Genomic DNA, 72,089 nt, shown 5'->3' with positions numbered 1-72,089 from the left:
AGGGCTTTCCACTGTAGATATTCTAATTTTCCATTTCCCATTTAGAAACAGAGTTACTGCAGACTACACATCTAGAAAATCATGGCCTGAGACACTGCTCTCAATATAACCTGGACCACTCTGTATGTTCTACAGGATTTCTCTATATTGTTTCATTCCATCTGACCTGGTGTTTGAATGTTATGACCTTTGCTCACCATTGTGTCCAGGGAGCTTGGTGCATAGTAGAGATGTAAGATACCCTGTTTTTAAACAAATGACAGAAAAGAAATAAGAGATATAGTCTCAGCCTTTGGTGTATTCTTCCTTTTCCTAGCAGGAGTCCTCTCCCCTGAAATGTGATATAAGGGCCTCAAGTGGATACTGTTGCCTTTGAACACATAAGCCTAGAACTCCCTGAGTATCCATGCCTCCTTTCCTTACCTCCTACTACATATCAATGCAGGCTACTTTCAGTGTGGCTCAGACTTTCTAAACAGCCCTGCCCCCAAAGGAAGCAAGTAACAGCTCCATCCTAGCCCATCCTGCAACAAGAATAAATAATTTTTAATCATGTTCAAGTGATAACCTATATGGATCTTCATCATGATAGCCAATTTGCATCATGAAAACTGGAGCTTTAGAAACAGTGCCTGCTTGAGGTTGTAGTGGTGTCTTCGTAGACCCACACAAATGAACTACTATAAGGTCCTTTGTTAGCACTGATTCCCACATTTAGGAGCTAAAGTTAAAGCTGGAGACACGCAGTATCTATAGGACAGGTGCTAAGGCTCTTCATATAGAGGTAGAGATGTGCAAGCAAGTCCTCAACATGGAGAAGACCAATGTTCCACCTGTGTGACACCTGAGATCTGTGTGTTAGCTACAAACACTGATGTTGAGAGAGACTAATGACCAATGACTGTTAGGTTCTTTGACTTTTATGTTGATTGTGGTAATGTGTTTGTGTGTTTGTCTGGTTTTTGTTTTTTGTTTTTTAATTTTTTATTAATTTATTCTTGTTACATCTCAATGGTTATCCCATCCCTTGTATACTCCAATTCTTCCCTCCCTCCCATTTTCCCCTTATTCCTCTCCCCTATGACTGTGACTGAGGGGGATTTTCTCCCCCTGTATATGCTCATAGGGTATCAAGTCTCTTCTTGGTAACCTGCTATCCTTCCTCTGAGTGCCACCAGGTCTCCCCCTCCAGGGGACATGGTCAAATATGAGGTACCAGAGTACATGTGAAAGTCATATCCCACTCTCCACTCAACTGTGGAGAATGTTCTGTCCATTGGCTAGATCCGGGTAGCGGTTTAAATTTCCTGCCTGTTCCTGGGTGTAGTTAGCCTCCTTTGCTTGGAGTTTTCCTTCTTGTATCTTCTGTAGGGATGGATTTGTGGGTAAGTACTGTTTAAATTTGTTTTTGTTGTAGAATATCTTGTTTTCTCCATGTATGGTTATTGAAAGTTTTCTGCTTATATTATTCTGGACTGGCATATGTGGTTTCTTAGGGTTTATAAGACATCTTCCCAGGCCTTTCTGGCTTTTATAGTTTCTGCTGAAAAGTTGTGTGTGATTATGATAGATTTACTATTGTATGTTATTTGGCCTTTTCCCCTTGCTGCTTTTAATATTTTTTCTTTTTTCTGTACTTTCAGTGTTTTGATTATTATGTGGTAGGAAGATTTTCTTTTCTGGTCTACTCTATGGACTATTGTATGTTTATAGGCATCTCCTTCCTTAAATTGGGGAAAATTTCTTCTATTATTTTGTTGAAGATACTTTCTGGGCTTTGGAGTCAAGCATCTTGTCTTTCCTCAATTCCTATTAGCCTTAGGTTTCATCTTTTAATGGTGTTCTTGATTTGTTGGATGTTTTGTGTCAGGAAATTTTAGATTTAACATTTTCTTTGATGGTTGCATCAAATCCTTCCATTGTATCTGTACACATAAGATTCTTTCCTCCATCTCTTGTCTGTTGTTGGATATGCTTTCCTCGGCACTTCATGTTTTCTTCTCTAAATTCTCTTTTTCCAGGCTTTCCTCAGTTTGTGTTTTTATTTTTCTATTTTCATCTTCATATTTTGAACTTTTATTGATTTCCTTCATCTGATTGTTTGCACTTTCCCAAATTTCTTGCAGAGATTTCTTCATTTTTTTCTCTATATGCATCTTTTATGGCCTCTTTAATTTCCTTAATCTGTTTGGCTGTATCTTCCTGTATTTGTTTGTAGATTTTATTGTTTTTTTTCTATTATATTCCAAAGGAAAGATTTGAAGTTATTTTCTTGTGTTTCAGTTATGTTTGAGTTTCCAGGGCTAATTGCTTTGGGGTAACTGGGTTCTGGAGATGCCTTTATTATTTTTGCTTTTGTTGTTTGTATTTTTAAGCTGGCCTTTATCCATGTTGCTGTCTCTGAAATTGGGTGGTAGTTTCTGGTGTCCTTCACTGGCTGCTAAGAGCAGTTCATTGGTGAGTGGCTATAGGTTGAGCTTACTCACCTGTGGGAATCTACCCCTTCAGGTGAATCAAATGGGTGGCCTGAAATCAGACCTGGGAACTTTCTCTGGAGCCATTGGTAATCTGAGGTCAGATCTACTTGTGTTCCATGCTGTGGTGTTTCCTCTTGGCAGGAAGACTCAGATACTGGTATTTTCTAGCCCACAGTTCCTTATGAGACACAAAGCACAGGTCCTGAGTGCCTCACAAGGCATGTGGCTAGACTTAGGAGCCTATGCCAGTGCTTTCATGGACTGGGGGACTTTCTGTGGATTGGCCAAGTGACTTGAGGTCAGATCCCTTGTGTTCCAGACTGTCAGGTCTCCTCTGGGCTAGATGACCCAGACATTGGTGTTTTGTACCTCACAATTCCATCTGAGCTACAGGGAACAGATACTGTACACCCTGTCAGGCATGAGGCTAGACCCTGGAGCCCCTGCCAGTGCCTTCATGGACTCAGGAACTTTCCATGGACTGGCTGGGTGACATGAGGCAGATCCACTTGTGTTCGAGACTGTGGGATGTCCTCTGGGCTAGAATTCCCAGACACTGGTGTTTTGTAGTCTCCAGTTCAGTTGGATACCAAAAGAGTAGGAACCAAACATGCAGAGGAGTAGCTATACTTTGGAGACTATAGACATGTTTGAAGGGACCCAGGGACATTTTTGTGGATTAGCTGGGTGTCCCAAGGATAGACCCACCCTTGCTCCACATAATGTGGACCCCTCTCACCTGGGTATCACCAGCACTCGTGTTTTATAGTTCTCAGTTTTGCCTTTAGGCCATTGTGCCATCACTGCTGTCTTGCTTATCAGGCAAGGTATGTATATGGTGTTGCCATCTTGGATCCTAATCCTTCCTTCCTGTATTTTTAATTTTCTTTGAAACCAGATTTTGGGATTGGATCCAAAGCCTTGTACATACTTGGGAAATGTTGTATCATTGAACAACACCCAGGACTAATAAAATGTAAGCAAGTAAGAGGCCTAGATTACACACCTACACTGTTCTGGAACCTTGTAAAGATCTAGGAAGAAGTGACTATGGAAAGTTAGGCTCCTGCCTTTATAGAGCCTAAAGTGTACCAGACTATGAGAAAATACTGAACCACACAGTATTGTGATGAATACAGGACTAGAGCTGTGCCTTCCAGAGGCAGGCATTTCTTGACAGAATATCTTTATGCATAGTGAGATGATGTAACTTGCAGGTTTGTTTGGGACTTGAGTGAGATATGCTATCTACACTAACCAGCACACAGCAATCCTTAACACCTGCTATCCACCATGATGATGAAAACTTAAGTTTGTTTCTTGTTCCTGCACTAAAAGGATCTGCTTTATAGCCAAGCACCTTTAGAATCAAGAAGCATTCTTTTTTACTCTTCCTTAGTTTTCCTAGTTTTCTTCTTCCATTGCAGACACTTGTCTGTCAAGGTGACTAAATTGAAACAAAATATTTAAAATAGGTGTTGGGTAGAAAGTAGAACTGGGGAAATTGAGGCACATGGAAATGAAAACACCATTACTGTGCATGTGCCTGTACATGACCACAAGAGCTGGAAGTAACACAGGCAACTTGCCTAGAAGAGGCAAATGATTCTGTCTTGAATGCAAATGCTGTATCTGAGAATGATAAGATATGTCAGTAGGAGAGAAGGTCAAGGGAATAGAAACCATCCTTCTAAGCATGCTGCCTTTGAACAGAAAGGCAAAAAATGGATTTACAGAAATTTGTGGAAAGGTACTTAATATCATCTTCCAATGTAATATATAAAGTAGTATACTTTTATGGGGGTAAATCATCTAGAGGTAATGATACACTTGGTGGATATATATACCATCTTTGAAAAGTAGCCAGGGCATTCAAAAACTTTCCACTGTACCATATTAAACTGGTATGGCATCCAATATTCAATTTTCCTTAAAAGTTGAAGATGTGTAAGAAGCAATATGCTGCAGACATGAAGGGCATTGGTAATCCTGTCACTAGCTGTATTAGCTATTATTTGTTGGTATGAGGAAATATCACAACGAGACAACTTATAGGAAGACAAGTCTCTTGGCTTTTGTATTCTAGAGGGAGCTTCCATAATGTTAGGGAAGACATACAGCAGGCAGCTGGAGCATGAAGCTGAGAGAGGACACATCTTCATCCATACAAGGGAAGCAGAGACACTGGGTTAGAAATGGAATGAAGCTCTCAAAGCCCAAGGCCAGTGACATGCTTACTTGAGCAAAGTTTTACCTACTAAATGTCCCATAGCCTTGCCTAATAGGGTCACCAACTGGAGATCATGTGCTTAAACACTTTAGCCAATGGGGGACATTGTTTATTCAAACTACCGTGCTAGCAATGTGACTCTGAGGTGACAGCTTCAAGAGCAGGAGAAGTTAGGATGCAGGACTTTGTAGTTATCCACCCTCCTTCAGCACCAGTTCTAGCAGCTACCAAAATATCCAGTAGCTTTGGAACACAGTGTGGGACAGCTAAAGGCAGGTATGTCAGCATCTTAAAATCATGCCCTGGTTCATTTTTCAGAGCATTTGAAGATGAGGATGATAACTATGAGAACATGCTCAAAGGCTATTTGAGTATAAGAAATTGTTTGGGGCCCGGGAGAAGGCTCACTTGGTAAAGGGCCCACTGTATAAGTGCAAAGACCTGAATTCGGATTTCCAGTACCCATCATGGCGAGCACAGTTAGAGAAGGATTTCTGGAATTTGTTTGCCAGCCAATCTAGCTAACCAGCATTAAGTCAGCGAGAAACCAGGTCTAAAAAAAAGGGGCAGTTAGAGAAGGATTTCTGGAATTTGTTTGCCAGCCAATCTAGCTAACCAGCATTAAGTCAGCGAGAAACCAGTTCTAAAAAAAAGGAGGGCAATTGAGGAATATACCTGATACCCATCTACTTGTCCTCATGTGAAGCTCTGTTTTGTGGTTGCTTGACTCTTTGCCACAATTTGGGGCTGGAGAGTATAGAGTATGCTTTCCCCATTATTTCAGATACACACAGGAGCAATTTAAAATGCACTGGATGGGTCCCAGCCCTGTTGCCCATCTGAGTGGCGATGAAACTGATACCCTTTGTAACTTAGGAAATCTTCTTCAGAGGAATTAAGCAGAGCAGAAATGTACAGTAGCCATCAATACAGGGCTTGACCTTGTGTCTGAACAGAAGGGAAATTCACACATATGCCAAGTTTTAGCTGCAGCATGTTGGGACCTGTCATGTACACCTGCTGTTGCTGACCAACAGGAGCTGCAAGTCTGTGCTCTTTTACTTAGACACACCTGTCAAATTCCTTGGGTAGTGGGAGATACTAATCAAGAGGTAGATTTCTGGTTAAGTTTTGTTGTTTTTCTGTGCATTTGTGTCTAATAAGAGAAGAATGTCTAGGAGTTAGCACCAGACAACTGTGAAGTAAAGGATAAATCCTAGCTGATATACTAAGAACTATTGATTTCTCAGGACTTGGTTATTTTAGACTGGTCTGGCCAATTTTGCAAAATGTGATAAAACTTCCAACTCCTTTTTCATCTGTCAATTAGCTGTTGTCTGCCTGCATTTGTTATTGGCAGTACATCATCCTTTTTTTACAAGGACATGGGACAAGTCATAAACAGTGGCATGAGCTATTGTGGTGGGTGAGGTGAAGATGGTGAGATGGTGGTGCAGGCGTAGGTGTCATTTGCTCAGTGCACACCCTGTGACATTTCTAATCCATCCACCTGCAGGTTTTGAGTTGCTTACTTTGACCAGACTGAGTGTTTAGAATCAGTTAGTGATCATTTTTCTATTTGATTTCTTGGCTCACTGAATTGGCCAAATCGACTGACTGAACAACTACAGGAAAGCACAATAGCAATTCCTAATGGCTCAAATGAAAAGAGAAGAGAGGCCAAGCCTCATTTTATTCACTAGTGAACTACAGGATTTTATTCTAAGTTTATAGGTTTTAATGAGATAATTTCAATGAAGAAAGACTGGAGGAAATAGGTGAGCATGGTTTGTAAACTACAGCCCAGTCCAAAACCAGGGCATGAGAATCACCAAGTTATCATTTGGCTCTTTGTCTTAACATTTTAGCTTCCTGTGCTTTACTGCTATGAAACATTGTAATGTTATTCTAGAACCTTCAGCCTACAGGATGTATCACTACTGAGATGCCACTTCCTTCCCATTGTATACGTGTGGTATCTGTCATATAGGCTCAGCAATGGCACTGAGCAATAGTTTCTGAGAACAATCTGAGGCAATTCCTAGGTTGTTAGTCAGTGACACATGTATCTAGTTGGTACATTGCAGTGAAAGAGTGCTTACCTAGCATGTGCAGGAGTTCAATCTCCAGAAGCTTCTTTTCTATCTCAAAAGGAAGTCTATGATTCTTCTAAGGCAAATATTTAAGGATAAATATTGTGATCTAAAATGTATTTAAAATAATTTTTACATGTCCTTAAGACTTTATTTGTGAATTATACTAGAACTCAAAAGTAGCAAAGAGAATGAAAACATATTTATTAACCAAATACATGACAAAATACTTCTATGTTTTAAGTAACAAAAATATCTAAAAATTCATGTAAGATAATTATTTACCTTATGAAACTTCAAATAATTTTGTGAACTCCAGTGCCAAAAAGAACACTGAGCTCATGCTACTAGCTTTTTGTTGTTGTTGTTATTTTGTGTGTGTGTGTGTGTGTGTGTGTGTGTGTGTGTTGCCTCTTGTTTAGAATAACAAGTGTGTATAGGAAGGTAATGATCTGAGCCATTTGACTTTTATTGGTTTATTTCAATGGTAGCAAATGTTAAACTCCTATAAAATTTATTTTTATACATTTAATTTCACCACCTTCCATGTCCTTCCTTGTCTACCTCCCAGCCAAAACAAATCATCTTGTCTCTTCTTCTCAGTGAGAGATGCTGTTTCAAAAAACAAGGTGGGTAGCTCTTGAAGAATGGCACTGGAGGTTGTAAGGTTGTACTCTGGCCTCCACATATGTGTGAATACATGTGTACTTGCACACATACATATGCACACAAACACACACATACACACAAACACAAGTTCAAGTTTATTGTTTCGCTAAAATTGTGCAAACCTAAGCAACTTCCCAGGGAAAATAAACTGTTATTTTTCTCTTCTTTAATAACTAAACTGTCACACTGAAAAGATAAAGTCCTGCTGTGAGTTAATGTGAAAGTCCATAAAGACAACATCTCTTTTGCAATTAGTGTCTGTGTAAGCAGAACTATGACAGCTGACTTCTTCATGTTGTAAAACAAAGGAAGCACACACTGGCCAGCATTTTTATGTAAGTGTAGTGTCTAACAGGAAGTCTTAGTTTACTCTTCCTTATGGTCTCTTGCATCATGTGCTGTTAATGTGAAACAGCATCTCAAGCTTCATCCTGCATGTGAATGACTAAGCTGAGAAGCAGATGGGGATACCAACATGGTACCCCATGTGATCGGCTGAATAATGCACCACCCCAAATCAGCCAAGTATTTATCTTTGGAACCCATTAAATGATTTCCTATATGACAAAGTGGACCTCGTGGACATGCTAAGTTCTGGATCTTGAGATGGAGACTTGGGCTTGGTCACTAAAGTAGGCCCTAGGTGTTTCTGTGGTATACTCACATGTGGGCAAAGGCTAGCAGAGGATTTATGATGGCTAATCCTGGTTGTCAATTTGTCACACCTGGGAAGATTGGTCTCGGTTGAAAAGTTAGCTCCATAAGATTGGCTTGTGGGCATGTCTGTGGGGGACTGCAGCCTATTGTAGGAAGTGCCATCCCAAGGAAAGTAGGACTGGGCCATAAGACAGTAGGTGAAAGTCAGCTTGGAAGCAAGCAAGCCAGGAAGCAGCACTCTTCTATCTCTTCCATGAGTTCTGCTTTGGTCCAGATACCTGGTTGAGTTCCTGCTTTGACTTTTTTCAAGGAAGGACTGGAAATTGTAAGCCAGATAAAGTCCGTCCTCCTCCAAGTTGCTTTTGGTCATGGTGTTTATCACAGTAACTGAGAACAAACATAGAGAGTGTTGGGTGTCACAGTCTATCACTATCTGATATTCTCCTGAGACATGAGCTAGAGTGGCAGCAAGCAAGCCAGTAGCTCCCTTGTGTCTGTTCCTGTGGTTCTTGAGTTACAGATACATACAGCTTCTGGACCGATGCTGGGGATTTGAACTTAGGTCTTCACACTTGTGCACCAAGCACTCTCACCCACTGACTTACTTTTCTAGGCTTATCATAATGTTTTTATGGGTTTATATGTTAGGGATGGAGTCTGTATTTTTATTTGTCTTAGAAAGTGTTATTTTTGTTTTGAAAGGATACTTTTTGGTGATAAAAGAATCCTAGGTTGGGATTTTTCTTTCTACAGCTGAACATTTTAGGTAGCTTAGCTTACTCTCTCCTCACTTGAGTTATTTCAAATGAGACATATGTTATAATTTTTTCCTTTTCTGCTATAATGAAGATATTTTGCTCTTCTTGTTTTCCTTAAAATTTCCCTTTGTCATTGCTTTTCATGTTTTAAATCAACATAGTAAGTTTGTTTGGGGACTATGCCTTACTTTAAGAATGTTTTTCTTTTCTTTACATTTGATGTCTCTGTAATGTTGGCCTCTGTTGTTAATTTAGGAAGGTTCATGTAGGCTTTGAACATTTCAAACCTATTTTATTTGGGGTTCTTTAATGCTTATACCTCCCTTCCAACCCACCTACCCTTGATAGGAGAGAAAAGAGGTTAAAAGGGAGCAGGAGAAGTAGACCATTTTAGATTTAGTTCCTTAGAGCAATTCTACTCTCCGTAGTCAGGATCCTGATCTGCCTGATGCCACATCCCACATGCTGAGGTTGCAAGAGTATGCCACCACACTTGCATCAATATTTTAAGTGCATTCACCAACAACAATAATTCTTACATAGTGAGGTAAGGAATGTTTTAAATAGCTCAGTGTAGCTGGTCCACAAAACATACTGTATACCATAAAGATCTTTAACTTTTATATTTTAACTTAGAAATATATACATAGAGAGAACATGCAACAAACAGGAAGGACTATGTGTATACTGTTGAAATCTTTAGCATCAAGACAGTAAAAGGGACATAATATGTTTGTCTGGAGTTCAGCAAAACCTTGTTTGGAGGTCACCAGGGAGGCAATTCCTGTACCTGCCCCCACTGCACCAAGGCCCAAAATAGTGGCTATGGTGAGGGTTGTAATGGGCTCTCTCTTAGATCGGGGGTGGATGGAGACGCCTTATCTATAAAGTTCAGGAAAATCTTCAGGGTTGTGGACAGAGAAGCGAGGGAATAAGAGGACCGTCACACACCAATCACGTTTGTGGATAAATAAAGGGGTAAAGAGAAAAGAGGCCAGGCCTGAAGAGCAGGCAAAATAAGTACCATTAGGGGCCAAGGCGAATTGGAAGGTGGTATTTAATACAAGAGTCTGATTGCAAACTTCCAATAGGTCTCTGGGGGGAAGCATATTTGGGACCAGAAGGCAAGTACCGAAACCAGAAATAAATTGAACTGTAATGGAGTTGTCAGGTTCGGACGTGGAAAGGGCGGGAGGTGTCTCATTGATAAAGGAGGGGGTGGAAAAGAGCGCGATGCCCTCATAGTAAGGAGGGGTGGGGGAGAAACATATCCAACATTCTGGGTAAGTGGAGGAGTTAGCACTTTTAAAGGGTCTGGATAGAGGCATTAGCGAGATCATTAATGAGTTCTGCAGTACTAGGGGGACCAACAGGGATGGTGGTTGGAACAAGGGTAGGAAAGAAGAGTGGAGGGTGGCAGAAGCATGAGAGGGTTGCTGTAGCTTAGGTGCAGGGGCTTTGGGGTGACTGCTACAGGCTTATGAAGCATATTATTGGGGCCTGCGAGGCAGCATTTTTATTGGGGACTTTCTTTTTAAGAGCCTGATTTTAAAGGTTAATCCCATGTCATAACCTATTTATAAGGCATAGGCCCCACTCAAAGCCTCTGTCAGTCCCAAATTGACATTTACCTGGGGTGGGTGAAGGAGATGGATAGGGATTGCACCACCCGAGGGTGGCAGAACAAGCACTATTGCAAAGGTTTTTTAAGTCATCAGGCATATAGTAATTATTAACTTCAGGGTGTATCCAAGAACTAGTGACAGAGATACAATCCCGGGGGGAAGATGGCTTCCAATAAGTGGTTCCCGATGTCTCACATCCCCAGGAGGCACAAAAGAAATCATTAGAGCCTCCGCACTTGTAATTATTGGTCCGGGGACGATGAGAAGTGCCAGGGCAAACATATAGGCCTCCATTCAATCCCCAGTACCCTTGTCTTCTTAAAGCCTTATGAAGCAGTATTCGTTCTAAATCATTGCGGCATCCGACATAGTCTTTTCCTCTTATGGGCTGTTCGGGAGCCGTAGACTCATGCGTGGGCCAAAAAATGTTCTCAGTACCCCAGTTGGGGTTAGCCCCGAGTGCCAGTGCACAGAGGTCTACTTGGAGGACCGGCCAATGGGGCTGAGCTCCCAAGTGGCTACTGGAATTAACGATGTTGCCAGCCTGGTTTACAATGACCCATGTGTAATTGAATATCACGTAGGGATTATAGCGGGGGTGGGAGAGGGGAGTACTAACCACTGGGCTCAAGAGAATGAGGAAGAAGATGTGCAGGGACATTCTAGGAGAGAGCACATTTATTGATCTTCCTCAGGGACTTTCCCTGGGGAGGTCGTTGGGTTAGCCAGTTTGATTAGCCTTTCAGGAAGCCATCGAGCATTTTGTTGAGTCTGGTCATAGACACAGGCATGTCCTTTGCCCCAAATGAGCACAGGGTCTGGTCCATGCCATTGATGAGTCAATGGATCTTTCCATAGCACTTGAGCATAAGTATTGGCAGTTGAAGGATGCCAGAATCTATCGGCAGCCGACTTTCCCTGTCTATCAAGGGCTAAAAAATTAAGGACAAATAAGGCATGATTTAATAAATGTTTATGATTATTATTGATGGGGTATAATATCCCCCCAGAATTTTTGAGTTTTAAAATCATATTTTTTAAGGTTTGATGAGCTCTTTCTACTATGCCTTGTCCTTGGGGATTGTAGGGAATTCCAGTAACATGTTTAATTTGTAATTGGGCGCAAAAGTTTTTAAAGGAGGAGCTAGTATAGCCAGGCCCATTGTCTGTCTTAATGGTAGAGGGCCGGGGCATAACTGTGAGGCAGGAGAGAACATGGCTGATTACATTCTTTGTAGCCTCCCCGGACTGAAGGGTGGCATAAAGGAATCCACTAAGGGTGTCTATAGACACATGGATGTATTTTAGTTTTCCAAAAGGGGCAAAATGGGTAACGTCCATTTGCCACAACTCTCCTGGGGTGAGTCCCCGAGGGTTAACTCCCAGATGTGGCTCAGGGAGGAAGGTAATGCAGTGTTGACACTGACGTACAATCTGTCGGGCCTGTTCCCTGGTAATGGAGAACATTTGTCTCAGGGTTTGAGCATTTAGGTGGTGTAGTTGATGAGCCTGTTGGGCCATTTGAAGGGGGTGCTGTTCTTGGGATAACAGAATTAAGAAGGTGTCTCTGGTGGCTAGGTTGGCCAAATGATTGCCCCTGGCCAAAGGTCCAGGCAGACCGGTATGGGCACGAATATGTCCGACAAAGAAGGAGCATGTCCTTTGCTGGATACTTTTTTGGATTTTAGCAAAGAGGGGGGAAGCATTAGAATCTGGCCGAAGAAAGGGCACAGTTTCTAACAAAGGAATGGAGCAAGCGACATAAGCGCTATCTGTATATAAATTAAAGGGGCGGTCTTGTAGGGTTTGGAACACTTGGAAGACCGCAGTCAGTTCCACTAGTTGAGCAGAAGATAGATTAGTCTGAAACCTGGTAGTTTGCCCATCAATAACATAGGCAGCTACACCGGAGGAGGAGCCATCAGTAAAAACTAAGGGGGCTTGTGGGATAGGGGTACTCTTGGTATGTTTAGGAAAAATTAGAGCTTGTTTACTGAGAAATTGGATAAGTTTGTCAGAGGGGAGATGGTTATCAATCTTCCCTGGAAGGAAAGCAATTGATGGCCCAGTCATCGATGTTTGTAGTAGCCATTGAATTTGGGCGGGGCTATAGGGTTGGCTGACTATGTCTGGGTCTTTTCCGAATATTTTAAGGAACTCTCTCTTCCCAACATGAGTATTTTGGCCACTAGGAGGGGATATGGGGAAAGGACTTTTTGAAGGGGTAGCGGGTAAATGTAACCAGTATAACGGTTTGTTTGCCATAGCAAACCTGTGGGTGCAAAGGTGGTGGGGAGGATCAACAGCCAGAGAGGGGAAGAGGGGGAGTATATGAAATGGTCTGATTTGAATAGCAGCCTCAACAACCTGTAAGGATTTTATAGCCTCAGGAGGCCAGTTTTTGAGGGTAGAGGGGTCAGGATCGCCCTGAGGAATATAAAAAAGGGGCTAAGATCTCCAGTGGTGAGTTTAAATAGGGGCGCAACCAGTTAATGTCCCCCAGGAGCTTTTGGAAATCGTTTAGGGTGTGTAAAGAATCTCTTCTAAGTTCCATCTTTTGAGTGAGAATCTTATGAGAATGTAATTCATATCCTAAAAACAAATAAGGGGGCTGAAGCTGAACCTTTTCTGGCACAATATGGAGCCCAAACTCTTGGAGTCTGGCTACTAGGGAGGACGCAACTTGCAGGAGCTCTTCACCATTCGCTCCCGCCAAAAGGATGTCATCCATGTAGTGGATAAGGTAGAGATCAGGATGTTTAAGGCGAAAGGGATCTATGGCCTGGGCCACATACTTTTGGCAAAGAGTAGGGCTATTAGCCATACCTTGGGGGAGTACCTTCCACTGGAAGCGAGGGGAGGGTCCTACACAATTAACAATGGGTAGGCTAAAGGCAAAGCGCTTGCAATCCTCCGGATGTAAAGGGATGCAAAAGAAGCAGTCTTTAAGATCAATAACAATTTTTGAAAATCCCTTGGGAATGGCGACAGGGGAGGGGAGTCCTGGCTGAAGGGCTCCCATGGGAACCATAGTTTTATTTATTTCTCTAAGGTCTTGTAGTAGACACCATTTACCCCCCTTTTTCTGGATGACAAAAATGGGGGTGTTCCAAGGAGAAATAGAGGGCTCAATATGGCCTGCGGACAGCTGTTCCTGCACTAACTGCATTGCCGCGGTAAGTTTTTTGGTGGGGAGGGGCCATTGGTCGATCCAGACAGGGGAGTCATTTCTCCAAGTAATCTTATCAGCCTGGAGTACAGGGGGAGCAACGGCCCTTATAAAAAAGAAGTACGGTAACCCAATCCTGTTCGATCTAGTTTGGGAGTGGTCTGGACAGGGGTTGGGCATCCCTGACTATTTTTGCCCAAGCCCTGACCAGGGAGGAATCCCTGATCTAGCATTTGTTGTGTCACAGTAGGAGAGGGGCTGAAAAGGTAAACTCCCATCTGGGTTAATATATCTCGCCCCCAAAGGTTAGCGGGCAGGCCAGGGACGATGAATGGCTGAACACAGCCCGTATTGCCATCAGGATCCTCCCATGTCAGAATCTGGGAGCTTTGGAGGGTGTTGGTGGATATGCCTATACCCTGAAGGTGGGTTAGAGAGGGCTGGCACGGCCAAGAGGAAGGCCAGGAGGCCTGAGATAAAACAGTGGAATCTGCTCCTGAATCGAGAATGCCTTCAAAGTATTTGCCATTAAGTTTAAGTTTAAGGTGTGGGCGTTCTCTGGTAATCTTTTGGACCCAATAAATGTCAGAGGATCTGGGAGCAGAGGGCCCCCTGGGCGGCCCCAATGCAGGCGTAGAGGTATCGAGAGGAAGGAGTAGGGCCTGAGCAATACGTTGGCCCTGACGGATGGTGAGGGGCCCTCTTGTGGAAGAGGCCAAGATTTTAATCTCCCCAGTGTAATCATTGTCTACAAGGGAGGGGAAAATGGTAATGCCCCGAAGAGCTGCAGAGGCATGCCCTAGGATTAAATAATAGGTCTTAGGCGGCAGGGGTCCAAAGACTCCCTGTGGAGATGACTTGAACGCCTGAGTCAGGATTTAATATTGTGTAGGCGGAGGCACAGAGGTCCAATCTTGCACTTCCGGGGGAGGTGTGGCAAAGGCTTGTGGCATTTGGGGCAGGGGCTGAGGGGGAGGCAACAGTGGGCTGGATTGTGGCTGGCTGACTCCCGAGGCTGGCAGGAATTGAATGGGTTCTGGGGCCCGGGGCTGGACCCACACCCCGTTTCCCAGGCGAGGCAGGAGAGGATTACCCAAGACATTGGTTTTGGAGTGGCAGGTGTTAGCCCAATGTTGGCCACGGCAGCAGCGGGGGCAGACCGCCATGGGGGATGGGCGACCCATACCAGTAGCAGCGGGAGGAGTAGGTAAAGGCTTAGATTGGGGGCAATTTTTGGCAAAATGACCTAGCTGTCCGCAGCGGAAGCAGGGCTGATTGTTAGGCGGGGCCCCCGCTACAGCTCCCACAGCAAGGCTGACAGCCTGGGTGACTTTATGGGTAAAGGAATCTACTTCTCGGCAGAGCTGAACCATCTCATCAAGATCTTTACCCTTGTATTTTCCTCTGAGGGCAGCCTTGCAGGCAGAATTAGAATTTTCATAGGCAAGTTGGTTTAGTAATTTATTTTCATTTTGGCCAGGGCCAAGAGACCTTTCAGCGGCTTCAAGAAGGCGAGCCACAAAGTCGCTGTAACTCTCCTGAGCTCCCTGAACAATCTTAGTCAGAGGAGAGAGAATGGATCCCTGGGTGGGAATCGCCCTCCAAGTGGCCATGGCAGTGGAGGAGGACTGAGCCAAAAGTCCCAGGGAAAAACCTTTCTGTTTATCATCAAGAGCATATCTGCCTTGTCCAAGAAGCTTATCCAATGTCCACCGTCTGGTGGAAGCACGGCTACTCTGGCTGTTAGACTGTGCTGTGGAGCGGCAGTGGTCTGATCAGTCTGCGCGCCAAGAGAGAAATTGGCCCCGCGTCAATACGGACTGGGCGACAGTAGTCCACTCATTGGGTGTGAGATACCTGCTGCCGCTGAGGCTCTCAAGCAGGGAGAGGGTAAATGGGGCATTGGGACCCTAATTTCTGACGGCAGCATTTAACTTTTCCAATTTTTTGAAAGGGAGTTTGAGATAAACAGTAGGAGCGGGTGCCCGATCATCAGCGTCGCTTTCACTTTCACTGTTTACATTGTCGGAGTCAGATTGCTCTGCCTCGGAGTCAGAATGGAGATTAATGAGGGGAGGAGGGTCCCTGTGAGCGGACCGCCGCGAGGCAGAGGCGGGAGGGGGGAGTCGGGAAGGTGTGGGAGAGGGAGGAGGCGAAAGGCCCACAGATCCGGAAGCAGAAGGTTGTGGCGGAAGAGTGGGAGGCGGGGCAGTCTCTCGGCCAGACTCAGGGGCCGTCTGGGAGCGTGTGACAGGGAAGGCGAGAAGGACGGAAGGCGGGTCTGAAAGGGGAGGCGAGCAGAGAACGGAGAGGCTAGAGAGGCGGTTTTGAAGTTGGAGGACTTCCGTAAGGTCTTGGATCCGCTGTGTCAGGTGGGATTTCATAGCGGTGAGTGGAGTGAAAGAAAAAGGGGGCGTGGCACGCAAAGAGGCAGGCGCGCGCGGGCCAGCGGAGCAGCCGACTCTGGCGCAGCCAGGAGCTGGAAGAAGAGGAGGAGGAGCGGCGGTGCGGAAGGAGGCACTGATGGGAGAGGGGAGGGTCGGGAGGGACAAAGGAGGCCACTCTTCAGAGTGGTAGCGGGCGGCTTTATCCTCAAGGGTCGCAGCATCTCCGGGATCTAGGGGGTTGTCACCATCCTGGGCAAGGAGCACGGCAGGCGGAGCAGAAGGGAGAGTTTTTGGTCGCAGGAAAGACAGGGGCACAGAAAGGAGAGCAGCCGCGGTCTGCAGAAGAGAGAGGGTCATCACAGGCGGACCGGAGAGAAGGATAGGGAGGGACCGTAGAAGAAGGAGGCGGCGGCTGGGGAGGGTCCGAAGGTGGGTCGACAGGGGAGTCCTGAGGGATATCTATGAAGGTGAAAGGAGAAGAGGCAGGGGCAGAGGTGCGAGAGGAGGAACGAGAAGGCGGTAGGGAAGACTTGGGACAGTACTCTGCAACAGAAAGGAGTTGTTTGTGTCCAGTCTCCGAATCGGAGGCTTGAATAATGTCACGAATGAGACCCCAGTATGAAAAAATGTTGTGTCCTAGGGCCTCATTCCCATCCCTAGTTATGAGGACATTTAAATCATGACTGACGCGCTGCCATTTGTGTGAATCTATGGTCGGCCCATCAGTAATGAACCAGGGGCATTTCTCGTCAACAAAAATGAAAAATTCAACCAAATGTTTCTTTTTAACCCGTATGCCTCTCTCTCTGAGTGCATCTTTGAGGCCTTTGATGAATTCTGCCTCTTTAGACAAAATTTTACCCATTCTGAGAAATTGGACAGATGACTCACCTAATAGTTGAAGCGGCCGGGCGAGCGGCGACAACCATGAAGTCACAGGGGCGATCGCGATCTTAATCTGTCTGTGGGGCGACCCGTACTTTGACAACCACGTCTGGGTGCCACTGTCCCCATCCCTTGGGTTTAGTTATTCAGGTTCTCGAAGGGGGTCAGCGGTCTGTAAATGAAGAATAGGGCAGGAGAGAGACACGACTCTTGAACGGTTTGTCTTATCAAGAGTCGTTTACTGAAAGCAGGTGTATGATTTTTAAAGTGTGCTTCAGGAAGGGCGGGGGAAGGAGGGAGGGCAGTGGGAGAGTACAGAATCTTCTGGGGTAGGAACCCCTGGGACAATGTATGGGGCAGGGGGAGGAGACAGGTGGCCCTGCGGTCCTCTCCCAGAGACCACAGCACGTCAGGTGTTCATGTACCGTGACTCCTGTGAAAGGCTACAAAGCCACAGTACACTGAGTGTTCCTTTTCTCAGGGCCAAGTTCCCTCTCCTGGGGCCAAGCACGATGTTTGCGGTTTGTCCGTTTGCCAGGCAAAATGTTTGATAAGTTCTTTCTGTATAGGCTGGCTGGAAAGGGTCAGCTGGAGTTCAACGTAACCAGGGTCTCTCAGCTCAGCCAGGGTCTCTCGGCTCCCGACAGGACGTGTTCAAATATGGGGCACCAGAGTTCATGTGAAAGTCAGTCCCCATTCTCCACTCAACTGTGAAGAATGTCCTATCCATTGGCTAGATCTGAGTAGGGGTTCGAAGTTTACCGCATCTATTGTCCTTGGCTGGTGCCATAGTTTGAGCAGGACCCCTGGGCCCAGATCTTCCCATCATAATGTTCTACTTGTAGGTTTCTAGGACCCTCTGGATCCTTCTATTTCCCCATTCTCCCATAGTTATCTCACCTAGAGTCCCAAAAGGATGTCGTCACATCTATCCCACTCCTGGTAGGTGAAGACTTTCATGGGACATGTCCCTTGGGTCAGTTTCTAGTTATAAGTGAGTATATACCATTTGAGTCTTTCTGCTTCTGGGTTAACTCACATATTATGTTAACTTCTAGTTCAATCCATTTGTCCACAAATTTTACAAATTCCTTGTTTTTAAGAGCTGAGTAGTATTCCATAGTGTAAATGGACCACAGTTTCTTTATCCATTCTTCTATGTAGGGACAATTAGGCTCTTTCCAGTTCTGGCTATTGTGAATAAGGCCACTATGAACATGGTTGAGCATATGTCCTTGTTGTGTGTGGGAGCATCTTCTGGGTATATTCCAAGGAGTGGAATAGCTGGGTCTTAAGGAAGCCCTATTCCCAGCTTTCTGAGATAGTGCCAGATAGATTTCTAAAGTGGCTATACCAGTTTTGCATTCCCACCAGCAATGAAGGAGTGTTTCTCTTTCTCCATATCCTTGTGGTGTCACTTGAATTTTTGATCTTAGCCATTCTGATGGGTGTAAGATAGAATATCAGAGTTGTTTTGATTTGCATTTTCTGAAGTCTGTCAGACTCTTGACTGGAGATCATATCAAGAAGATACTATGGAAACTTGCACAGGGTAGAAAATATGATTCTGGGTTATACCAGGACACAATCTTTTTATTTGATCAAGCATCTTCAAATTTGAACCCTTCTAGGAAACATGAAAGAAACCAGTTAGCACCCTCTTCTTTTCTTTGGAATTGGTTAATGATTGAGTACTGCAAGAGGCAACCTTAATCTTTGGTTGCCCAATCAGGATTGAGGTTAAAGACCATTTATCCCCCTGTAAGCTTCTCCTGGGCTCTCATGGATTTACATGTACCATGGGGACCAGACACAATATAATCTTGTTGCCCACTTGGAATTCAGCTTGCATAGAGGTGGGCTAAGTTATATCAGAACAAGTTTTCTGGGGTAGTGGCAATGCACTGAGGCATTGAAGCTAACCTATTACTATTTATCAGCTTACATTCCCCAATGCAGAACGAGCCATGAGCTCAAGAACTGGATGTGACTATCGCTGTCATTCTCAATCCACAGTGTTTGAAAGGGTGGTGTTGCTGAGAGTCTGAAGTACTAAGGATGTGTCCCTGGAACAAAATCAACAAAAATGTAGCAATAAAATGACTCCTAATGACCTTCTCATATACTCATAGATTGGTGCCTTGCTCAGTCATAAGCAGAGAAGCTTCCTTCTGCAGAGATGGGAACAAATACAGGAACCCACAACCAGACATTAAGCAGAGAGTTAGAGATCTTGGAACACTTGACCTTAAATAGGATGCTTGCATTACATCCTTCCTGTCAGAGCACAGGGAACCCCATGGAAAAGGAGACAGAAAGAATGGAAGAGCCAGGGGAGGTGGAGGATGCCAAGAAAACAAGGCCCTCTAAATCAACAAGATAGATACACATGTAAATTTGGAGAGCCTGAGGCAGCATGCACAGAGCCTGCATGGGCCTGCACCAGATGGGGTAACAGTGCTGAAAGGACAAGTGGACACATGCACCCATTCCTAGCCCGGAAGGAAGCAGTCTCCAGCTGATATCACTTGCAAATGTAAATTTAGTTCTCTCAAAAGGAGTCTTCCTGGGAACACAAACTACTCTTAATCATGTGCTCTACTCCCTGCGTAGATGGCCAATAGAAAATGAAGTCAAGGGCATCTTCGGATGTCCCTTGTCTCATAATGTCATGTCAGGGCTTTTCCTTTATTTTGTTCTTATTATTTTTAATTTTTATTTTATTCATATATATTTTTTCTCTGTTTTTATTTTACAGGTCCTTTGTGTATATATTATGGCCTCCAGGTTATGGAATTCCTGAGTGTGTGAACAAGTAGGTCTTTGTTTCTTATGACTTGTCTTGTTTTTCCCTATTTCAATGTGTTAGTTCTTGTTTAACTTATTTTATTATGTTTTATCTTATTCATATCCTTTAGAAGCCTATTTGTTTTCTAATCAGAGACAGAAAGAGGATGGATACATATGGGGGGGGGGTAGAGAGGATCTGGGAAGAGATTAGGAAGGGAAAACTATAACCAGGTTATATTTTGTGAGAAAAATGTATTTTCAATAAAAGGAAAAAATCTACATTGTACTACTTGACTTTGGGTGCTCACTTGTAGGAGCGTAACCAGTTGTCAAGTAGCATGACCCGGTTCAGGTGAGAAGCATCTCTCTTACTAGATGCTGAGGTCTAGAAGAATATTTGCAGTAACATGTGCCCATAGACATTTTGTTGTAGGAGGAATCTGTTACTCAGGCACATAGTGTGAGTTACCCAAGTAAAAGGTATTTATTTTCAAATCACATTATTTGAGATTGAGATAATTAATAAATATTTGTTACAAGATCACTTATTCTGTTCCTTAAATATTTCAAATAGATATATGGTGCACATTTCAAGGCAAATCAGTTGGTCAAAACTGAAAAAGCCTTTCTCTATTTATTTGTTTATTATTAGATAGTACACTTAGCCCCATCACTAAATTGTTTGTCCTGTGAGGTTGAGAAACCATTTTTGTTTCCTATTTAGTTGTTCAATCATCTTTGCATAGTTGGGTGTGCACAGTGATTAGTAGGATGTTAAGTAGGTGACCCTAGGGCCAGAGCAGCATTGTGGGATCCATTATGACTTTCCAGCACCTTTTGTGTAGTTCTGTATAAAGTGATCCAAGGCTTTTGGTTGTTCTGCACAATGGATTTTTTTTTAGGTGACTATATGTGCAGCACAATGTCTGGATTCTTATGTTGGCATTCATACATGTATACCAAAATAGGAATAACATTCAGGCCTCAGTGGATTTTCTTTCTTTGCTATTAATCATTGAATACATGGAATTTAAGAAGTTTAATGGCTTGTTCAAGAGGACATTATTGAAGCTTTCTTATTGATCTTAGCTTGTGATCACAAAGTAAGAGAGTGGGTCACTAGAATGATCTACTTATTTATTTTTTAAACAATTCTGGAGTATGGAAGACCAAGATGAAGGTGCTGACATGGTAGGTATCTCTTCCTGGCTTGCAGATAATGCGTTATTACTATGTGCTCTCACAGGGTCATTCTTCCATTGTGTGTTAAAAAAGAGAGAGGCTGAGGTTATCTCTTTATTGTCTTCATCTTCCCATTAGGGCATTAGTTGTATCAGACACATAGTCACACTTGGTTGGTTTCATTGAAGCTCAATCATCTCATTAAAGACTCTATATCCAGGTTACCCATTTTGCATGTTAGCATTTCAATATATGAACTTCTGGTATGGACTTAAGCCTACCTGGCTATTCTGTAATACTTGTCAATTATAACACAGGATACCAGGATAGAAAATAGACCTTTGGTATTTTGAAGTTCAGAATTTAACTTTACTATGATCTTCCTTCTTTGACTGTGGCAGGTTAAGAATGGCTGAACAAAATTATACAAAATAAAATACTTTGAGCATCCTAGTACACTTTGTCCCTAGGAAGATTTTTTTTTGAGTGTTTGAATTCTTGTATACTGACTTGTTTTAAATTCAGACTCAAACAATTAGAACTTTGCAGGCAGATTCTGCCATAGGCTCACTCTTACCATGAGCAATTGCTAACACTCACTCAAATCATGTGAGTAATTATGTAGTGCTTATATGGTGGGTGCTCTTCCACCACCTGACATATATGGCAGTGTTAAAGATTTGGCAAGTTAGCTGGGCATGATGATACACACCGTTAATGCCAACACTCAGGGAGGCAGAGGCAGGCAGTCAGATTGCTGTGAGTTCGAGGCCAATCTGGTCTACAAAGTGAGTCTAGGATGTCCAAGGCTACTTGGAGAAACCTTGTCTCAAAAAACAAAACAAAACAAACAAAAAAAATTAAAACAAAACCAAAACAAAACCAAGACAAACAAAAAAGATTTGAGAAGTTTATGGAGGATTCAAGGAGAGGTGGGTAAGTAAAGAAATGAAGATTTAGTACAGGATTAGTATACTGAGGAAAGTAGAGGGAGGTGGAAGGAGGGATGGAAACAGAGTAATCCTCATTTTCTGCTCAGGGAAGGCCTTTTTGGTATGATGCCATGTAAGCTAAAACTTGATGTGTGTGAAGACATTTGCCAAGGAAAGGGTTAGAAGCTCAACAGTCCAGAGACATGAGTAGTAGCAGTTAAAGTTATGAATTAGAAATTTCATCTGGGAAACCCAAAGAAGGCCAGTGGATATAGGAATGAGTGCAATTCTCCATCTCTCTCACTGTATCTTCTTAAGAGGCAGGAGAAGACAACCCATTTGGTAGAGTGGCCTACTAAAACTCTGTTTTTGAAAACATACCTATGCCAGCAAATCAGAATCTACTTGCAACTCTAAACAAACAACTGAATGAATGGGAAAAAAAAAAAAAAAAGAAAACAAATCCAAAAAACTTTTTATGCTTATGTTCAAAGCAGCTTGGCCCTGTGTGGTTCGTTGTCCTTCTCGTGTGATGATATTGTAATGAGAAGTGACTTATAGAAAGTAATCTTCATTCTTATTCTTCCCTCCTGGAGACAGTCCTTCCTTCTGACTCATCTAAGGAGAGAGCGGTTCCACATTTCCTGCCTGACAGGCACTCCTTTCTCCTTTCAAATTCAGCCTGTTCCAATGACATATTCTGGGCACTGCTTTTTTCTTGTTGTTGTTAGCTTGTGAACTCTCCCACTTAGCTGAATTTTAAAGCCACAATGGAAAGGAATTTGGACTTAGCAGTCATTTATTGCTAGCCTGAAGAAATTGCTGGGAGCCAAACTTACTCGGTGGAGGATAACTTGAGAGGGTTGTGCTGTCTCTCCTTGACATCTCTTCTGTTTCTGGGCTCTAATTGCCCCTGTTGGGGTCGCATTGGTGTGATCTGAGGACATCTGAAGCTTTTAAAGTAGCATGTGCTTAAGGGGATGTTGATGGCTCCAACATCACAATGGAGGTGGCAAGGAGTCTAGGAAATAAATCAGATACATATAATAGGAAATATGAAGATCAAAATTGAAGAATGGGATGTATTTTTTTTCTTCAAATAATATCTAGAAGGCAGTGCTATAAAGGATAGATCGGGTGGTCGTAAGCATAAAGGGTATGATTATTTTAACAGTTGAACAATAACGTTGGAGACAGTGAAAGCCAGATTCACTTGGATCTGCTCATGCATGTGTCCACTGACATGCCTTTTCTCTGCTATTGCATGCCTCTCAGGAAGTGGGTTGCTTGTGTACATGGTGACACTTTCTAGCAGGCATCCCTGCTTCCCTGAAGCAGTGTCAGCCAACTGCTTTTTCATGAAGACCTTAATCATAGCACTCCCTATGTCTTCCTCAGTCCTGTGAGGATAAATACCATCCTGTGAAAACATCCTCCAAACGTCATCAGTCCTGAGAGATGTCTCTGGGCTTCACATCTGCCTTACTCTATCCCATTTTCTTTTTTGTTTTACTCCCCTTCTGGTATTCTGAGTTTCCCTCATGTACAATGCTTGCTTTAGCAGTGAATATCTAACATATAATAAATAGAACTACAAATGAATGTGCATGTGTCTTAGCAACATATAAAATTGCATTAAATTATATTGAAAATGGTAGCATTCAACAAACTGACTTGGAAAAATGATAATATGTATATTTTATTAATACATTAAGAGATAATGATGAGTTTTATTAGCCCCATTCTACTGAAGTATTGTAAGCATACAGTGAGGAATCTAGCTCAATTAAAATACAACATGAAAATATCTGTATTCTGTTTGTGACAAAGCAAGCATGCATGTTTGTAACAACTGAGAGAAACTTAACATGATCATGTTAAGTTTTTTTTTAGCCAGGAAGATTCTTCAGAAACTAGAACTGCAACAGGCTGGATTTATAATAAGGAAGTGCTACTGATTTGACTATGCAATTTTTCATTTGTAAATAATATCATAAATTGCTGTTTCCTGGCAGGAAAAACAAAGATACTCTTTAAAAAAGATTAGTCAAAGCCACAGGACTTCTTGATTCTACCCACTAGCATTATACTCTAAATGAAACTTAAGGATCTTCAGTTGGAGATCTCCCCCGAGATGGGAAGATTAGATGGCCAGCCTGTACATCCCTAATTTGTAAGATGTACTCTGGTTCTAGGCACTATTTGTGAATGTAAAGGATCTTTGAGGAAATAGCATGGTTTGTATCATACCAGGAGCTTAATGTGTTCTCAGAGTGATCCTAGGTAATCATTGCTGAGCTGGGTATCATTAGAACCACCTGCTCCAGAGCCCAATAACAAGTCTCTTGGAGGTGGCCTGCTTTCCCAGTGACCCACAAGCCTGGACTTAGTGGAGACCCCTTGCAGCATAAATGTGGGCTGCTGTAATCTCTGCATGCCATGTGATAATGGATGACAGCAGGGTGGCTCTGATTGCAGCCTCTCAGACCAGGTAAATACTTTCCACATATCAAGGAGTTTCCTTAAGAAGAAATAAAATTGATTTTTTTTGGCACCTCTTGGGATAATTCTTGTTCAGGGCCAGATTTCATTTGTAAATATCAAGCCACAGTAATACACATACTATTTGATGGGCAGGAAGACACAGATACTCCCCTTAGCAAGGTGTCATTATGTATATAATCTCGGGCTGGTTTAGAGCATGTGATCCTCCTGCCTCAGCATCTCAAGCCCTGAGAATACAGGAGTGTCCCATATGTGTTAATAGCTGTTCAGATTTGGGTAGAGATTTAATGAGGCTTCATAAGAATTATAGTGTCACAGAGTGCTTCCTGCCTCTGATGTCAGGACACATTTTGTAGGCACTGAGAAATGTGTGTCTCACCAGAGAGCACTTGGGTCAGGAAATCTCCCTTTGTAAGACAGTCAAAGATCAAAGATCAAAGTTAAAGAGTAGCTCATAGGAAATCCAGAACAGCCTCCCTGTCACCCTGCCGATGGTTTCCTAGGAAGAAGAGAAGAATCCAACTTCTTTAAGACTGGAGAGTATTCCTAAAGGTCCTCCCCTCATTGGACGTTCAGCTCTCTTTTGCCATTGACTTCTGAATCCCTTGCTTTAAACTTCCAGTTTAATAGCCTGCAAGCCTTGGGACATTCTGTTCCCACTGATGAGACCACTCACTCCTTCCTTAAGGAGGTGTCCAGTGCTCTCATGACCTAGATATACACCTGACTTCCTTTAGAGACTTGCTCAACTGTCACTCGAGGGAAAGCATTCTATGACCATTGTATTTATTTATTATCTTAAGATTTTTGAATGGACACAGCTATTGAAGGTACTTATTGGATATATATTTGTACTATACATATGCAGTGTGTAATAACAAGATTTAAGCAATGGGCATGTCTTCCACTTCAGCTATGGTACTGATTTCTTTTTCCATTTTATGATAAAATACCACAGAGAAGAAATTTTGGTTTATTTTGGTTCATGGTCCAAGAAGAAACCATCCACCATGGCAGGAAAGGCATGACAGAGGCCAAGGTGGCCAAAGTGTATTTCTGAAGCTTGATTCTTATCTACAAAGGAAGGAAACACAGACTTCACATCAAAATAAGGCTTGACTAAACGTTCCAAAGTCTTACTCTTGGTGATCCATATCCCAAAGTCATTTCTTCTGTCTCAGGGCTCACTAACATCTTAAAACATCACCACCAGCGGGAGACCAAACAATCACATGAGCCCATGAAAGACACTCAAATCATAGTACTGAGTTATCATCATTGTATATTGGACACATTCAAAACACCTTCTACAAGTTATTTGAAAATAATTTTATTTTCATAATTCCCATCAACCAGGCATCCCACTTTCCTATAGAAACTTTCTCATCCTGCCTGGCAACATCCTGAAATTTTGACCATCCCCTCTTCAGCCTTCTTTTCCATGTCGTCCCAGGCTATGCTCTGATTTTGATCTCCCACCCTCCATCACCACTTTACCACTTCTCCTATTATATCTACAACTTACTTTATTTAGTTAGTTCATGACATAGCCATAATTCCTGGAACAGCACTTGGCTACAGGAAGTATTAAGCACAATTTTGCATATAATCAGGAATCCCTTATCAACCAACCACACTGAAAAATGCATCTGCTAGTAATTTTACACTCACACAAACTCAGATGATGGAGTGTAATATACAACTTTGCTGTACATATGTAAGTATTCATTTATATGTATATATAATATATGTGAAAAATGTCCCAATGCCTTGTGGATCAAAATCAAAACAAAACAAAATGCAAAACAAAATAGCAGATGAAATGAAATACAAGAGAAAATGGTATAATCCTGATACATGGTAGAGGCTGGGAAGATGGCTCCGTTGGTGAGAGTACTTGCTTTGTTAACATGAGTACCTGAGTTGAAGTCTCCAGCAATTACATAAAAAACTAAGGATGATGCACACCTTCAATTCCAGTGCCTTTACAGGGGCAGGAGGATTGACAGAGCTTGTTATCCATCAGCCAAGTTCCAGGTTCAGGGAGAGACCCTGTTGCAAAGGAATAAGGAAGAGAGTGATACAACAAGATACTCAATGTACTACTCTGGCGTTCATACACCACACACACATCTCTCTGTCTCTCTGTCTCTCTGTGTCTCTGTCTCTGTCTCTCTCTCTCTCTCTCTCTCTCTCTCACACACACACCCACACACATAAACACATACAGAAACATACATACACATGAGGTAATATAAATACAGGATATATAAGAAGCTATTGATGGTGAAACACAACACATTTAACATATTTTTTATAATTAGAAGTCTTATCCTTTAACAACAGCATAATAAATACATATATATAGGAGTGACATAGCCATTTATTATGGTTACCAAGTGTTTTGTAGTAATTACATTAATCATGCATTTTCATGATTGGTATCTTAGTAGGTTTGCTTGCTCCAGATTCCTGACAGTCACAAAGTAATGTTGCACTGTTCTGTGCTGGTGTGATAGCTGCAATGGTGCACTCAGCAGGAAATTCCATTTCTGGAATGTTCACATAGGTTGACTTGAGCAGGGTGTCTGTCAGGAGACAGAAGTATTGAATATGTGTTTGGACTAGATCATCATTTTGGCCACTTTCAAGTATAAAAGTTATGATTCAGGGATTTGGTGAAATGCTGCTAAGATAAAAGTGCTATGGACACAAAGACACTATTCTTAGCTCTAGTTTTTGAAACGATGTTAGAATCTCTGCTCATTTTCAGTGTTATTATTCATTTGAGCTTAGTGAATTTTCTCACCAGCTCCCCCTTTTGTACTATCACAATATCTAACAGCTCTAATCAGCCAATTTGTCTTGACAAAAATTACGTGCATGGCCATCTCTATTCATAGCACAGTTGTGTTTTTTAGACTCTCCATTCAACCATAGCCTCCCTCTCCTGGAATACCGAATATGTATATTCAAACCCAGTGTCTCGGTTTTGCCAAAAGCTCCCTTATCTGTTTTCCACAAGCATAACTCACTTTAATGCTTATTGTCTGGGAGCATTGTTTTTAATCATTTCAATTCATGTGGAACTCATGTTGCTCCATTCAAGATTCAGAATGAACCAGCATTATTTAATGGAATCTTTAAATAGATTGTTAGAGACAATTTTATTCCCTCCTGTAATTTAGTCCCATGCTCCTACTTTTATCAAGAATTGTATTTCCTTTTACCTGGCCTTGTCATACTTGATTATGAGGAAGAGTGTACATTAATAAGATAAAGTCCTCACTCAAGATTTGAATCCTGTATGAAGCTCAGATTTTGGTCTGCCTTGGAATGATCTGAAACATTATTCATATGTTCAGTTTAAAACTGGTCATACTTTTTCTTTTCTTTCTTTCATTCATTTTTTTTTCAAACTTTCAACAACATTACTACCAGTCCAGACTGCTGAGGTTTCTAATGACCCATTGTGACACATTTATGGTATGTACATCCTGCAAATTGTTATTTTAATTTTGTCCTAGGATATGAATTAAAAGTTCCTAATCCACTTTTACCAGGATCTCCTGGGAGTTACACAGTAGCAGTAGTTGGGAGTCAGCTAGGTTAGAGAAGACTTGTCTATTGCTATAAGGATTGTCCCCCAAAGCAGAAAGCAAATGTAAGTGCTTCAAAAAACAAAACAAAACGAAATAACAACAATGACGACAATGACAACAACAATAATAATAACAACAAAACAATTGTAGTCTAGACAAATTCTCAAGGTGCAGATACCTTTGGGAGTTATGTTTGGAGATTCATTGTGTTTATTTAAAATGCATAGTAGTCTGTCCCTAACAGCTTTTATTTCATTTTGCCCTGATCAGCAACTTCAGAGGGAATCTGAGGTCCACTTTTGTAACATGGCATGTGTGGGAGACCTACTACTGTATCTACTTCTAGACCTTCTCCTAAAATTACACAGCTTCAACTCACATGCAAAAAAAAAAAAAAAAAAACTAGATTTTTGCTAACTTCCATTGAATCACTCAAAATTTGGAAACAAAGGTTTAAAACAGAAAACGTAATCAAAAGAATTTTGGAATTATTCAATCTTAAGTCCCATGTTTCCCTACATTCTCCATTAGCTTGAATAATCTTCATTTGTGTATTAGCATTATATAAAGATTTTATAGAGAAGAGTATGAGAACTTAATTATAAAATGTAATAAAGATACTGCTTATTTTTTTCAGATATTTAAGTTTCCCATTTACTCACAGAAACAGCAAGGCAAACAGAGGCATATTTAGCTCTGACAATAGCCGTGTTTCCCCTAATTTAATCAATTGCTGGCAGACCAATTCATATTTTAGCACTAGGAGCTGGGGTGCAGAAGTGTTATGCTATTTAAAGGAGTCTTATTATGGATTTAACAATTAAGCCCCCAGCACACCTGCTTTTACAGACTTGGAGCTTTTAATAATGGCATTTTGTAGAAGACTGACTCAAGTTTTATAGATGAAGGCATGTTTCACATGCACTAGGGGAACACTCTCTTAAAAATACAACCTTCTGCTGAACCCTTCTCTAAATATGTCTCCTGGTTCATTTCATAATTTATTTTTGACTCAGTGTTTCTTAAAGTAGGGCACAGCTGGGTTACCCTTTTTCATCCTGCACCAAGGATGCACTGGGTTGGGTAATTAGTTAATATCCGCAGCTTTCTGGAGAAATGAATAAAACATGGGGTTCTGTATGCTTTTGACCTCCTCTCTTACCTTTCCTCCTCCTCCCACTCAGGCAGGTTTGTAGTGGCTGTAAAGATGGCAAGAAGTTTACTTCAAATTTACTCAGCTTCAAGGGCTTGCCGGTGCTTCTGTGGAGACACATGCTTATTGTTTGAAGGAAAAAAAGAAATAAAAAAATAACTCAAGTGGAAGCGTAAGACAATGAGAGCAGTGGGAATTTGCAAGGTGCAAATTGATTACAGATAAAAGAAATAGCATAAGGAGAAAATAAATCCTGATTTTTTAGTATAGGTCTGGAACATGTAGGAAAGAATAAAAACACACATTCCTCTTGTTCATTTGTTGCACACCTCCTCTTTAATCACAGGGAACTCCTTCTATTCCCTTTGTTTAGGGAAACCATTAAAATGTTCTCTAAAGCCTTCACTCCTCCTCGCTGCATGTGCGTACACCTGTGCATGTACACACAACACACACACACATACACATACACACACACACACATATACACACAGATCACTCCACCCCAAAATAAAACACACACACACACACACACACACACACACACACACACACAGAGAGAGAGAGAGAGAGAGAGAGAGAGAGAGATCACTCCACCCCAAAATAAATCACACACAGAGAGGAGGAGGAGAGAGAGAGAGCGAGGAGAGAGAGGAGAGGAGAGAAGAGGAGAGGAGAGAGGAGAGAGAGAGAGAGAGAGAGAGAGAGAGAGAGATCACTCCACCCCAAAATAAATCACGCACAAATACATGTCAAATGCAAATTACACCCATGCACTCCTATTCATACCACACAGCGGTATCTCACGCACACACAGGTACTGGTCCCTGTTACTCCCCCTTATGAGAACTCAAGCCATGTCCTTAATAGGGTTTTCTTGGGAAGATGGTGGTCACTGTCACCACTGTGTGAGTGAGGAAGACAATGGTGCACGAGGCATCTTTTCTGTCCTTTGGTTTTCATGAGTTTCTTGAGGACTTTGTGAATACTAAGGTTGAGATGAGACCCATTTCTTCCCCTTTTTACTGTCACCAGACCAAGTGACTCAAACAGTTTTCTAGGTCCAGCAATTTACAAATGTATGGACTCTCTGCAGCTGAACTGTTTGGCATTGCTGTCTTTTCTCCTTGGTAAGGACACTTTCTTTTGCATTTCTGCAGATACATTCTATAAACTCACACAAGAAGATGTTGTGACCTACAGGGAATGGTAAAGCAAGCTTTACAAATGCTTGCTTTCTTAAACAAACATCAAAAGACCCAAAACAAACAAACAAACCAAAAACTACTGAAGGAACCCAAAATGTGAATGAGGTCTAACAGGCTGTCTAAAGAAGGTAGCATTGACGCTTGTATTGCTTTAAGGTGTGAGAAAAAAAATCACAGACACAGACTGTAGAAGAGAAGGCCTGGAACCCTAATTTCCCAGTTTTTAAATTTGCCTCACATGCTACGTAGTGGTCATAAACAAGCACAGGGTCAGTGCTTTGTCTCTCCTCTTACAATGAATTACTAGGATTCAAATGTTTTTTTCAAGGAAATGGGTGTTCTCAATCTCTGGAGAATAGAGGCAGTCATGCTGTGAAACGCCATCTCCTGAACGTGTCATGGATGTGACCTGCATCCATTTGCAGCAGCTGTTGTTACTTGCCCAAGATTAAGCCAGTGAAAATTCCAAGATGACTAGGGCCAGCGCTTCCAAGGCACACAGTCTTAGCCAAGAAGTTATGGGCAGTTGTTGGATGCTGAGGGGTAGAGTATGTTGTCCATGGCCAATGGGTAGTACTGACCCATGTGCTTCTGGTCAACAGTAGTTAGACACAAAGTTACCACTAATAATGAAAGAGGATGTAAAACTGGGAGAGAGATGGGCTGGAGGGTCCCATATGGAAATGGAGGGAGGTAATGGGAGATGTGTATGATCAAAATATATATGATTATGGAACTTTTGAAGAGTAAATTAAAAACATTATTAAAAAAAAAAAGAAAAGACAACAGGTGTTCTACACCAGGAAAAGGCAATAGTCAGAGGAAGAGGTGAAGAGTTGATTTTCTGCACTTGCTTAGCAGAACTGTTAAGGACTGGGAAATTAGGGTTCCGGATCTTCTCTTTTCTCTTTTACAGACAGACTGTCACCTACATGTGTGATTTTTCTCATGCCTTGAAGCAATGCAAGCTTCCATGCAATAGTCTTCAGAGTTCCACTTAGACCGTGTTCACATTTTGGCTTCTTTCAGTAGCTTTTTGGTGTCTATCTAAGAAAGCAGGCATTTGCAAAGCTTCCATTACCACTCCCTGTAGGTCATAGCACCTTCTGTGTGTGAGTTGATAGAGTGTATCTGTAGAAATGCAAAATAAAGTGTCAGTCACCTAGGAGAAAAGACAGCAATACCGAAAGGCTGGGCTGCAGAGCGTTCATACATTTGTAAATCACTGGACCTAGGAAACTCTTCAAAGCAGAACTTGCCTAGCTACTGAGTCATGAGGGCCTTCAGTGCTCTCTGTGATCTGCATTATGAGGATAGGATTTTGCTATGCAGGAAGTGAATGACACCTAACACTTCTTTTGCTTGTGTTTGATTCACATGCTATAGAATTCCCTCATTTAAGGTATGTAATTAAATCTCATTTAGGATATTCATAAGGAGGTGTGCAACAATCACCATAATCTAATTATATAGCATCTTCATTTTTCTTTCAAAGAAGTACTATATACATTGACAGCCACTTTTTACTCTCTCCATTTTACTTTGTCTACTTCTACCTCTGCACTAATAAGCAGTGATCATCTTTATCCATACATTTGCTCGCTCTAGACATCACAGAAATAGAACCACACACGAGGAAGTTTAATGTTTTCATTGTCATAATGCTGTCAAGTGGCAGGCATCTTTGTAGTTCATTTCAATATTCCATTCCTTTCTGTGGCTATATAACATTTCATCCTAGGAATAAATGAAAAGGTTTTAGTGATACACTCATGTGTTGACAGTGTTTGTATATTTCTCATTGCTGGCTACATACCTGGAGGCAAAAGGCTTTTATTGTTGTGAATGATATTTCCTGGAAAGAATCACAATTACAGTGACACCTTTTTCAAGGCCAATTAACTATATTTTCAAGGATTTTGGATATTTTGGAATGTTGTAAGGCTAGAGTCTAATTACAACTTATATTGGATTAGCTTTAGCCCCTTAAGAGGTACTTCTTACTCACCTTTGTATGTGACATAACATCTTTGTGTCCATCCGGTACATCTTCTGGAATGTATAAAGAGACCACTAGCTTTCATCATTGAAAAGGCTAAGAATGCTATCAGCTAGCATCTGACAGTATTTGCATAGTTCTGGTTGCTGGCTACTTCTATGGAGACAAGAATCTTTTATTGTTGTCACTGAAGTTTCCTGGAGAGAACTACATTGACACTGAACTGCTTTCAGAGCTGTGTGGTTTGCAAACCTTTCTACTTGATGGCCTCATTTGTGTCAAATATACTTTTAATTATAAGGTAGTCCAAATTCTTTCTTTATATCTATCTGTCTATCTATCTATCTATCTATCTATCTATCTATCTATCTATCTATCTATCAATCTATCATCTTCTTGGCCTGTCTCTCAATTTGCCCAATAGTCCATTCCCTAGTACAAGGACATGTAGCCATTTCCTTCACGTTCTCAGGAGAGCCCTGTGATTTACCTCTCACTGACAGGCCTCCATTCTTTGATTCTTTTCATTTCATATCTCAGAACTGACATAGGCAATAAATATCTTTGGAGGGAAATGGTGAAGAGGATCCACTTCCTAGTACCCACATCGGATCGCAGGAAACTGAGCCTAATTGCTGCTGATTTAGCTGTGTAAATCTATGTTAGCACTCCACGTCCCTGCTCTTATTTCCTACACTTCTCTCTCTCTCTCTCTCTCTCTCTCTCTCTCTCTCTCTCTCTCTCTCATGGTAAAACTTTAACTATCATTCTCTTCTGCTCAGGATCTCTCCTGGTTAAGACAGTTTCTCTGTTAAAGAAAGCCTGAAACTGACGGCTGAGAGGATTTTAAAGCTCCTCACTGTTATTGTGGAATTTTACTGTGTACACACAGGCATGCACGTACTAAATCCCAATCTACTTTTCTCTTCTAAAATCACTCTTAAAATATTTAAAACAATATGTTTTATGTGTATCAGTGTTTTGCTGCCTTTGCATTTTGCCCTGTGTGCTGTGCGTGTGGCTGGTGCCTGTGAGGGCCAGAAGTAGGTGTTGGATTGCCTGGGCCTGGAGCTTCATGGCTATAGTGGGTGCTGAGAGTTGAATCCAAGTCCTACGGAATAGCACCAATACTTTTAACCACTGAGCCATCTCTCCAGGCCCTTTAAAATCACTCTGTACCCCTGTCCTTTTCACATGATTATAAATGTAACTTTGAATAATCTCCCTAATTTCTCATCTCTGGGTTATTATTAAAATGCCTTTATTTTTTAAGGTATTTTCAAAAAAGTACTATTACTTCAAAGAATCATGTAGTATTTACAGCTCTAAATATATAAGGGATGTGAAATATATTTTAAAAAGCAAGAGAAGTATGCTGGGCATTTTCAGATGGGCATTAGTTATAGTAGGTTTTCTAATTAGACATTGGTCTGATGTGTCGGTGTTTCAAAAATTGGAAAGAAATTCAGAAGTATATAAAACTCTAGCCCCAGCCAAATGAGGGAGTAAGGAAACAACCATTGATGGTGTACAGGAATCATCTGGCTTCCTAGCATTGGCCATGACTTGCAAAACCTTGACCTCTGTTGTTTCTCACTAGATAAGGGAGTCCTTGCTTGGTCCCCTTCACCTCTGGGGAAGCAATTATCTCTATTGTGCTTAGAAAAACTGTAGCTCATACAGTCTCTTTCTCCTCCCTAGGAAATAATCTGCTGGAATTCAAAATACAATTACCATGCTTGACCAATTTCCTGTATCCTGGAGCTGACCATTATTAATGACATCCAATTATTCATAGCGATCAAGCAGTCGACCTTGCTAAGTAGATCACAGTGGTTGGCATTTGACAGTCAGCCTGCTGGCTGTGCATAACGGAAGGAGACAATGTCATATCCTGGTTGTCCTCAGTAAGGACAACATGCCACTCGCAGGCTTACCAAAATGCTGTAATAACTTGATTGCAAGATTTAGTCTGTCATTACATTAAAAGCATCTGTTTATAAATGCTGGCAGGAGCAGAACAGCAAACTTGGTTTAGATGAGCTTCCTGTTTGTGCTTAATCGGGGCCTTCCTTGTGCCATTCCAAATCAATTGGGCCAGATTTGGTAAGATCTGAGGTATTTTCAAGTGTCAGTTTTCTTGAGTTAAAAAAAATGAGGGCAATTTTTCTCCCTTCAAGGGTGTTTGTGAGCAGTGAAATGATGTAATTACCATGGACCGATCAGGTAAACAAAAACCACTCTGTCACTGTTAGTCTCCTGTTCACAGAGTCAGTCGGAGCCCATGCGCCAGAGGCAGAAGAAACAGCGCACAGACTTTTCATTCTTCATCAAGGTGAAGGGCAGGATTTGACTCTGTGTGAAGGTTGTGTTTCCATTCTGCCTGTCTACACAATTACAAGCCAAGGGTTTCCTTTGGCATCCCTGATGTTAAAGCGTAATATTTGTTTGCAGTAAAGGAGAGTAAGCATAAATTCTGACATAAATCTCTAGGTGGTTGGCTTTCGACCCCTCCATTCCCCTGGCTCTATTTTTCTTCTGATTCAGATGATCTATAACCAGTCTAATCCAGCTGCAGAAAGGGGCAAATTGTTTACTTTAGGGAGGGCATTAATTTTCTTGAGCTATGACAAGAGAATTTTCACAGGGCACCAAAATTTGTTTGAATTTTAGGCCAGATGGGTGGGGAAACATATACAATATAGCTTGTGTCCACTCACAAGATCAGACAGGTCTGATACAAGTGACTCTGATACTTCCTTACTAGTCACATTTCCTGTCGCCAGGAGCGCCAGTGTTCTTTGCATACCAATGATACTTTTATCATTGCCAGAGTGGAATGAAAACATCACAACCCCTCATCACTTCTTACATACCTTGGGTCTGTTCTGCATATGGAAGACATTCAACCTTCTTTGAACTGTTAAGAAGGACTGAACGAAACAGACCAGAAAAACAAGATGTTAATTTCAGAGACTGTGTCTGATAGTATCTGATTAACCCTGAGGGTAGCTGGGGATTTCCTGGTGACTCAAGACTCAGCCTCTATTTCTGTGCATCAAGTGCATCTGTAAGCAGGTGAAAGGAGACCAAAAGATAACTTGGGATTCTCATACATTCAGCTTGTAGGTTGAGCAATTTAGAGAGTGACCTTGCTCAGTCGAAAGCCATACTCATTAAGCAGATACCTAAGCCTGGGTAGATTGAGCCTTCACACGCTAGTTTTTCCATGCTATTACTAGAAATTTTCCTACCTGAGAAGTAACAAGAGAGACTGTGCATGTACTAGAATTCTAAGGTTAAGTGCAGTGGACAGACTGGAAGCTCCCTCAACACATTCATGTTCTTATTCCCAGAACTTAGGAATGTGATCAATTTTGTAAAAGGGATATTTGCACATATAATTAAGGGTTTTGAAATTGCCTAAAAGAACCTGAGTCTGGTGACAGAGGGGAATGGAACACATATACATGAAACGTGTGCACACACAAGTACACAGACACATGCACTCATTATATTTAGACACATGTGTGCACACAAGTGTGTGCTCACTCAATGTGTGTGCAAGTATGTGTATGTGTCCATGCACATGTCTTCACACACACATACACAAACACACATGAGAAACACACACACACACATACACACACACACAGAGAGAGAGAGAGAGAGAGAGAGAGAGAGAGAGAGAGAGAGAGAGAGAGAGAGAGAGAGAGAGAGAGAGAGAGAGAGAGAGAGAGAGAGAGAGGAAACATAAGCTGAGGTCGGAGTGACACAGCCACAGTCAGGGATGCCAGTAACATCAGTCAGGAACTGGAAGAGGCAATGGATGAGAAATCTCTGAGAAATTCTAGGGGAAATGTGGCTATTAATTACTTTGATGGTCTTCAGAGAGGGAGATAAACTTATGTTCCTTTAAGTAACTTGTAATATGTTATGACAGTCACAGAATCTAGTATTGGGTCTGTATTTATATGCTGTGGCTTTCTTTTCCTTTTTTAGATTTAAAATATTATTATTTTGCATATACATTTATATTATTATATATATAATATAAATGTACATGTAAAAAATAAATGAAATAGATCTTTTGGGGAATAAACATGTCCCCACAAATCTATTTCCTAACCTCTTGAGTCTTTTATGTCTAATTTACTAATTTGGTCATTAAAAAAATAACAACTCATTGTTTGTTTAGTATCTATTAAGTGTTGCCATGCATCAGGATACTTAGTACCAACTATAAGAAATAGTTCTAAAAGCTATGGAAAGGCAATACACATGGACTCTAGTCACATTGGGTTTATACTCTAAAAGGACAGAGAGATTAAAAGGAGGAAATGTTCATTGCCAGGTAAGTCCTGTGAAGAAATCTAGTTGGCGCTGCCACAAAGGACAAAGGAGAGGAGTACTTCAGCATGATCAGCAGTCCTTGCAAGGAAAGGACCAGAGCAGAGGGTAGAGACACTGGTTTATCCAAGTGGCTGAGCCTGAAGAGAAATGAGAGTTTCAGAAAGAGAAAGGAAGTAGTTTTTGATAAGAACTTCCATGGTTAAAAACAAAGGGGGTTTGCTTTAAATCTATCTGCCTATCTATCTATCTATCTATCTATCTATCTATCTATCTATCTACCTACCTATCTATCTGCCTATCTATCTATCTATCTATCTATCTATCTATCTATCTATCTACCTATCTATCTATCCTCTGTCATCATCATGATCATTATCTATCTATCTATTTTTCATCTATCTATGTTACCAAGCATGAAGCAAAGGATTTGTCTTTGCTGGCTAGAATACCAATGTTCTGTCTATATGATAAAGGACAATTTATTGGGTATTCTAGGACCATGGTTGATATACTTTATTTCTAAAAGCCAGTTAGCAAATACAGCTAGCATGCTCTAATTTCTGCAGCTTCTCTTTGGTGCATCAGCAGTAGAGTGGTCCTAAGCAAAATGCAAACTGATTAAGTTGATTTTGGTCCCAGACTTTTCTTTTGTCCTGTCTCCAGCAATTAAAAATATAGTGACCATTCTTAGTTAATAAACTGAATCAGAGCTCTCAGACCTTCACCTGCCAATCCCCTGGATCTGGCACATCCTCTATTCTTTTGAGGGAATGGCAGCCTTCTGTGTCTAAAAATTGTATCATAAGCAGCATCCAGGCAGTGAGAGTAGAAAGCTGTGCTGGGAGATGTCTCCTTGGGGAAGGTACATGATTTCTCTGCAGAATTCTTAGTTCTTGCTGGCTCAGTAAACATGAATCTGAGTTAAAATTTAAAAATGACTTTTTTCTTTGCTTCACAGATCAACATTTAATGATAATGTTTCCACTTGGTGTTTCAGCTATAAGAGTGCAAATTATGCATGAAATTGATGTACATTATTCCATAACAAACCAATCTGATAGAAAAAAACACCTTAGGTATTTATATTGAAAACAAGCCATTCATAACTATTAAGACGTTTTGCAAAGAGAATCTTATCTTCAAAACAGCAATGAGTGAAAATTGGGCCCAGTCAGTTGTAACCAGAGGGATGGAACATTGTGTCTTTCTCTCTGACAGGTGCATCCTCATTGCCTTCATGTCTGTAGACTGCAAAACGATGAGAGGAATTCTTTAAATTTCTTATTCAATGACATCATTTCCTGAGTGATTAAAAAAAAAAAACCCAACACATTCTCATATAACGCTGCATTTGCAACTTCTACTGCCCCCTTGGCTCTGAAAACAAAGTGACAAATAAGAAATTGTTATAAATTTTGATTTGTCAGTACTGTCATAGATACTCCACTGATTATTAAGTGTGGTGCTTCAATGCAAAGTGGATGCTCTTCATCTGCCTTTTAAAATCCTGTGTTTAACCTATAACAGATCTGTGCCAGTACTACAGAAAGTACAGTCAGGAAGATTTTGTGAGTCTAACATTAAATATGCTTATATACGTAGCTATTATTCACAGATTAAAGACTCTAGGAGCTGCAGGAGGCCTTAGAGGTGACCTATCCTGACTTTTCCTTTTACATCTCATGGAAAAGATAGGGAAGCACCTTTTAACTCATTAGTTTCATCATTAGCTCTGGGTTGCTCCTATTTCCCTCTGTAATGAGCTTGGTTCTTCTCTCTACACACAAGAGTGCTTGCTCAGCAATGGCTGTAAAGGAGACAAATTCATTCTAAGCATCTCTTGTATAGACCCAGTTTCCCTAGTATACCTGAGAGAATAGGAAATACAAAGCAGGTTGTTTTAACAACTTTCTTACATAGCCCATAGCCTAGGACCTGGATAGTGAAAGCAGCCCAACATAATATCGTTAGCCTTCTTAAGAGAATAAGTGCAGGGTGTACTCAGTCTAATTTGTAAACAGGGGACTTAACATGATCTTGGAGGGATCCTTCCCATAAACAAGTCTAGGTAGGTATCCTCTGGATGTAAAGTGATTTGATAATTTGGTGGTTAAGAGTGGTGATGGGATGGAGGTACCTGGATTCAAAAAATGACAACTTGGTTGCAAGGGACAACTGAGGCACTGAGGACACTGGTTAAGGAATATTATAACAACACAGATGCAAGGGAGATCTGCATTAAACCGGAGAACTACATGCTGGACTTAGGGCAGAATCACCTTAGAGAAGAGTCCCAGGATTGTCACCTCATTTGTCAGTGGGGGCCAGAGGATGATTAAGAATGAGGATTTTCAGCAACTGGGGAAGAAGAGACCAAAGAAGAAGGAGACTTGGAGTCAGTGTACTGCAACTCAATTAGAAAGGTTTGTAAACTCAGTTTAAAAACCTAACATGGAAGCTCTTTTCCCATGTTGCCTTGGCCTTGGGGAGATGAATCTGTAATGAAGTTAATCTTCCCCGTAAGTGGAGTTAGCTCAGACAGGACTGTGGGCGGGGCCGGGTCTACCTGTCATTTGAGCACTTTTCAGATGATACCCAACAGCAAATGTGATCTGTTTATTTGCCTGGTCTATGGACCAAATGAGGTTGACCTTCTCCCCAGAGATTTTCATTTTGGAAACTTTGACGATTTTGTGTAAATAAATTCTTCATAAAATCTGGGACGAGCACTCTTTAAATGGCTTTTATTTCTGAGCAAAAGTAGGCAATGTTATTTCACTTCATAAATACCCATTTCTAATGTGCTATTGAAATGGCCTTTTATGTGTTTGAGGCTTAATTCTCAGGGTTACCATATGCTCAGCCAGTGCCTTCTGCTATAAGTCTAGTTTCTTTTCTACAGTTTGTGTCTGACATTGGGTTACTATCTTAACACTTGAGTTTAAAAACAATATGAAAATTAACATCTTCAAATTCATTCCTCTGGTAGATATGATTTGGTTTTTACTTGACCTATTTTTATTTGAAGCTATTGAGCATGCCCACAGGCTTTTTTGTGTGTTTGTTTTTGTTTTTGTTTTGTTTTGTTTTGTTTTTTTGCCTCAGCTCTCCTGTAGAGCAACTCTGTAGGAACCTGAGCCTCAAGGCCATCTTGGTGGTCCTTCTCCAGCTAGCCTTGCCAGTCTATACCCTCGGTTTGGTTTCCTGTGCTTACCACTTACTGTGTGAATTAGCTTAGGGGCTATATTGTCATTCCCAGGGCAAGAACTCAGTAATTACACCTTGTAGGATGTTAGCTAATCTAATTTGTCCAAGTTCCTCTTGCTAAAATTAATTGCTCTGAGTAAGTATTTGAACTTTTGACCTTTTTTACCCCATAACTATAGATCAAGTTTCTGACCTGTGTGTCTCTCAAGGTCTTCACAAAACCTGTTTCTGTTTTTCAGCTGTAGTACTGTGTACTGCGTAAATATCAGGTTTGGGATACAATGTATAAAACTTTTTTTCCTGATCTGCTTTTTACTTCTGAGCAATGTGTAGGTCTCCAGTTATCTACGTGGTTACTAGGCCTTGTGGGACCAGCCTTAATTTAATCAGTGCTCTCAAATCACTCCATCCTCTGACTCTGCTAATAGTAAGGTTATTTCCTCTAGTTGCATGCCATGCTCTCCACCCTTGTGCTATTTCTCCTCTCTCTTTTTACTGTTCCTAGATGTCTACCTCCATTAATACCGTATGTACCATCTCAATAATCAACACCCTCTGTATTTCTCTTACTTTCACTCTGACACTCAAGAATACCTCTAATGTCAAAACTTGACCTGATGCCAATACCTGAAGCCTTCCATAGTCAAACAGAAGGCAAGAACTCGGGCTCAGGGTGAGGCTCAGTGTTATAGAGCACTTGCACAGCATTCCTGGAGACTCCTGCATTTGAGTGCCAGCAGCACTGAAAGCAGAGCAAAACAGAGCAGGTACACAATGAAGTTTTTTTTAATCATTTTAAGTTGTGGAAACATGATTCATGGCTCAATGCACGAGGGTTCTTGGTAAATAAGCCATGTGTTCTTGAAGCAGATGTGTATACATCTGTTTCTGAAGGTCAGTCCATAGCCCGTCGTCAGTCTTTTTGTTTACTGATTTTCTGTTATCCATAGATATTAAGGAGGAGCACTGAAATTCCCAGTTATACCCACAGATTCATTTAATTTATTTATTGCTTTATAGAGTGTCTGTCAGTTTTTTCCTTATTAATTTTCAGGATTTAGTTTTAGGTGCACTTACATTTTTCAGCCTTCAGAATTAATTCTATTATCATGATTCATTTATCTATATCCTTAATAATATTCCTTGTTTTAAAGTCTACTTTATCCAATGCCAATACCATCATTTAAGTTTACAATTAGATTACATTGAGCAAGTTTTTCCATGAATTGTCTTCTAATCTATACCTTTTGTTCCGTCTTTTGTCATGTATGTGTACATATGGTGTGTTTCCACATGAATCTGCATGTTCATGTGCACATGTGTACATATGTGTGCATGCACCTATGTATACATACCTATGGAGGTCAGGGGCTGATGCTGTGGATCTTCTTCAATAATTGTCCACATTATATGTTGAATCAGAGTCTCTCACTTGAACCCAGAGCTCAATTACTTTGCTACTGTAACTATCCAAGTGGTTGCAGGGACCCCTCTCTCCTCTTCCTGCACACTGGGATCACAGATGGGCCACCACACCCACTTAATAGTTACATGAGTTCTAGATATCTAAACTCTGCCTAACCCTTATGTTGTCTTCTGGTTTCCACACGTGTGCTGTTGTATGGCCACACACACTCCCATATGTATGCGTGAATGATGTAAAAAATTTTGAAGTAATGTAAATCGTGTAGTAGTTTTTCCAAATTTCCACACTTGTGTTTCTGAATTATTTGCTAGCATATTTCAGATCTTTGTCATCCTGTGATTCTGTCATCATTAATACATGACTTTCCTCATTGTAATACTAAATATTTCTCTTTTTGTCTGATTTTAAAAAATATAATAAACATACATTTTAATATATAATTTTGTGTACTATCTCTTCAGTCATTTTGATTTGGACCAACATACATTTTTATAATTAAATACATATTATTTAGACAGTATGTATCTGGCCTTGACTTTTTATTCAATCCAATCATCTATGTCTGTCTGTCAATTAGAATGTTTAGTCTATTTATGTTTAATGTAACTAATAATATAGTTAGATTTAAGACTACCACTTTTTCCTATTATACAGGTTCTTTGTTTCCTAAGATTTGCCCTTTCCATTTTAGTTTCTTTTGGTATTCTATTTTTTATCATACTTCTTCATCTATATCCCTTGAAAATTAGAGTTTGGTGTAGAAATTAGCACATTTTAACACATTAAAACATAGCTTTAATTAATATTAATTTCTAATTGTAAATGCTGTACCCCACTATATTCCTATAATTCATACATCAAACTGTTTCTTTGTTGTGATAGTATTTTTTGTTTTAATTAAATTAATTAATTTATATTATATATACAGTTATATTATTACACAAATATACAATAAATTACCTACAGCAAGAAGAACCATGAAATTAGGGTAATCAGAAATTTTATAAATTCTATATTCATAGTGTTTTGGCTATTTGTATTTAACTACATATTTTGGAGATAGGTCATAATGGCAAAATGCTCGTGTTGTGATTAATACCCCTATAAGAAGACATGCTGTCCCTCTCTCCCTCCATCCCTCCCTCCTTCCTTCCCTCCCTCTCTCTCATTCCCTCCATCCTTTTTCTCTCCTGCCTTCCCTCCCTACCCCTTTCTGTCTCTTCTCCTTCCTACTCCTCCTCCTCCTCCTTCTTCAGTACACTGATATGTTGTTTATTAGCAAACAAAAACCACAGCTTTCTTAATGGCCTGAATTGGCTGATACTTACTTTGGACATCTCAGATTCCAACACTATGGCACTTAAGTGATCATTTTGTAAACTGTCCATGTTATTTGAGATAGCAGCCTTAAACACAGAATACTCCTGAGAGAATAATTAAGACTTGTACACCATTGTCCTATTATCGTCCTCCTCTTATCATTTCTCATATATTTTACTTCTACATGTTAAACACACAATTTGCTGCCATTGATTTTTCTTTAAGCAGATTTGAAATAAAGTTTAAGGCATGCAAATCCTGTAAATACACATTTATTGCTAGTGGTGATCTTCACATTGCATGGTGCTTCTACAAAGCCCTAGACAGTAAATACATCAGGCCTTGTGAGTGGTACAGTCCTTGTCACAAGGATCAACTCTGTCCACGAGAAGTCAAAGAACCATGACCAATATTAAAACATTGTTTTGCTTGTTTTTCAATAAAACTTTACTTCCAAATGCAGTAATTTAGTTTGATGTAATTTTATGTAAAGCCTGATTTTTGTCTCATTTTAAAATAATTTTCTCAATCATATAAGTATTTGGAAACCATCCTGGCTCATAAACAATAAAGCAAGCTGCTGATGCATTTATAACCTCATTTTTTAAGGTGCTGACTTCTGGTGTAGACACATGATCAGAGCATGCAGCCTCAATCTGGAACCTGTTCTATAATGTGTCTTATAATGACAAATACTCTGACTCTGTTTTAATTATTTCTTCTTTATTCTGAAATATATAAGCTAGGCTCACTGTATTCGGTGTTTTAAAAAATGACTATTTAAAAACTGTTCGACAGCTTTCAGGTTAGTTAAGTTTGTATACCATTTCTTCTTCCTCAAGCAAAATCTTTGTTTCATCTCCCAAGCTCTAGTCTGGAAGGATAGAATATGAAAGCAATTATAGGACTCAACTACTGTCTTTTGCTTTTCTCAATAGCTACATCTCATAAGAAGACTATGTTGTCAATTGTGTAGTGTCTCAAAACTGTTATTTATGTATTATATTCTGTTACTTATTTATGGCCATTGTGGTGGTTTGAAAAGGCATGGTTTCCATAGACTCCTGTGTTCTAATGCTTGGCCCGTGGGGAGGAGGTGTGACCTTGTTGAGGTAGGTGTGGCCTTGTTAGAGGAAGTGTGTCACTGTGGGGGTGAGCATAGAGGTCTCCAATGTTCAAGCTCCACCCAGCGTGAGATATAGTCCCTTCTGTTGCCTGCAGATCAAGATATAGAACTCTGAGCTCCTTCTCCAGCACCATGTCTGCCTGGATGCTGCCATGCTCCCCGCCATGATGATAATGGACTAAACTTTTGAAACTATAAGCCAGCCCCAATTAAATGTTTTCTTTTATAAAGTTCTCCGTGGTCATGGTGTCTTTTCACAGCAATGAAGCCTTAACTAAGACTAAGAGAGAAGCAGTTGGTACCAAGGACAGGGCTGTTGTTGTGATAGCCCTGACATTGCTTTTGTTTGGAGGTATGTGGGTTTTGGGACTGTGGGTTAGGATGTAGAGTGCTTCCGGTGGAGCTTAGTGGAAGCATGGAAGGCAATGGTGCCACAGGTGATTTGAACTGTGGGGGCCTGGTTCAAGAGGTTTCCAAGGAGAAGAATTTTAGCATGTTGCCTAGAGAACACCGTTATGATATTTTGGTGAAGAATTTGACTACTCTTTTGCCCTTGCACTATCAAGATTTGTGGCTTTGTTGAAGTGGGAGCGGCCTTGTTGGAGGAAGTGTGTCACTGTGGGGGCGGGCCTTGTGGTCTCCTATGCTCAAGCTTTGCCTAATGTGAAGCATAGTCCCCTTCTACTGTATGTGAATCGAGAGGTAGAACTCTCAGCTCCTTCTCCAGCACCATGTCTGCCTGGATGCTGCCATGCTTCCCGCCATGTTGATAGCGGAGTAAACCTCTGAACCTGTAAGCCAGCCCCAATGAAATGTTTTCTTTATAAGAGTCGCCACGGTCATAGTTTCTCTTCGTAGCAATGAAACCCTAAGAAAGATGTCCATCTTTAAAATTACTTTGCTTTTGTTTAAAATAGAGGTAGCAGTTAGTTTGTGTTGTATTATAAAACATGATGTTACGGGATACAGAGATGGTTCAGTTAAGAGTGCACATTCCTCTTCCAGAGAACCCATGTTTGGTTGGTTCGCAGCACTTGTGTTAGGTATTTCACAACTTGTAACTCTGTCTCCAGGAGGATCTGCGTGGGAACCTGCACAAACTCCCACATATACATATTAAAAATAGTAAGAATAAGTCTTTAAAAACACGTTTGAATTCTAAAATGCTTCCTATTTATCTCTTACTCTGCTTTTTACAATTTAAAAAAAGGGAGTCCTAAGCATTCAGACCCTGAGGACGTTACAAAATTCTCTCACTAGTACGTGAAATATAAAGACATCACCTTCATCGACCAGTACTTGCTGAGCCTCATTTATGTAGCAGCTACTGTTAAGTCTTGGAAATGTTGGTTTTGCCAGCCTGGTGTTAAGCCTTCTTCATAGCATAGCGTCAGTCTCTAAATGGAAAATGAAAACAATGTCATAGAGACAGACAATACACCACAATTCTAAAGCACTGAAAAAAAAAATGAGCTTTCGGAAGGCAACACCCTGATGGAACTCCATGCAGTTCCCACACTCCCTGTGGGCCTCTCTTTCTAGTTCTGCTGTAGATGCCAAGCCCACTGATCTGTAAGCCTTCAGCAGATCTAATGTTTGTGACCTGCTGCTTGTCCTTAGATGTTTTCCACACCATTCGTCTATCTTATGTAATTAGGACAGAAACAGAAGTGCGTATTGTTTTGAGAGTCTACCTTCTGAGAGCCATTGTGATTATTTAAAGTATGAAAAGTCAGAGTGTACTTACATTGCAAAAGAAGCTTTCCAAGTATAACAGTTAGTTACCTAACATGTAGGCTCTTATGTGTCCTTTGAGTCATATCTACCTTCAGTAGCTGCTGACAAAACAAGATTTTACTGCCAAAAGAGCAGCAGATCTAATATTTCTGCAAAAGAGCAGGCTGGATTTTATTTTGCCTTGGGTCATCAATAAAATTCTAGTCATGCTTTGATCTTACACTCTTTATTGTTCCCCATGACACACCATAAGTGAAAGAAAGCTTTACACTTTTCAAGCAGTTCAAAAATTTAGATAAAGAATTAAAAATACTTTGCACATAATAGCCAGAACATGGAAACAGCCTAAGTGTCCCTCAGTAGAAGAATGGACTAAGAAACTGTGGGACATTTACACTATGGAATACTACTCAGCTATTAAAAACAAGGAATTCCCGAAATTTGTGGACAAATGGATTGATCTAGAAATTATCATAATGAGTGAGTTCACCCAGAAGCAAAAAGAGACAAACGGTATATACTCACTTATATCAAAACACTAGTCCAAGGGATACGTACCATGAAAAACTTTACTTACCAAGAAAGTGGGTCAGAGGAGAGGACATCCTATTGAGACTTTAGGCGAGAGTAGCATGGAAGAATGGGGAAACAGTAGGACCCACAGGGTCCTGGAAACCTACAAGAAGAACTTTAAGACAGGCAGATCTGGATCCTGGGGTCCTTCTCAAACTACGGCACCAGCCAAAGAGAATGTAGGCAGTAAGCTTCGAACCCCTACCAAGACCTAGCTGACAAACAGGATATTCTCCATCATTGAGTGGGGAGTGAGATCTGACTCTCACACAAACTCTGGTGCCCCTTTTCTGACCACGTCCCCTGGATGGGGAGACCTGGTGGCACTCAGAGGAAGGATAGCAAGTTACCAAGAAGAGACTTGATATTCTAAGAGCATATATAGGGGGAGGAGGTCTCCTTCAGTCACAGACATAGGGGAGGGGAGAAGGGGAGAAGTGGGAGGGAGGGAAGAATGGGAGGAAAAAGGGGAAGGGCTAACAATCGAGTTGTAATATGAATAAATTAATAAAATTAATTAAAAAAATAAATGTGTGTGCGCATGTGCATGCACCAGTGACTGTGAAAAAAAAAAAAAAAAAAAAAAAAAAAAAAAAAAAACGAATTAAAAGTACCCAAAAGGTCACATGCAAGTCTTACAGCTGTGGAAGCAGCAATTCTAATTTTTTTCCCCCTGTGTGTACATGTCTGTGTTTGCCAGGATGATGATGACTGTTGTAACAAACCGGCCTTCAGAGACAATGGCACTGAGCTAATAAGAATTTGCTCCTTGTCTACGCAGCAGTCCCTGGCAGGTAAGTGTAACTAGGTCAGCAAGGCAGGTTCCTTCTCGGATGGTGAAGGCTCTGCCATTATTTGGGTTAGTATGCAGGTCAGGATGGGATGATACAAAGCTGTCCCCATGGCAGCTGAAGCCATCTCCATCTCAGTAAGCCACAGGGGAGAGAAGGAAATTGGCAAGATATTTTTTATGGGCTGCTCTTTGGGTCTGTTGGGCCCATCTATTTGGAAGGGAAATACAGAAATCTCAGATCTAGGAAATAAAGTTCTGGCCACCTGATTCTAAACCTTATTTTATTAATGTTTATACTCCCTTTATAGTGCTAGGGATCCCACATAGAACTTTACACATGCTAGGAAACAACTCTACCATTGAGCCACAAGTCACATCTCTTTACATTGTTCTGGTCTTATTTTTTATTCTTTGATTGTTTGTTTGGCCTTGTTTTGTAATCTTATAATATGTGTCTGAACGGTTAATCTTGGTTGTCAACTTGACTGGCTCTAGAAACAACCCCACTACGACATATTTGTTACTGCTGCTGCTCTGATCCTTTAAGAATCAAAACACTTTCAGCATGCCCTAAAGAACATCAGCCCTTCAGGAATTTTCTATATCTCAGTGTCAGATAGGGACTTTTAGGCACATAAGCTCAGTTTTCAGTCTCCATAGGCTGAAGACAACCATTATTGTTGGACCACCCAGAACATGTTGTATAAGCCAAACTGATGTATTCTGTTTATAATATATATTTATTATATCCATTTTATTCTTCTAGAGATCCTTGACTGATGCAAATCTCAACTCTGTAAGTACCTGTCTTGTAGAATGCTATTATTTGTATGCATGTCAGTGCTGGGATAAAAATCGGGGCCTTCTACATGTTGCCTAAGTGCTCTACCACTGAGCCATGTGCCTGACCCAAAGACCACCTTGTAAAAACCTTGTGCTAACTGAGAAAAATGGAGATTTTAATGTGTGGATTTCCTGTGACTTTGCTGATTTCCACAAAGGTCCCATTTCTCTCTTTTCTTTGTTGAGTAGAAACAACTGTCCTTCTTTTGATAACTTGAAACTCACACTGGGACATGCAGAAACACAGATGAGTGACAATTCTAAATCAATAGCAGTTTCCATCTTGTGCCAACATGTTCAGTGTACTAAAGGAAGAGCATTTTAACACTCTATAAATTGGTCTCAGTCTTTTGCAAAGAGAAGTCTCCTTGGTGAAGGCTGGAGGCTACAGTTCCCTGTAGGTGTGAGGACAAATGGATAGACTGTAGGTAGGTATGGTGCTGGTTCAGTTAAGTGGCAGCTGTAGCTTCTCCTCCAAGATCCATGACTTCACTAGTGCTGGGTAGGTTGCTAGCTCCAGGTACCAGGACTGATCTCCTTATGTGTGGATCTTAAGCCCAGTTAGTCTAAACATGAGCTGAACAAGGGTGACACCAATAGGCATGCTAAAGTAAACAGAGTAAAGTCCACAAGGTATTAGACCTACATAAAGAACTGCAGGCAACTAAGGAATGCTGAGGGTAGGAGAAGTAGTCCTCTAAAAGGAGGAGCACACCAATTGTTTATCTGATACTAAGTGGTCTGCCCTGAAAACATACATACAAGCAATGATAGACAGATTAGCAGGTTATATTTCTGTATTTAGGGATACATACACACATACATACATACATATATGTACATAGTAAAAATTCATGAAAAAGAGGCCATAAAAGTAGAGGCGTATGTGAGGGCTTAGAGGGAGGAAAGGGAAGGGATAAATTAAGTAATTATAATTTTGAAAAAAGACATAATAAAAACTCCTCTAAATTAATCTAGATGCCTGTTTTATGGAGGAAACTTTTCTCTCTTTTGCATAAAAAGCCTAAAAATGTTTTATCTATAATAATATTTATAAGGCACTATCCCTAATTTTCATGCAAAAATCCAGTTGTACAGGTGATATCTGCATAGGAAGAAACAAAGAAACAAAATCCAATAAAACACACACATTGGGAACAAACAAACAGGCCCTGAATCATCCTGAGAAACTCTCTAGATACCATCCCTGAGGCTACACTTTCTGACTTTCTGTTAGATCTCCTGGCCTGCCATGAACAGTCCTCATGAGCAGGGTAACATAATTCAGCACCATACTGCTTTGACACAGTTCTCATAAATGAGAGATACTTTAAGCCCATCAAAATGTTGGCACACTTACCAAACGCTTTGCTCTTTTTAAAATCACATCCTTCTTTGCAACTGTGATCTTCAGGTTGATTGAAAAACTCCAATTTAGCTCTTTAATGCAGAGCTCTCTAGAGATACCGTGGTAGGAACTCTGTATACTCAACATTTAATGCACAGAAAATTGTTTCACTATATTCTGCCTTTGAAGGCAAAGATAATTGGAGATAGAAAGTGTGTGGACTCAAACAGAAAATGAAATGGCTGACATCTGAAGAAAACTTCTGACAATTATCACCCATGGTCTGAGTCACTGATACAGAGTCGTGCATTCCATACACATTTAGTGCTGAGTTCTCTTTGCATACCTTAGGAGTTGCAAAAAATGTTCTAAAAGCATACGTGATACATTCCCAGGAGTTATTTTTTTTATAACTATGGTTTCATAATGTGACAGGAAGCACATCAAGTGTAGAGATAAAATTATTTGAATTTGATTTTTGGCTTTCAAATATTCACATGACTCAGAAACATGTATTCCTGAATTTCTTCAAACTCAGATTTTTTTTTTTAACCTTTAAAACATACTTATTTTTTGTGGAATTTATACGTGTATGAAAATGTATGTGTTAAAAAAAAAGAAAATGTATGTGTTTCTAAGTCTATATGTATTTCTTTTTGCTTTTTTAAAAAAACCTTCTGTTTTATCCTGTTCTGCTTTGTTTTTGTCCTATTTCATTATATTATTATACTTTAGATACCTTTTTTAAAAACGAGAAACAGAAAGGATTTGGATGATGGTAGAGGTGAAGAGGGGGATCTTGGAGGACTGCGGGGTGGAGGAAAGGATGGTTAGAATATATTGTACAAAAATATATATTTTCAATAAGAGAAAGGAAAATGCACCCACTACCCTTAACCATTTCCCCACCCTCTTCTTGCTGAACCCCTGCAGTTCTCCAAATAGTTCCCTTCTGTCTCTATGTCCTATGTATCCCAGTGTTTTCCTTTTTCTTATTTTGGTCCTCCTCTCCCCTTTTTAGGAGTTCTTTCTCCCCTCTCAGAGTCTCATTTCTTTTGGAGGTGAAAATGCTTAACCTATTTATTTACTCACTCCAACTTAGAGATCCCTGTTTGAGTAGCTACAGGTTTTTCTGGAGAATGCCTTTCTAAAGACTCTGATGTGCTATCTGGAACATAGCATTCTTTAGGGTAGGGGCTCTACCTTACTCACCTTTCTGTGTCATGTTCAAACCAGAAGATGGTCCATGATAGGTAGGACTCAATAAACAATTGTGGCAATGAAGATTTTTCTTTTAAAAGAGACCTGTGGCCAAGTATACTTGGAAAAAGGTACATTCTATGTTCCTATGTTATATTTTTTATTATGTATAATGCATATTGATATATAAATTTCTTTGAAAAATCTTGTAAACATTACCTGCATCTTTTAAACTTATTATCTTTAGAATTATTATGCATATGTGTGTGAAGAAGAGAGAGAGTATAAAAGAAAGAAGTGTGTGTGTGTGTGTGCATGCGTGCATGCGTGCGTGTGTGTGTGTGTGTGGAGAGAGAGAGAGAGAGAGAGAGAGAGAGAGAGAGAGAGAGAGAGAGAGAGAGAGAGGGAGGAGACAGAGAACTTATAAAACATAATGTCATAGGACATTATATGTGAACCAGCTCATTTTTTGAGGGACCTTGCTTGATGGAATGTGAAACTAGAAATCTGATGGGTGATCTCATTCTGGCCCAGTGCCTGGATTCTGCATATCAGCTCAATAGTGATGAAAAATAAGGATGGGATAAAATATTTGTGAAGATAAACATCTAGGTAAGTTAGAGAGAAGTTTTGCAAACAGTAGGACTCCTCTAGGCTATACATTTAAAAATAATTTTATGTGTCCTTTAAATTATAAGGAATTGGGACTGGAAACTGATCACTGTCCCCCCCACAGGACTCTTATTCTTATGAAGTAGCCAGAATGCTATGGTGAATTGTACTCACCACTTCTGAATGTTAGCGTAGTATTTATTCATAATTTTAAGGGCCCCAAAGATGTGTATATTTAAAGTTATTTCTTTTTCTATTTTGGAAGACCATCAGTTTTTAAATTGGTGTTTTAAGTGATAAGACTCCTCTCCATAAAGATTTTAGAAATTTGTGTTAAACCAAAACCAGACAGCCTTAAATTTTTGATAACCAAAGCCTTGGTCCCAGTTGAATTACATTTAATAGAAATTCAGAAATGTTTGGTAGCTAAACCAAGGCACAAGAACACACAGGTCAATGCTTATTATTGATCCAGTTGCATCTTTGTGAGAATCCATTCACGGAAATGTGAGGGAGATATAGAACTCTGGGAAACTCAGTGGAATGACATGACTCCTATTCCCTTGAGAATAAAAATGGTCCATTACCTCTTGGTTTATGAGGCAGTGAAGTATTCCAGGAAATAAATATTGATGCTAAGACTCATGGGATGCTGGGATGCTGAACATATCTGCAAGACACAAAGACTGAAACTAAACAAAGTTATCTTTTCCTATAAATCTGCCCCTAGATGCATTTTACCATCCTGTTGTTTTTTATTTTTTCCATCTTTATAATTGGAGACGTGCCAGCCTTTTGGAAACACTGCTCATATTTCCTCCAGAAACTTAGCCAAGCCACAAATTATTTTTAAAGGTCTGATTAGGTGTTTACAGCTAAAATTAACACATCAGGGAAATGCCAGGATTTTGAACAGGAAAATGGCTAAATAAAGGCATTGAGAAAACAGCCAGCAGGAACAGCACTTTGAAATGAAAAATATTTTCCAAACTGGAAAACTATGTTTTTTAAAAACTGCATCTGAGGAAAAAGACTTTAAATTCTGTATATTGAATATAATTGCTTTCACTTTAATTTAGCTTCTTTTTCTATGGACAAAAAAGGTAAATATTAATATCATTTTGCTTTATAAATTTTCATAAAGTAAGACAAGTTGTCAGCATAATATATGGGGTCCCAAGCATTTGTGAGAGAAACATGCATTTTTTTCCTCATCAGTCCTTGTTTTTAGCATCATATAAGAATTCCTGCTCTGATCGGAGCGGCAGCGGTAGAGGCGGCAGCACCAGCGGCACCAGCAGCGGTGGCTGAGGTTTGCAGCTCATAGCCTTCCGGTGGAGGCGATTGGTGTGGTGGCTGGTGGGAATTGCTGCGGGAGAGGGGACTCGGGGCAGGATTTGGGTCGCGTGGAGCCTTTGGACCCAGATTGGACTCGGCGGACAGTTCGGCCCCAGAGTCCCGGGTATTGGCCCGGCCCAGCAAACAATTCTGCCTGAGGCACTAACTCAGCGTGGCCATAGCTCCCCTGCTGTGGCGCAGGCTTAGTTGAGCACGCTGCTCCACACTAGGCACTACCTCAGCTCAGCGGCAGCTCCCCTGCGGTGACACAGTCTGGGCGGAGCACTTGGTTTCACCACAGGCGCTAACTCAGAGCAGCCCCAGTTCTCCTGCTGTGGCGCAGGCTTGGTGACGTGCTCGGTTCCATCCTAGGCACCACCTCAGCTCAGCGGCAGCTCCCCTGCGGGGACACAGTCCGGGCGGAGCACTTGTCCCACCACTGGCGCTAACTCAGAGCAGCCGCAGTTCTCCTGCTGTGGCGCAGGCTTGGTGACGTGCTCGGTTCCATCCTAGGCACCACCTCAGCTCAGCGGCAGCTCCCCTGCGGGGACACAGTCCCGGCGGAGCACTTGTCCCACCACTGGCGCTAACTCAGAGCAGCCGCAGTTCTCCTGCTGTGGCGCAGGCTTGGTGACGTGCTCGGTTCCATCCTAGGCACCACCTCAGCTCAGCGGCAGCTCCCCTGCGGGGACACAGTCCCGGCGGAGCACTTGTCCCACCACTGGCGCTAACTCAGAGCAGCCACAGTTCTCCTGCTGTGGCGCAGGCTTGGTGACGTGCTCGGTTCCATCCTAGGCACCACCTCAGCTCAGCGGCAGCTCCCCTGCGGGGACACAGTCCGGGCGGAGCACTTGTTCCACCACTGGCGCTAACTCAGAGCAGCCGCAGTTCTCCTGCTGTGGCGCAGGCTTGGTGACGTGCTCGGTTCCATCCTAGGCACCACCTCAGCTCAGCGGCAGCTCCCCTGCAGGGACACAGTGCAGGCGGAGCACTTGTTCCACCACTGGCGCTAACTCAGAGCAGCCGCAGTTCTCCTGCTGTGGCACAGGCTGGACAGAGCTCTCGGTTCCACCAGCTCTAAGACTCTGGTTGGTCACAGTGTACAGTTTGAATCCAGAATTCCTGGCTGAGATTGGTGGTCAGTTCGGGCCCTGAGTCAATAACTGACCACAACACGCGCTTTGGGCCAAAAGGCCCTAGTGGAGCTTGGTGCGTAGTCCCAGCCCAAAAATTCTGGCTGGGCCCTGTGTGCATTTTGGGCCCAAAATCCCTAGCTGAGCTTGGCAGACGGTTCTGGCCCTGAGAATCTAGCTGAGTTCTGCCCGTGGTTCGGTCCCAGTGCTCCTGGCTGGACTTGGCAGGGAACACAGAAGGCTGTGGATACCTTGGCCTGACCCAACGCTCATTCAGAGACCCAGAACAATTGCAGGATCCACAGCAGAGAGGGACTGAGGATCACTGGCTGTGAGAGACCAGAACAACAGGGCTAACCTCCTAACATCCACACCAGTGAAGCTTTGAGCTCGCAGCCTAGGGAAATCGTAAGAAAACAAGTGAATCTATCGTCAGACACCCTCCATTCAACTCTGGAAGCTACCCAACAAAAACAAAGACGGCAAGATGTCTAAAGGACAACGAAAAAGCATACGCAAAAAACCCCAAAACAACATGGCGTCTCCAGTTTCCAGCTATCCCAAAGAAAACCACCCAGAGAACTCAAATACAACGGAAATACAAGAAAATGACCTCAAATCCTTAGTAATGAGGATGATAATGGAGGAAACAAATAAAATTCGTAATCAAATGCAGGAAGACGCAGACAAACAGGTGAGAGACATAAAAGAAGCACATAGAGTGGAACTGGAAAAATTGCAGGAAAATGCAAACAACCAGATGAAAGAAATAACTAAAACGGTTCAAGCTCTGAAGACCTATAAAGAGGCAATGGAAGAAACTCAGGAATATACAAAAAATCAGATGAAAGAAATCAAAAAATCAGTTCAAGATCTGAAAATGAAAATGGATTCAATGATAAACACACAGACAGAAGAAAAACGAGAACGTGAGACCTCAGAGAAGAAGGCGAGCAACACAGAGGTGAGCTTTTCTAACAGAATCCAAGAGATGGAAGAAACGAATCTCAGGGCTAGAAGATACAATCACAGATATTGAATCAACCATTAAAGAAAATGCCAAATCTGGAAAACTCCTGACACAAAACATCCAAGAAATTAAGGACACCATGAAAAGAAGAAATTTGCGGATAATAGGCATTGAAGAAAGAGAAGACATCAGACTCCAGGGCCCAGAAACTATTCTCAACAAAATCATAGAAGAAAATTTCCCCAATCTAAAGAAAGAGATGCCTATAAACATACAAGAGGCCTACAGAACACCAAATAGAATTGACCAGAAAAGAAAAACTGCCCGCCACATAATAATCAAAACACAAAACATGCAGAACAAAGAAAAATATTAAAAGCTGCAAGGGAAAAGGGCCAAATAACATTTAATGGTAAACCTATCAGAATTACACCTGACTTCTCAGCAGAGACCATAAAAGCCAGAAGGGCCTGGACAGAGATCCTGCAAACCCTAAGAGAACACAGATGCCAGGCCAGACTACTTTACCCAGCAAAATTATCAATAACCATTGATGGAGAAAACAAAATATTCCATGACAAAAACAAATTCAAACAGTACCTATCCACAAACCCAGCTTTACAGAAGATACTAGAAGGAAAACTCCATCCCAAAGGGTCAAGCTACAACCAAACTACCCAGGAAATAGATAACTATCCCGTGGCAAAAACACAACTACACAAATGCTCGACTGGAAACAACATCAAAATTAAGACTCTTAACAGTCACTGGTCATTAATATCTCTCAACATCAATGGCCTCAATTCTCCAATAAAAAGACACAGACTAACCGAATGGGTACATAAACAAGACCCAACATTCTTCTGCATCCAAGAAACACATCTCACCCATAATGAAAGGCATTACCTCAGGGTAAAAGGTTGGAAAAAAATATTCCAAGCAAATGGTCACAAGAAGCAAGCAGGGGTAGCCATTTTAGTATCGAACAAAATAGACTTTCAACCAAAATTAATCAAAAGGGATGAGGAAGGACACTTCATACTCATCAAAGGTAAAGTCACCAAGATGACATCACAATTCTGAACATCTATGCTCCCAATACAAGGGCACCCACATATGTAAAAGATCTCCTAAAAAAGCTTAAACCACACATCGATCCCCACACAATAATAGTGGGAGACTTCAACACCCCACTCTCACTGAAGGATAAGTCATTGAAACAGAAACTAAGCCGAGAAATAACATCATTAACCAATGCCATGGGTCAAATGGATCTAACAGATATCTATAGAACCTTTCACCCAAACAAGAAAGAATACACCTTCTTCTCTGCACCCCATGGAACCTTCTCCAAAATTGATCACATCGTAGGTCACAAAGCAAGCCTCAACAGATACAAGAGGATTGAAATAATACCTTGTATCCTATCAGATCACCATGCTCTTAGGCTGCAATTCAACAACAACAGAAATAACAAAAAGCCTACACGTTTGTGGAAACTAAACAACTCTCTGCTAAATGACACCTGGGTCAGGGAAGAAATAAAGAAAGAAATCAAGGAGTTTCTGAAATTCAATGAAAATGAAGAAACAACATACCCAAATTTGTGGGATACATTGAAAGCAGTGCTAAGAGGAAAATTCATAGCACTAAGTGCCTTTAAAAAGAAATTGGAAACATCGCACATAAGCATCTTAACAACACAACTGGAAGCCCTAGAAAAAAAAGAAGCAGAAACACCCAAGAGGAGTAGACGCCTGGAAATTATCAAACTCAGGGCTGAAATTAACAAGTTAGAAACTAAGAAAACAGTCCAAAGAATCAACAAAACCAAAAGCTGTTCTTTGAGAAAATCAACAAGATAGACAGACCATTAGCCAAACTAACTAAAAGGCAGAGAGACAGTATTGAAATGAACAAAATCAGAAATGAAAAGGGAGACATAACAACAGACACTGAAGAAATTCAAAGAATCATAAGATCCTACTTTGAAGGCATATACGCCACAAAATTTGAAAATCTAAGGGAAATGGACGATTTTCTTGATCAAGTTCACTTGCCAAAGTTGAGTGAAGAACAGATAAACAAGTTAAATAGTCCCATTTCCCCTACAGAAATAGAAGCAATCATCGATGGTCTCCCAACCAAAAAAAGCCCAGGGCCAGATGGTTTCAGTGCAGAATTCTACCAGACCTTTAAGGGCGAGCTAATACCGATACTCTTCAAGCTACTCCAAAAGATAGAAATGGATGGAAAATTACCAAATTCATTCTATGAGGCCATAGTCTCATTGATACCTAAACCTCACAAAGACTCAACAAAGAAAGAGAATTTCAGACCAATTTCTCTTATGAACATAGATGCAAAAATACTAAATAAAATACTTGCAAAACGAATACAGGAGCACATCAAAGATATCATTCATCATGACCAAGTAGGCTTCATTCCAGGCATGCAGGGATGGTTTAATATACGGAAATCCATCAATGTAATCCATCATATAAACAAACTGAAAATAAAAAACCACATGATCATCTCCTTGGATGCAGAGAAAGCATTTGATAAAATTCAACACCCATTCATGTTTAAAGTTTTAGAGAGATCGGGGATACAAGGCACTTTCCTCAACATAATAAAGGCTATATACAGCAAGCCAATAGCCAAAATCAAAGTAAATGGTGAGATACTCAAGGAAATTCCTCTCAAATCGGGAACAAGGCAAGGCTGCCCACTCTCTCCATATCTCTTCAATATAGTACTCGAAGTTCTAGCCAGAGCAATAAGACAACAAAAGGAGATCAAGGGTATCCAAATGGGAAAGGAGGAAGTCAAATTATCCCTCTTTGCAGATGATATGATAGTGTACATAAGTGACCCTCAAAACTCCACCAGAGAACTCCTAAAGCTGATAAACACCTTCAGCAAATTGGCTGGATACAAAATTAACTCAAAAAAGTCTGTAGCCTTCCTATACACAAATGACAAGCTTACAGAGGAAGAAATTAGGAAAACCACACCCTTCACATTAGCCACAAGCAATATAAAATATCTAGGAGTTACCCTAACTAAGCAAGTGAAGGACTTGTATGAAAAAAATTTCAAAACTCTGAAGAAAGAGATTGAAGATGACCTGAGAAGATGGCGTGATCTTCCTTGCTCATGGATCGGGAGAATTAACATAGTAAAAATGGCCATCCTACCAAAAGCAATCTACAGATTCAATGCAATCCCTATCAAAATAACTACACAATTTTTTAAAGACATTGAAAGTTCAATTCTGAACTTCATATGGAAAAACAAAAAACCCAGAATAGCTAAAACAATCTTGTACAATAAAAGATGCTCCGGAGGAATCTCCATACCTGATCTCAAACTGTACTATAAAGCAATAGTAATTAAAACAGCATGGTACTGGCACAGCAACAGGCTGGTTGATCAGTGGAATCGAATCGAAGACCCAGATATGAATCCACACACATATGGTCACTTGATTTTTGACAAAGAAGCCAAATCCATTCAATGGAAAAAGGATAGCATCTTCAACAAATGGTGCTGGTCTAACTGGAGGTCTATGTGTAAAAAAATGAAACTGGACCCATATTTGTCACCTTGCACAAAACTCAAATCCAAGTGGATTAAAGACCTCAACATAAAACCAGAGACACTAACTCACTTAGAAGAAAAAGTGGGAAAGAGCCTGGAACATATTGGCACAGGAGACAACTTCCTGAACAGAACACCAACGGCCCAGGCCTTAATGTCAACCATTAATAAATGGGACCTCATGAGGCTGAGAAGCTTCTGTAAGGCAGGAGACACTGTCAAGAGAACAAAGCGACAGCCTACAGACTGGGAAAAAATCTTCACCAACCCTACATCTGACAAAGGTCTAATATCCAAAATATATAAAGAACTCAAGAAATTAAACACCACCAAACCGAATAACCCAATTGAGAAATGGGGCTTGGAACTAAACAGAGAATTCTCAACAGAGGAGTATCAAATGGCTGAGAAACACTTAAAGAAATGCTCAACCTCCTTAGTCATCAGGGAAATGCAAATCAAAACAACTCTGAGATTCCATCTTACACCCATCAGAATGGCTAAGATCAAAAATTCAAGCGACACCACATGCTGGCGAGGATGTGGGGAGAGAGGAACACTCCTTCATTGCTGGTGGGAATGCAAACTAGTACAGCCACTTTGGAAATCTATCTGGTGCTATCTCAGAAAAATGGGAATAGGGCTTCCTCAAGACCCAGCTATTCCACTCCTTGGAATATACCCAGAGATGCTCCAGCACACAACAAGAAAATTTGCTCAACCATGTTCATAGCAGCCTTATTCATAATAGCCAGAACATGGAAACAGCCTAAGTGTCCCTCAGTAGAAGAGTGGATAAAGAAACTGTGGTACATATACACTATGGAATACTACTCAGCTATTAAAAACAAGGAATTCCCGAAATTTGTGGATAAATGGATTGAGCTAGAAATGATCATAATGAGTGAGTTAACCCAGAAGCAGAAAGAATCAAATAGTATATACTCACTTATATCTGCATACTAGCCCAAGGGGCATGTCCCACGAAAGCCTTCACTTACCAGGAAACTGGGACAGAGGGGAAGGCATCCTATTGGGACTCTAAATGAGAGACGCATGGGAGAACAGCAAAATAAAAGGATCCAGAGGGTCCTAGAAATCTACAAGTAGAACAATATGATAGGCAGATTTGGGCCCAGGGGTCCCGCTCAAACTAAGGCACCAGCCAAGGACAATACAGGAGGTAAACTTTAAACCCCTTCCCAGATCTAGCCAATGGTCAGAATATTCTCCACAGTTGAGTGGAGAGTGTGATACGACTTTCTCACATACTCTGGTGCCTCACATTTGACCATGTCCCCTGGAGGGGGAGACCTGGTGGCACTCAGAGGAAGGACAGCAAGTAGCCAAGAAGAGACTTGATACCCTATGAGAATATATAGGGGGACGTAATCCCCCTCAGGAACAGTCATAGGGGAGGGGAATAATGGGAAAATGGGGGGGGGAGGAATGGGAGGATACAAGGGATGGGATAAACATTGAGATGTAACAAGAATAAATTAATAAAAAAAAAAAAAAAAAAAAAAAAAAAAAAAAAGAATTCCTTGGTGAACTATAAAGCTTTAGAAATCTTATTTCGATTGTATATATAGCTTTCGTCACTTGGCTGGGTAATAGCATCAGTGAATATAAAGGCAGCAATAACTCAGGTACTTAACATTTATCTTTGGGCCAGCAGATCCTGGCCCAAAGTATTTTAGGTAGTCCTTTCAGCAACAAACTCATATTACCATTGGGGTCTTTGCTCTCAGCCCTGTGGACCAAAGGAGATGATGGAAGGTGATGTGGGAAGGAAGGTTGTGTGGGAAGAAAGGTCATGTGGGAAGGACCTTCTGGGGATGGAGCATTAGAACTAAGGTGGGTGATGAGGAAAAACCAACTGGAAGAATTCAAGTTGAAATAAGAGGAATGACAAGTAGGAGGGCCTTTGGGTGAGGCAGGGCAGTTACCAAGGAGATAGGCAGGCCAGAGTGCTTTGCAGTAGAGAATTTGGCGCTTAGCTCCAGACCACAGGGCCTGGTAGGCATCAGTTGGCAAAGCCACAGCTGTGGTTGAATTTCAACCTTGTCTGCTCAACAATACCAGTTGACTTCAGATCAAAATCACACCTTCAATCATCCACTGGCCTCTAATACTATCTAGCTTTTATAATATGCTTACTTAGTTCACTTACTCTCTTTTTGTTTTTCTTTTTAATTATCTAAATTCTGTATACGCAAGAGAATTTGTATGTGACTAGTGCATGTGAGTAGAGGCATCTTTTCTTCTATTTATTTACTTATTTATTTAATCACTTTACAGCAGGATCCCAGGCCCCTCCCTCTTCACTTCTCAGTCCCACCCTCATGCCCCCCCCCCCCCCCACACACATTCCCCTCTCTCCTCAGAAAAGAGGAGGCTCTGAGGGGTACCACACTATCCTGGCACTGAGTAGAGGTACCTTTTGAGGTCAGTCAATAGAGAGCATGGGATAACCTGGTGCTGGGCTTGCAGGTGGTTGTGAGGCAGCTGGTGTGGGCACTGGGAACAAATCTCAGATCCTCTTGCATGAAACAGCAAGCATGCACAAGTGCTGAGCAGTTCCTCCAGCCACATAATTCAGTTTACACTTTTGTTCCCTGATGATGCTTCAGATTTCCTTTTCTCCTCGACACATCCATATCTTACATCTTGCTCTGCTAATGCGGTAGTTTGAATGTGCAATGTTCTGCAGCTGGTGGTGTCCTCGGCATGGTTGTGGAAACTTTAGGAGGTGTAGCCTTAGTGGAGGAGGTGAGTCACAATTGGCGAGCCTTGAAAACTTACAGCCTGGCCTGACTTCCTGTTCTCTCTGCTTCCTAAAAACCGCTGCAGTGTGACTGAGTAGACTCTTGCTCTTTTTGGTACTATAAGGCAATTAACCTCCATTTCCTTTAAGTTGGGTCCTATCTAAAGCTACACTCAACACTTGTGAACTAGACTGTAGCATCTTCCACCTCCAGAACCATGCTTCTAAAATTCTCTTCGTTCTGAAATTACAACCCCCCCCCCACCTACTTATTACTGGGTAACTAGCACAAAACTTTTGCTTTTTTTTTTCTTTCACTTTAAAATAACTCTCTTTGGATTCTATTTTTCCAGTAAATAGTTGTTATTCTTTTCCTTGTGTTAACCTGCTTAGTGAAATTCTTTGAATCATAAGTCTTGGTGATCTCAATTTATTTTATTTCTAAGGTCTCTAAAAGTTCATGACAGACAAAGATTTGCCTTCACCAATCTATCAAAGAGCTTTCACCAGAGTTTCCTATGACTTCCATGGCTATAGCTAATGATCAGTTCTAAACTCCCACGTTAATCCATGCCATGATCTGGTAGGTGGCTTTTTTTTTTTTTTCATATATATCTGCCTTGCCTTCCAGTATACAGTGCTTTTTCATTACTTCTTATCACTTGCTCTAATCCCTTGCTTTTGCTGAGTCCTCATTTTCTCTGTTTTTTATTTTGCTTTGATTTCTCAAAGGATAACATATATGCAAGATGCTACTTCATATTAATATCCAGTACAATCAATACAACCCCAAGAGACTCTCCTGTGTTCCTTCTTTGTTGTACCACAATGCCTATCCACTCTTATAACCATGGCATCTTAGGTCAACCTGATCTCTTATGTAGTACCAAAATAGTGACGGTGGCTGTTGTCTGGACCAAGAGTTCATAGGTTCTTTAAGCAAGCAAACAAGCAAACAAACAAAAGCAAGGTAAGAAAATACTTTATTCAAAAGCAAAAAGGAAGTAAAGACAGCTGATACACTGTAAGGGAAAACAGGTCTAACCAAGACTTCCTTAAGAGCTCCTAAGTTACTTCTCACGGTTTCCTTTTTGTTAGTCCAGGAAGGAGAAATTAATTTTTAGGGATAGGGCGTGGGTTATGTTCTGTTGTGACTCATAGCATTGGGTTATGTAAGATTTTGTTCATTGAGCACATCCATTTTTGTGATGCATGTGATTCATGCCAATTGTGCACAGGCGTCAGGTGGCAAACAGAAGAGTTTCCCCTAAAACTTCATTTTGAGGGCACGTTTCACCTTATTCCACACATGCTTAAAACCAGCCAGGTTGGACTGGCTCACTTCCTCTATTCAACAGTATGTTGCTAGGCTGTTGCTAGGGAGTTATTAGGACAGAATGACTGTTTGGAGGGTGTGTGTGCGCGCGCACACGTGTGTGTGTGTGTGTTTGTGTGTATGGTTTGATGCAATGTAGTAGATATCAGGTTGCTGAGTTATCCTTGCTTTATTCACTGCCTGCTTCAATAGAAGCCACATAGCAATCATTATTGTTAGACTTATTTCATTCAGTTTATATTCATGAGATTTATCCAAGGTGTCTCATGTTTCAGTAGTTGCTGAGTCATATTACTTTTTGAGAATATATTATACATTTAATATAGTTTGATAAGAATTTTTATCTTCATTTGTTATTGTTCTAGTCTTTGGATACTGAAGACAAATGGTTAGAAAGGCTCTTGTAGAGGTCTTTCAGTCAACACCGCATTAATTCTGCTATTTATCTAGAAACACAATAATAGGGTCATAAGTAAAATATGCATTCAGAGTTGATAACTACTATATAACCCTTTCCCAAAGTGTGTATCAGCTCACACTCCTAGCAGTTTGAGAGTTCTAGTTGCACATATCCACATAGCCATACGATATTTATAGTCATTTTAACCTTAAATATTTTGAACTTTAATTCCCAGTACCAGCAAACCTTTGTCCCATGCTATGTCCCATGCTTCAATGCTATGAACTCTGGAGCTTCATGGTTGAACAGTCATGCAAGCAAATGGGGCGGACTGACTCACTTATAAAAACCAAGATTAGTCTGCATTCCAGTCCATTGTCTACCTGACATGCTCACTTGGATAATACACCAACCCCTCAAATTCACCATGTCTACAACTAAATAGATGTGCCTGCCCACTACAGATGCATTTCCAGACTTCCCCATCTTGGCCTTCCGCTTTCCTTTAGTTGCTCAAAGTGAAAAATCTGGGAAATTATCAGGGCTCATCTTTCTCATTTGAGAGGCTTTTTCTCAGAGACATTGGCTTTACCTTGAAATTATCCAGATTCTGAATATGTCTTGATGCCTGCATCTGCTGACACCCATGAGCACAGTCCCTAGAGAGGTTCTGTGACCTCATTACTCATGTTATGTCACTTCTTTTTTCAAAAATTCCCTCAGAATAAAGGTTTGTTTGCCAGGCTGTGAGTAACCCATGCTTCCTCTCTACTGCCCCGCTGCTCTAATGTCATCCTATCCTCATTTTCATTCTCCATGATGGTCAAATCATTGCCTCCCTGTTTCCTGAACATGGCTTCTCGTTAGAGTTTTGTCCTGAAGCTATCTGCAATGGCTGTTTCCCTCAATTTGTTAAAATCCTAGTGGGCTATCCTCAGCCCAGACTCCAGGTACTACTGCTGTAAATTCTGCAACTATTTCAAAGATTGAGAGTTATTTTTGGGTACTGAACTTGATTGGAGGAGGTATTCCTCCAGTGGGGGATAGGTCACAAGAATATGGGTTGATGGGGGTGAGTGGGATTAAAATTTAAGTGGCTGGTATCATATAGCTTTTGTAATAACTCTCCCAATTAGGCACGGGGCAGTCAGGTGACTAAGAAGGAATGAGTCACAGTATCTTTCCCCAGGTCTTCAATTTGAGGGATTGCCCAAGGAGAAAGGGTAGTCTGTTCAGTTGCTACCTTGGTCTACCAACCATGCCAACCAGGTTTACCCCTCTACCTTTAATGTTACCCTAGACTCATGGGGGCTCAGTAGAATGGAGCTTTGTCCCCATGAGTCCTTACCCAAATGAAGGGCAGGATCTTTTACTTCCTTCTGATCTGGCTTCTCATTCTTCCAGTGTCATATTTGCTTACAATAAATACATTGGTCCTTCAACCATGTTCCTTTCCCGGTGTCTCTCTCTGTCTTCCTCCTCTGAGACATTTATTAATGTCCCTGAGTGCTCCACTACTTCTTAGTTCAATCTTTTGTTCTGCTTTCTTCTACAATACGTAGTTATTGTAAATTTTTTGAGCAATTTCCAATAATTAGAAATTAGTCATAACTTTAAAAACTTCTAATTTCTGAAGTTTCTTTCTAATATCTTGGACCCACTTCATAACAAAAGCCATATTGACTATTTTCTGTGTTCTGGTGCATTTAGGAATATAGCTAGTAAGCCTTGCAGAGGTGCCCAATGAACCAGCAGTCAGTTCTTGGGGCTCCTGTATAACTTCAGTCACCTTAGACAGATGGGCAGGTTTCTAACATTTGCCTTCAATCCTCCTAAAAGATTATTGTGAAAATTGTCCAGAGCCTTCTTACTATCGTCAATATTGGGAGTCCCTGTGAGGTTAAGCAGAATGGAGAATACACTGTGTTTGGCTACATTACTCTCAAGTGATGCTCTGCCTTGACTGACTGTGGCTTTCCTACTCTCAGGCCAGGTCCTCTTCCACTCCTTGGCTGTGAAGTGGGTGGCCAGGAGCTATTGGCAGTCATCTCAGGTTGGCTGTGAGTGTGAAAGACTGTTGGGAGGAGGCTAATGAGATTGTGAGGGTTTGTCAGAGAATGGTAGATTCTGAGTTTCCCAATTACACAGATCACTAGTTAAAAAGATGTCATAAACAATAAAAGCACAATGGAGGAATTTCTGGTTGTTGGCTCAAAGCGGAGGTGCCTCCCTTGGAGGGAGGATGGCGGCTGCCTCTGCACAAGGGAAATTTCTCCTATAGCACCCACAGACAGAGCCACTTTACATGTGTGGAGAGGGAAGAGGGCCTACAACCCATATGGTGGACAGGGAATTACTTCCCTCCTCCCAGGTGCTGACGGCCATGTTTGGGTATCTGGTGGGAAAGGCCAACTTCTTCTGGTGGGGCTGAGAGAACAGATGGAGCTTTGGGTTTTTCTCAATAACCTGGCCAAACCAACAGGATTTGGGTCTCACCAAGAGGGTTCAGGACTTAAGACAGAGATGATTCTTGTACCAGAAAAAAAAAATTGATCAAAATAGGAAAACTGGTCATGATGTCAAGAGTTTCCAGTAAACACATTCCAGATGGTGTAAGCCATGTAGGTATCAGATCATTCACTGGCCCACCTGACTCCAAAAGAGAGACAATCAATTTCAAAGAAGGTCTGGAGTTTTCTGGGTGAGCCCTAGAACCAATATCCATCCTTGTCTGCAAATCTGTCCTTGAAGTGTTTTGACACACACTCTAAGGTGTGTAGGAACGTCTCATCACCCTTCCCATTTTAGATGTTTCCTCAACCAACATAACTGTCAGAAACACACAGAGAGGCAAACAATAGAGAGAACCAGAGGTAGCCACTACTCAGACTTAAGTCAGGGCATCAGGTGATGTCTCACATGGATCCTGGATACTGGAATTAGTACCACATCCAGCCTTTCTTAAGTGTTCTATTCAGAAGGTACCACATACAGACTTAGCTCTGGGGGCAACATATTCAGGTGACTTTATGTAATTACCTGCTTTGCTCTTAGAGTAATGCTGGTTTCATAAGCGTAATCTCATAACATTTCTTTCTTTTCTGTTTTGTGGAACAATTTGTGAAGTCCTTGTGTCAGTCTGGTAGAATTAAACAATTATCCATCTAAACCCATAGTTTTCCTTGTGGGTATATTTACTTTCTTCTTCAATATCATTGCTTGCCATAAATCTAAGCTGTTTATTTATTCTTGATTGACCATTTTAAATGTCATATATATTTAGAAAGTTTTTCCAGATCTATATTACCCAAGCTTTTGGAACATTAGTTTCCAAAGTGTGCCTTATTGAGTCTCAGTATTTCATTGGAATAACCAGTCATTTCCTCTTTTGTAAGCTTTCTTTTGGTAATTTTGCTCTGAGTTTTTAATACTTTAGTTTCTCAAAGAATACATTCTTAGTTTGGTTAATTGAACATATTGTTTCTTTAATCATTGTGTTTCTGGTTTTATGTTAACTTGACATGCGCCAGAGTCATTTCAGAAGAGGAACTCTCAATAGAGAAAATGCCCTTCCAAAATTGGCCTATAGGCTAGTCTGTCAAGCATTTTCTTGATTAAGGATTGGTGTGGAATAGGCCAACCTTTTGTTGGTAATGTCAACACCAGACAAGCAGTCCTGAGCTTTATTAAAAAGCCCACCAAGAGAATAAGCAATGAGAACAACTCAGTAAGCAACATTCCTTATGGCCTCTGTTTTAATTCATCTCTCCAGGTTCCTGCCATGACTTCTCTCAGTGAGGAACTGTGGTTGGGACATGTAATCCAAATAAATCCTTTCTACCACAAGTAGCTAACGGTATTTTACCACAGTAACAGAAAGCAAATCAGGACAGTCTTCATTTCATTAATGTACACCTTTATCTTTATTTCTTGCTTTTGGGTTTGTATTGTTTTGTCATTTTAGAATCTGGAGATGCATTATTAGGACATTTATTTGAGGCTGTCCAATGTAAGCTCTCATAGCCATAAAAATCTCCTTACAGTTGGTTTAGCTGTATTCAGAGGCTCTGGTATGTTACACATTAATTTTTATTTAATTCTACAAACTTTTGAATTTTTTCTTTTTCCTTTTATCTTTCTTAAAGTTATTAGAGAGAAAGAGAGAGAGAGAGAGAGAGAGAGAGAGAGAGAGAGAGAGAGAGAGAGTACATTCTGAAATAATTCAAAAACATAATAGACAAGACGAGTTAACGATCAATCATTTTGGTTTGGCTTTTGGTTTTCTGAGACAGGGTTTCTCTGTGTATCACTGGATGCCCCAGAACTCTCTGTATAGACCAGGCTGGCCTTGTACTCACAGAAATCTACCTGCCTCCCAAATGTTGGGATTAAAGGTATGCACCACCACTTGATTATTCTGTTTTTAGTAGTTCAAGCAAGTAGGTAATAAAAATTCAAAGGGAACTCTCTGCTGAGTTCTCAATATTCAGTACGACACCCATCACAGGACGGGCCCATCCACTAAAACAGACTCTGACTCAACAGGGCTCAGGCTTAGATTGACTTCACAGTAAATGTTGTGTGGCATTTATTTCACATGTAGATTCAGTCATTTATAAATATCAGCACAACAGCAAAAATTCCAATGTGTTTATATCGTGTCAAATTAATGAAATCTTTGTGTGTTTCGCATATGGAGACTTGAGCAGATTATTAATGTCAACGACAGGGCATGTAGAGTTGGCACAGCAGGTGACCTGGAGATAGGACAGAACATCATTGTAGCCATGCTGAAGTGTGCTTGGACATGTTACTAGTTATAAAATAAATCCAGACAGAGCCTGTTTCATTCAATTTTGTTTTTAATGATAAGGCATTTCTTTACTTCAATCAAGTTGAAGAAAAGATAGGAAAACTAAAAAGAAATTTTATCCAAAATGTTGGGGACAGGGTGATAGCTGGAGTGATGAAGCAGACACTGGAGAGGAGAGTTATAAAACTGAGAGCAGTTAATGAAGCTGTGAAGTTATGACTTAAGGAAAGGAAGAGAACTCTTTTAAACATGTACTTCTAAGGATAGTTCTCCTACGGAGTGAAGTCAATGGATTGGGTCTTGATCATAGTAACAGGAAAGACATTCATATCAACTTCTACCCCAGATGAAACAAAGGGCTTTACAGGGAAGAAACAGTTCTGGAAAATATGATAGGGAGAGAGTTTTCCAAACCAAGACAGGAGAAAGATGCTACACTGATCACTGTCTCTCCATTTTTTCATGCAGTCAGTGGCTACATAGCAATATCTTTTCACTGAGTGATTTCTATGAAATTTTAGGAAATGTATAAGGTAATGTATCCAAGCCAAAATAAACATGATTCTGTTCTTTAATAAATTTAAATTGACAGCAAAGGTAGTATGTATATACTGCAGTTCTAAGTGCTAAAATAGAATAGTTAAGGGGAGGCGGCCTCTGCATGCACGTGGGTTAGGTACCTACCTAGTCTTTGGATATACTAGGATGGCTAAGCTAGCCCCCAGATTCCCTTTTGGTTGTTGCAGTTGCCCTTTGGGGAGATTATTTCTTGAAACGTTCACTAATTGTGCTAAAAATTGAGATAGTCAGTGCAGTTCCCTTTGGAATATTTCTATCCAAGGCTTCCTCTAAGGGGAGGAAAAAAAATAAAGAGCAGTGATTTAGAAAGGCATACCAAGAGCAGGGGAGAATAAAAACATAATGAGTGATGATTTAGTACAATTTTTGAAGTGATTATGACACGCCAGGGACCTGTCCTAATAAGTGTTAGTTGTCAACTTGACATGGTGAGAGTCATCAGAGAGGAGGGCCTTATCTGAGGACTTTCCTGGACTAGATTGTCTTATGCCAGTGGGATATTGTTTTTGCTGTTAATTGATGGAGGAGGGCCCAGGCCACTGTGGGCAGTACCATTTTTAGATAGGGTGGTCTTGGACTATGTAAGGAAGCTAACTAAGCATGAGCTCATGAGTAAACTGGAAAGCAGGCTCCATCCAAGGTTCCTGCTGCACTTTCTTGACTCTGAGTGTGTTTCCTTGTCAGAAGTAATGTTTCGTGGAATGAGAAGCTGTCCTACCTTCAGGTTCCTGCCTTCAGTTCCTGTTCTGACTTCTCTCAGCAGTGGACTGTAGCCTAGAAGTGTGAGAAGAAATAAATCCTTTCCTCTATGTTGCTTTTGGTCAGTGGGTTTGATCACAGTAACAGAAAAGAAACTGGATCAGTTCCAATATGGTCCATGTGATGATACTGGTTAAATTGCCAACTTTAAGGATAGCTCAAAGTTTTCCTGGTTGACAGCAGATTTAGTTTAAAAAACAAATAAAAGATGCTCCAAATATAATCACAAGTAAGAATAAGGGATCCTAACACACATATGAGATCTGTCATCATGCCTGTAATTGTGGATATCGTACCATTCACTTTAATTATATGTTCAATTCTCTGTAAGAATAGAACTCTTAAAGCCGGGCAGTGGTGGCTCATGCCTTTAATCCCAGCACTAGGGAGGCAGAGGCAGAGGCAGGTAGGTCACTGTGAGTTCGAGGCCAGCCTTGTCTACAAAGGGAGTCCAGGACAGCCAAGGCTACACAGAGAAACCCTGTCTTGAAAAAACAAAAAAAACAAAACAAACAAACAAACAAAAAAGAATAGAACTCTATGCTTCTCCACACAAATATATTTACAATTTCAAATCAGTACAAAACTGATCCTGTTCTTGCATTTAAGAATATTGAGAAAAATCTTACCAGAATGCTGGGGCTGAGTTGAATGTCAAGCCAAATATTTTTAGATGAAACCTATGAACACCTTAACTTTTTTTTTTTTTTTTTTGAATTTTATACTTGGAAAACTTTTCATCCACCTAGCTAGATTCTGTTCCCATTCTCCCCCATACTTATTGTCAGAGAGCATAGATTTATATGTATGTGGTTTCCAGTACAATGCTACAAGTCTTACTTTATCATGAAGTGATGTCCGTGCTGAAATAGTTTCTGTAAGAACTAATTTTGTGGTTCTATCAGGAAATTTAATACTGATTATGAATAACAAAGGATTGGTAATAAAACAAACACTCATATTGGTTGAGATAAAAACAGAGTTATATCCTTAACCTATGAGTAGATTCATGAGCACAAAACAACCAGAAGCTATGCCACGCTGGGCATTTCAACAAATAATGCCCAGTGTTTAATATCTTTGTGATGAAAGCCATTCATCTTTTGTCTATTGACCTGCTCAGGTTTTTTTGTCCATCTATTGCCCTCTGGAGGAAGATACTTTCTCACTTTAAATTGGCACTTTAAAAAGATGATCTGGTGAGGGTTTCTGTGTGGGCAGGAGCAAGGCAGTGATTAGATTTTCTCATGTCAGTCGAGAAACTATGAAAAGTAAAATCAATGCTGTGAATTTTTTTTGTAAAAGTAAACCCATTCCAGTAAGCACATTTATCTTCATTCAAAGAATATCTTCTATTCGTTTCCATGACTTTAAATAGATTTTATGAAATTATGATGAAAGTAAATGCTTGTTTAACATATTTATTTAACAAAAAAGTTGGTGCCTTATATTGATCTCCCCCTGCAAAACATAAACAACAAAACCAGAAATCAGTAAATTACAAGACTTGTAAACACGAGAACCCGCAGAGCAACTTGCTGTACAAATGGAAACTCAGAGCTGTTGCTTCTGCCACCTAACTTTGACAATGCTGGTGTTTCAGTTTTCTTACATAGGACCTCTCGTCTCAAAATTAATTAACTAAAATATGAGAAACATCAATACTTGTCATGGATGATGTCTTCAGGACACTCTGACAGCTCATACTTTATCAACAATTACATATTCTAAATATTCACATCCTCTGAACCTTCACATCAGAAAAGTAACATTCATTCCTTTGCAACGTCAAAAATGCTACAGACATATGGACTGTGCAACACTGTAAAGATGCATTCAAGACAGCCCAATAACTCGAAGTGTGATAAATACAAGGGCAAGGTTGTTTTCTTTCTTTTTTCCTAAGGAGTGCAGCATAACATTTTCCAGAAGTGAAAACATGAGGTTTGCTACTTCTAACAATGAAGAGCAAAGGGGAAAACCCTAAGACCAAGTGAGAGAACTAAGTGGAGAAATAATGAAACTAATAGACATCATGAATCAAATGGAGCTAACTGATATCTACAGAATATTTCACCCAAACACACAAAAATTTACCTCCTTCTCAGCACCTCATAGAACCTTCTAAAAATTGACCATACGCCTGTTCACAAAGCAAACCTCAACAGATACAAGAAGATCAAAATATCCCTTGCATCTTATCAGAACACCATGGATTAAAGCTGTAAATCAACAACAAAACAAAACAACAAAAACCCTAAAAACTCATGGAAATTGAACAATTCCATACTCAGTGACAACTGGATCAGGAATGAAATAAAAAAGAAATTAAAAACTTCCTAGAATTCAATGAAAATAAAGGCACAACATACTCAAACTTATGAGAAACAACGAAAGCAGTGCTAAGAGGAAAGTTCATAGCACCAAGCTCCTTCATAACGAATTTGGAGAGATCCTCTACTAACTGCACACCTGAAAGCTCTAGAACAAAAAGAAACAGATGCACCTAAGAGGAGTAGATGGCTGGAAATCATAAAACTCAGGGCTTAAATCAATAAATTGGAAACAAAAAACAATTCAAAGAATAAAGGAAACAAAGAACTTATTCTTTGAGAAAATCTAACCCATAGCCTATCCATCTAAAAGACAAAGGGAGAGTATTCAATTTAACAAAATCAGAAATGAAAAGGGAGACATAACAACAGACACCAAAGAAATCCAAAAAATTATTAGGTCTTACTTCAAAAGCCTATATGCCACAAGATTTGCAAATCTAAATGAAATGGACAATTTTCTTGATAGCTGTCAATTATCAAAATTGAATCAAGATCAGATAAACATGTTAAATAGTCCTACTTGTCCTAAGGAAATAGAGGCAATCATCAAAGTCTCAAAAAAAAAAAAAAAAAAAAAAAAAGTGCAGGCACAGATGGATTTAGAGCAGAATTCTACCATATCTTCCAACAAGAGTTACTACCACTTCCCTTCAAACTAATCCATAAAATAGAAATAGAAGGAACATTGTCAAACTCATTCTATAAGGCCACAGTCACCTTGATAGCTAAATCACACAAAGACTCAACAAAGAAAGAGACTTTCAAACCAATTTATCTTATAAACATGGATGCAAAAAAGAAATAATAAAATACTCACAAACAGAATCCAAGACCACATCAAAAAATATCACTCACCGTAACCAAGTAGGCATCATCCCATGCATGCAAAGGTGGTTCAATATGCAGAAATCCATCCATGAAATACATTGTAAAAGCCAGCTGAAAGAAAAAAAACCACATGGACATTTCCTTAGATGCCAAAAAAGCACTTGGCAAAATCCAACACCCATTCATGTTAAAAGTCTTGGAGAGATCAGGGATACAAGGCACATACCAAAACATAATAATGACAGCAAGCCTATAGCCAACATCAAATTAAACAGAGAGAAACTTAAATCAATACCACTGAAATCAGGGACAAGACAAGGCTGTCCACTCTCCCCTTAGTTCTTCAATATAGTACTTAAAATTCTAGC

This window comes from Acomys russatus, chromosome 1, assembly GCF_903995435.1.
Source record: "Acomys russatus chromosome 1, mAcoRus1.1, whole genome shotgun sequence".
Lineage (NCBI taxonomy): Eukaryota > Metazoa > Chordata > Mammalia > Rodentia > Muridae > Acomys > Acomys russatus.
This window is presented reverse-complemented; position numbering follows the sequence as displayed.